At 33.2% G+C, this 71,360-nt stretch overlaps 6 protein-coding genes and 1 non-coding gene across 13 annotated transcripts; 6 read left to right on the plus strand and 1 right to left on the minus strand.

The window, feature by feature from the left end:
• The first annotated feature begins 10,225 nt into the window (after window positions 1-10,225).
• On the plus strand, window positions 10,226-13,456 carry LOC114712164 (transcription factor MYB58-like). The gene is made up of 3 exons (XM_028896630.1): window positions 10,226-10,524; window positions 11,739-11,868; window positions 12,390-13,456. Exons 1-3 carry the CDS (start codon window positions 10,296-10,298, stop codon window positions 12,994-12,996), a joined length of 966 nt encoding a protein of 321 aa, XP_028752463.1. The 5' UTR covers window positions 10,226-10,295; the 3' UTR covers window positions 12,997-13,456.
• A 3,879-nt stretch (window positions 13,457-17,335) lies between these two features.
• LOC114712170 (proteasome subunit alpha type-2-A-like) lies at window positions 17,336-22,564 on the minus strand. The gene is made up of 10 exons (XM_028896638.1): window positions 22,499-22,564; window positions 22,333-22,389; window positions 22,213-22,289; window positions 21,434-21,510; window positions 20,598-20,695; window positions 19,966-19,999; window positions 19,586-19,653; window positions 19,215-19,284; window positions 18,486-18,551; window positions 17,336-17,369 (listed from the first exon to the last, which is right to left on the minus strand). Exons 2-9 carry the CDS (start codon window positions 22,371-22,373, stop codon window positions 18,546-18,548), a joined length of 471 nt encoding a protein of 156 aa, XP_028752471.1. The 5' UTR covers window positions 22,374-22,389; window positions 22,499-22,564; the 3' UTR covers window positions 17,336-17,369; window positions 18,486-18,545.
• A 144-nt stretch (window positions 22,565-22,708) lies between these two features.
• Window positions 22,709-25,694, plus strand: LOC114712168 (release factor glutamine methyltransferase). The gene is made up of 3 exons (XM_028896636.1): window positions 22,709-24,212; window positions 24,351-24,596; window positions 25,370-25,694. Exons 1-3 carry the CDS (start codon window positions 23,493-23,495, stop codon window positions 25,508-25,510), a joined length of 1,107 nt encoding a protein of 368 aa, XP_028752469.1. The 5' UTR covers window positions 22,709-23,492; the 3' UTR covers window positions 25,511-25,694.
• A 1,943-nt stretch (window positions 25,695-27,637) lies between these two features.
• Window positions 27,638-34,737, plus strand: LOC114712162 (thiosulfate/3-mercaptopyruvate sulfurtransferase 1, mitochondrial). Of its 4 annotated transcripts, none has more exons than XM_028896626.1 (12): window positions 27,638-27,772; window positions 28,316-28,474; window positions 28,955-29,014; window positions 29,134-29,196; window positions 29,888-30,012; window positions 30,141-30,303; window positions 30,748-30,807; window positions 31,491-31,549; window positions 32,177-32,258; window positions 32,678-32,741; window positions 32,827-32,894; window positions 34,109-34,737. In XM_028896626.1, the coding sequence occupies exons 2-12, from the start codon at window positions 28,385-28,387 to the stop codon at window positions 34,202-34,204; spliced, it is 930 nt and encodes a 309-aa protein (XP_028752459.1). In that variant the 5' UTR covers window positions 27,638-27,772; window positions 28,316-28,384; the 3' UTR covers window positions 34,205-34,737. The 4 variants fall into 4 exon arrangements, with proteins under 4 accessions (XP_028752459.1, XP_028752461.1, XP_028752460.1 ...); XM_028896628.1 differs by having other exon boundaries at window positions 28,321-28,474; XM_028896627.1 differs by lacking the exon at window positions 27,638-27,772 and adding an exon at window positions 27,800-28,062.
• A 2,964-nt stretch (window positions 34,738-37,701) lies between these two features.
• On the plus strand, window positions 37,702-37,774 carry TRNAR-CCG (transfer RNA arginine (anticodon CCG)). The gene has a single exon. It is a non-coding gene; the product is annotated as a tRNA-Arg (tRNA).
• Window positions 37,775-50,822: 13,048 nt separating this feature from the next.
• LOC114712165 (DEAD-box ATP-dependent RNA helicase 42) lies at window positions 50,823-57,773 on the plus strand. Of its 4 annotated transcripts, none has more exons than XR_003737205.1 (4): window positions 50,823-50,954; window positions 52,555-55,938; window positions 56,746-56,886; window positions 57,381-57,773. XR_003737205.1 is itself a non-coding variant. In XM_028896633.1 (3 exons), exon 2 carries the CDS (start codon window positions 52,564-52,566, stop codon window positions 55,933-55,935), a length of 3,372 nt encoding a protein of 1,123 aa, XP_028752466.1. In that variant the 5' UTR covers window positions 50,823-50,954; window positions 52,555-52,563; the 3' UTR covers window positions 55,936-55,938; window positions 57,381-57,773. The 4 variants fall into 4 exon arrangements, 2 of the variants coding, with proteins under 2 accessions (XP_028752466.1, XP_028752465.1); XR_003737206.1 differs by having other exon boundaries at window positions 50,823-50,917; XM_028896633.1 differs by lacking the exon at window positions 56,746-56,886.
• Window positions 57,774-63,147: 5,374 nt separating this feature from the next.
• Window positions 63,148-67,427, plus strand: LOC114712172 (GDSL esterase/lipase At5g03610). Its single transcript, XM_028896640.1, has 4 exons — window positions 63,148-63,242; window positions 63,314-63,511; window positions 65,069-65,340; window positions 66,733-67,427. Exons 1-4 carry the CDS (start codon window positions 63,182-63,184, stop codon window positions 67,252-67,254), a joined length of 1,053 nt encoding a protein of 350 aa, XP_028752473.1. The 5' UTR covers window positions 63,148-63,181; the 3' UTR covers window positions 67,255-67,427.
• Window positions 67,428-71,360: the final 3,933 nt, after the last annotated feature.

The following is a 71,360-nucleotide window of genomic DNA, read 5'->3' on the forward strand; positions in this document are numbered from 1 at the left end:
CAGATTATCTGAACTCTACAGTTGTGTGAAGTCTTTTTCACATGAGGAAAAGGAAAAAGTAAATAGGGGAAAAATAGATTCCAATCGGTCTAAATCGATTAAAATGGAATTAAACAAAACAGCCAAAATTGCTTTTTTTTTTTTTTTTAAATGATTGAATTGGCTGTCGGTTTGACTTGTAAAAGAGGAGTGGATTCCTTGTTGCGTAATGATTGAAGGATGTACTAAGCCTATTGGACCAACAACGGCTCTGCCTTTTTTTTAATTTAAATAATATGTTTTCTGTAAATAAATTTTGAAAAAATTGTGAAAAATCTCTCATGATAAAATCTATAACACCAAAGGTAGCTAAGAAGTGAGTAATTCATCTTCAATAGATATGACCCTTTTTGAATGTATATATTATTTTCAACTATTATGTAAATATTTTTTATTTTGCACATAACGGAAAATAGATTGCATAGAGTGAGGAAGAGTTATACGTGAACTCTTAAATAAATTTTAGATACCCTTAGATAATAAATTTTAAAATGGGTAGCTTTTCGACAAAAATTTTCCTAAATTTTATTGCCAATTAATCTGTTATCACTTTGAGCAACATAAAACTATAACTAAATAATTTCGAAATAAACATTTAAAAAATGAAATATGAAAAATTCAAATGCATTGAATTGAACAAACTAGATTAAAGGAGATGAAACATACGAACATTCCTACTTTCGTATGTCTGCCATATGAGCTTGAAAACTAATTTGTGGATATTAAAAAATTAATTAGTTTAATTATATCTAATTATGTGATGTTACTAAATTAATTGTAGCAATATTTTTGTCGTTTAACATTTTTTTGACGTGGCAAAGAATTGTGTCCTTAGAGTAGGGAACTCTCTCTCTCTCTCTCTCTCTCTCTCTCTGTGTCAGAGTCACACACACAACAAAATGTATCTTGTCAAACATAAACTCTCACCAACAAAATCCAAGATGGCATTTTGTGTATGTAATGTATGAAATAATGTAGACTTTTGGGGATGAGGTTGCGTTCACAACTACCAAACTGCCCGCTCATCTACGTCACTCCTACGCAATTTCATGTGTCATTCTTTCAATAATGCTCTCATTATTATTACCCTTGCTTTCTAAAATGCTCTACGTTCGTTCATGAATTATTTGAAGAGGTATATAGTGCGAAAGTTATATAAAATATATATGATCTTATACTCCAATAGTTTCAAACATAAGTTATTTCTATCCCAATATAAAAGAAAGGATTTGAAAACAACAAAATCCTAAACTATTGGAAACAAGGATAATTTTTTTTTTGACAAAAAGTTGATTAATATACCATATTTTTATGCATAATTTTTCAACCAATACTAATAAAACAATCACCTAAAAAATAGATGATGATACAGAATAATGGAATATCCTATTTATATAACATATACACATTTTTCATTGACGTAAGGCTTAGAGTCTTGTAAGAGAGTAGTTCCTATCTATATGGTGACCGCTTCCATAATAGTTTATAACAAGAAAGTGTGAATGTTACCAATTCGAGCGAATTGAGATTCGAATCCTCATTAAAAGAAATTATCATATTTGATACCTAAGATTGTTCTGAACCAAACCTAAATTAAATTTTTTTTTTCCTAATACGAGTTGTCTTCAAATGGTATGATATTATATTTACCAGAACTCAAATCCTATATTAATTTCTAAGAAAAATTTTCACTTTTCCCTCTCTTACTCTCTCTTTCCTTGGACTGATTTAGTTTGGCAGTCGCTTAAAGTCATGAATGGCAAGTGAAAGCTTACTAACCCAAGAGAAAAAAACATGTCAAATAAATTAGGTAGACTGATAGAAAATGGCTTATGAATGTTTAATTCTCTAAGGGGGACTTGGAGCCATTAGTTTTGTTGATTAAGATGCCATTAATTTAATTGGTTCAGATTTGATTAATTAGAGTGTTGTTTTCATGTGGGGTAACACTGATTTATATTCCACTATGTGTAGGTAGGTGAGATTAGTGCATTGCATGGGACACAGTGCTTGGAGTTTTAAATTATTCAAGCTTTTGCTTTCACTTATTAATTTTTTTTTATCATTTCAAAATTATTATTATTCTGGTTTCCTCCTCCCGCTATATATATATATATATATATATATATATATATATTGTTACTTCCCTTCTATCCCTAATATAGGAGTTAGTTGAGGGGTTGTGTTTAGTCCTAAATATAAGAATTATGATTAATTTATTTATCTAACTTTTTTAAATCTACCCAAACTAATTAAGTATCTTTTATTTAAAAGAACTATGATTGTATTAATTTTCTTTAATAGTTGGTATAGAATATTATTATAGAGACTTTATTAGCCTTTGAAAACAATTATATATGATTTTAAAGATATTTTGATATGTTTTTCCCCTAATAATTTGGACTATTTAGAGTAGATCTTTCATTATATTACATGACATCAATCTTACGACATTATACTATTTGCAATAATATATTGTTTGTATATTGCGAGTTGGTAGGAATATTTTGAGGGGTTCCATGAAGTCATATCCTACGCGATTGACATGTAAAATTTAGCCATGTTAAACATACTACTTTTTAACATATATTAAAAAGATATAAAATGTTACCATCGATCACACGCTCACATTTCTCGTCATGCACGCATCATTATTAACCTTAAACAAATTACTAATTGAATATATTTTAAAACAATAGTTAGAAACATATATGTAGTTTGAATTTTTTTGGCATATATATGCGTATTAGAATTAGACTTCGGTGGAAATTATTACAATTTTTGTTTTAAATCATGACAATATAATAAATTATATCCAATATTTCCCGCCTTTGAAGTACTCGTAGATTTGAGACTAATGCTAAAAAAAAAAAAGAAGCTTAAAATGAAACTTAATATACATATGTGGGGAAGGTCAAAATTTTTTGTTTTAATTTTCCTCAATAATTAAATTTTTTATTGTTAAGTACTACCTTCGATTTTTAATATAAGACCTCATTTGACTTTTATTTTAGTCCTAAATATAAGACCCCAATTTACTTTGTTTATCATATTTATGCATTTTTTTTCAAGGTAGTCCTTCTAATATTGGTAGTTCTAGTCAATACACTTGATTAGTAAGGATATTTTAGAAAAGACAACACCTATTTGTTACAAATAACTAAACTTATTTTTTTAATCTCCTTAAATCAGTCAATTAGTTCTTATAATTAGAACCAGAGGTAGTAATTAGACATTTACCAATCTATTACTTATAAGGACAATTGATTTAACAGTAAATAGGAGTATAAAGTGAAATTGACTTTTAATAATAGAATAACCATTTGGTAGTTATTTTCCGTGTTGGTATGTCCAATATATGCATGTTTACATTTATATGTGAGCACGCACACGTGTTTTTTTTTTTTTAAAGTGGAGTAGAAAACTAGATTACATCAACATCGTAATTAATGATTAAATCAAAATGAAGAGGAATACAAAGGATTTAGACCCAAAGTTGTCCAAAGAATTGTGCATGGTCCTGTAGCTACGATTAGAGTTTCCTTGAAGAAAAGAGAACTGTGGTTCAAATTCTCTCCCTATACATCCCTGTCTCGTAATAATTATACTGCTTCATTCACGTTCCTTCTTGGTCAACATATCACATATTACCAAACCTGAAAATGAAAGCCTTCTTTCACAAATCTATATACTTTTCCTTCCTTCAAATAAACACCAACCATAATAATTTTTTAATGCTAAATTCATATATATATATATATATAAAATATGGGAAAATGGCGGGAAAAATACTTATTGAATTTCAAAATAACAAATAGGTGATTTAGTTTTGACTGATTTTGATTTATTAAAACCATTACAAATATAGTGAAAGCTATTATAATATTTAGCATGACCTATTTGTATTTTTAAAATTTAGCATGTATTTTTCTGTCATTTTTCCTATATATATATATATATACACACACACTACCTCCAGTTCTATTTATAAGACCTCGTTTGTAGACCAAAAACAAGATCTTATAAATAGGACCAAAGATAGTATTTCTTAAAATTGATTGTGATTGAGTTGGGTAACATAAAATGTATTAGGTGTATAATCTTTTTCACTTATATATATATATATTTCTAGTTTGATTTTATTTAACGTGAAACTTCTTCTCAATTACTACAATAGTTATACATATCACTACTCTCTCCTATTGTGAATGTAAGAGTTAGGATTTGGGGTTATTTTTGTTTCTCAATGCAAGATTTTGATCCACTTTATTTTTTAAATTTGAAAATTTTTCCCAAAACTTTTTCCATTGATTATATATGTTAAATGGGATTTCCTATCAATGGAAGTGACGATTAAAGAGGATATAATAACTTAAGAAAATTAACACGCATTTGTTATAAATAATTAGTTTAACTAATTTTTTTAACATTTAAAATCTAGCTTTTATTTTTAGGATCGGAGGAAGTATTATGTATCATTAAGCTCATGTGTTTTATATACAATACACAAAATCTAAGATGAGGATTTTATCCAGTCCACTACTTGTAGCCTAAGAGTGTGTTTGGATGAAACCAAACCGTGGTTTGGAAAAGTGATTCTGGAGAATAGATTCTGGGAAGAATAGATTCTGGAAAGAATAAATTTTATAAAAAAGTGATTTTGAGAAGTGAGAGTGAATAGTTGTTATCAGAAGCATTTTTTATATACAAATTACTAAAAAAAAGACATAAGTTAATATAATAATTACAGAAAAAATAGAGTTTATGATATATTTTAATTTGAAGGAATAAAATTGTTAATAATATATTTTTATTAACATAATTAATAATACATAAGATAATATAATTAATAAATAAATAATATGTATATATATATTTATAAAATATAAGATTAAATATGTTTATAAAAAAATATGTTTATAAAAAAAATAACAAGATACATATCCTATAGGCTCTCACACTCTCCCTTTTTTCTTCAAAAGCAAAAAATTTTTGCTTTTTCCAAAACCATGGTTTGTGCAAATTGGGTGGGTGTTTGGGTGACTTATCACCCAAACCATGGTTTGGGTCCCCAAACCATGGTTTGGGTCCCCAAACCATGGTTTGAGGTGTCACCCAAACGGTGCCTAAAGGGTGTTGTATTGACATATGTTGTTGACCGATGAACACTTAGCGATGCATCAATTTTGTATTATGTCATCAGAATTTGTATATTGCATGTGAATGCAATATTAAAAGCAAAGAATTACAAACATAACCTTTTCTTCTTATTTGTAAATTATTATTTATAATTTTTTATGTTCTTCTGTATATGGCATTTTGTAAATTAAAGTATATGAAGTATCTAATGTTCTTTTTTTTAAAATACATAGTCCACTCTGATATGGATATTATTGAGTAATTATGGTGGAAAAAGAGTATCCAAGGAGATTAATTAAACCGGGTTAAGATTTATTGCACTTAATTAAGGGTAATTTTGAAAAAAAGGAGTAATTTTAAATTATCAATTAATTTTAACTAACTTTAATTTATTGATTTATGTGGATTATTTAAAGGTGAGTTGTAAATAAAAAATGGAGAAAGTATATAATAATTTAAACATTTAACGGGAAATTTAATATGAAAGTAATATAGAACCATAAGTGTAAATTCATTGCAACTATGGGCTCAGAGCTTATGGTAATGTGAATAGGACCAATGTGAAGTTGAATTTAACAATGATTAATTAAGTTATACATTTGTTAGTTGCCATATATGCTAATTAATTATGTGTGATTCCATTTGAAAACCAACAAATTACTATTCAGCTGAGATATTTGTTTCCATGATGGTACTAGTTGCGTAGTGGACTTCCACATTATATATTGAATAAAATTACTTTGGCTCCTGTACAACACATGAAGTTTGAAAAAGAATCATGCTTTATAAATATTACAATTTATTTGTAATAACATTTAATATTGATAAAAAATGATATAAACATTATACATATTATAAAAGTTAATTTTTATTGGGTTGAATAAAGTGGCTTACCACTTATACCAAAATAAGGAAAAGCGGGAGGCCTAGTCAACAAAAACATTGTAAAGTCCAAGGAAGCCACATAGAGTTTGCCTAGCCTTACCTACATTTGTACTTTATGAACATTAAATCTTGTTATTAAATTCTTACCACATACTTTTAGATTCACCTAACCATGAAAAATGTCACAAAACTTATATATAGTTGACATATTTATTTTATCACACAACCTTTTAACATTTTTCTGATTTTTTTTTAAATGGAATGAAATGGTTTTATGGATGACCTTCAAAGTCATCTCTTATATTATTCAAAATTTTACTTTTTGTTTCCCTCTAAACCTCTAAAATCAATCATGGAGATAAGATTATAATTTAGGCGAGACTTTCACATGCTATTATATTTTCTTCATTCATTAAGATGGATGGCATTGACAAATGAATATATTTGTTTTAATTACACAATTGCTAATTAAGTATGAAAACCAATTGCGAACCCAACAGATCAAACTGAATAAGTGTAATTTGTCCTTTTTAACACTAGACTTGTTAGAGATAATATTTAATTTTCTTTGCCAACGAGATATTACTTAATTAATTCATATGATATAGGAAAAAAACTCGTTTAGTTAAAAGCATCAATCAAGATTCATTTGTATAAATCAATAAGTGGCCAGGGACCAATATATAGAGGACAAAAATCAGGATAACTGAATACTATTTTCCTTTGATATTTTAATGGACAAGATTTATCTAAATACTTTTCAATTTCTTGCTCAAGTGTCTCTCTTTAACATATCCAACATGCCCAAAATTCAAAAACAATTAAGAAAATCTGCATATATGAGCAACTAGTTTAATTGAGGTTGATTAATATTATATCATATAATGAGTATAATAGTGACCTTAAGGATAAAATAATTTTTCTTTGAATAAATAAGATGAAGTCTTCTTCCCAAAAAAAAAAAATTGAGAGAGAAAGCACACGTGCCAAATGATCATATATATAATTCAGGAAAATTTATATATAAGGACCCAAAACTTTAATTGCTATGTTAAAAGTTCTTAAAAGTTACTTCTCCTGTCCTTGATATAAGATATATTTAACTAATTTGATTAGATTAAGAAAGTTATGTAAGTTAGTTAATTATAAAAAATATGACATGTTTTTCTTAAAACACCATAATCATCTTCCTTAATATCTTCCCTCCTTCTTCTACTTGATTATAGTTGAGGGAATATCCATATGGGTAATTTAGGAAAAATTGATAAATATAAGAAATAGGTCTTATATTCAGGACCAAAATCAACTCAACAATTAGGTCCTATATTAAAGGCAGGAGGAATATTATCATGTTTTAATATTAAATTTGGTATTAAATCTCGCATGACTTAGTAACAAGGTTTAGATAAATTATGTTATCATTTATCAAATTGCAAGAGTGCTTTTACCAAAAAAAAAAAATTGCAAGAATGCTATACTAACCGGTTTGGGTCTAACAGAAGATGCTAGTTTCTTACAGCATGGTGAATCAAAATTTAAATTTCACTCCAAAAAAGTGTTTACATTTAGTCTCTGATAATGCCCGAACATGATTTCATCTTATAAGGGATATATGTGCCTAGCGACGAAAAAAAAAAAGAATACTATAATTAATGCGTTTTTTTAAAAAGATTTTCACTCTTGCATAATTTAATATCCATATAAATTGATTTTAATTTTTAATTTTTTTAAATAGAAACATTTTAGAATCTAGGTTATTAAATTCATTTTTTTTTTATAATTTACATAATCCTGGCTAGCTGGTACCCTTTTTCTTTTTTTTTGGTCCAACCGAGCTGGCTAGTGATGAAATTCTAATTTTATTGTTATTAGTTGGTGAATTTGCACATAGATTAGTCAAACGATTAATTTTATATAATTAATCGGTTGAAGCAGTACCTGCTACTAATTAATTTTTGTTGGCTTTGCGTAATTAAAGTCATATGGGGTAGGAAAATCCATTAATAAATTATATCATCCGTGACATCACTTGTCAATAAAAAATTCTGTGAGCTGGTGGTTGAAAGATATATTAATTATACTCATTCTTAATTTATTTTATTTTAATATTATTAATAATTGACAATGTATGAAATTAATATTTAATTATAACTATGTTATGCGTATAAGTATAACTAATAGAGTAAATTTATGTATGGTGGAAAAAATGCAATAATATTAAATTAAATCACTAATCTTTTTTGTTTCAATTTAATCAAGGGCTTCTCCTTTCGAAACTTAGAGTACAAAGGGTTTTCATCTTCCTCAACAAATACACTTCTCGATATTTGAACTTGAAATTACTAATCATTTTTGTAAACAAAATAAATAACTAATCATTTTAACGTGCATCGATACATACAAATCATTAATGATTGTAAATCACCCCTCATTTATAGAGATGGTTGGAATTCCCTTTGATCCCTTTACATCATCCTAAGTCTCATTTAATTTGATGGATACTTCTCTTCGAATAGATCCCTATAGAATCAAGGAAACGGAAAAAAAACAAAGGAAAGGAAAAATGTGGGAAACAAAAAACTTTCTTTGGCACTTGATGTTATATAATGTAATCATACTTAACGGAAGGTAAATTATGTGCTCATAGAATTCTGGCTACAGATGCTTCTAATTAACAAGAATCAAGGCATTTTATCCAGCGTAATGCATGCATGAAACATAGGAACCTAGAAAATAAAAACAGAATAGAGATTGAAACGCAAAGTGCAATATATATATATATGGTTGTCGTGATTTTGGCCCAACCTAATGGGCATCATATATAAATTAAAAGATTAAGGATTATTTAGTACCTTTTTCATATGTGTTATGCACTTTAAAGTATTTTGTCATTAATATAATATCGTGAAGTATTTTTAAGTGTACTTAACACTTTAAAATATTTCGTAGTTTATTTAGTATCCTGAAATATTTTTTATGTACATCTAATATTTGAAATATTTTATAGTTTATCTAATATTTTGAAATATTTTTTCATACTCAGTCAGCATTCTAAAGTAGTTTATGATTTCTCCGGCACAATAAAAGTATTTTTCTATGTGTGTCTGGCACCTCAATGCTTTAAGGGCAGCATTGTACCATAAAATATTTTAGAATGCTGGACATACTTAGAAAAAAAACTTTAAGGTGTTGGATAAACAACAAAAATACTTGAAAGTATTGGACACATGAAAAAATTATTTTACAGTGCTGGGCATAAAATACTTTAAAGTAACGGATATATTTGAAAAAAAACACTTTAGGATACAGAATGAAACTTAACACTTCATTAAATATCAAATCGTGCAAATTCTTTTTATTTGAATTCTCATTAAGAGAGTTGCTCATATTTAATGTCTAACTAACAATATCTCGAACGGGATTTTTTTCTATAAAAAGAAACCTGTGTTATAATAAAAATTTAAAATCATTTTCTTCCTCAGTTGTTTTAGCAATTAGCATTCAGTTTTGGGTATTTGTATGTATAAATTTAAGTTAGCTTATTAGCTTATTATTTAGAACAAATGAACAAAAAAGAAAACACGAAAAATTGAGTTAATTTATTATGAGATGATGTTTGCAGTTTCCACTGTAAAATTTAAATATCAATACTGCGAGAAAAAGTTCCTGACGTCTTGTAGTGGAAATTTCAATCAGCGATTAAAAGCTTGAAAGATTTAATTTTTGGTTCAAAATAATGATAATTTTGAATAAATTCTGACAATTCAATTAGTCTTCAATTACATTAAACAGGATTTAATCACTACTAAAATGACTAAACGACAAAATATTATTTAAAACAAATTACTTTTCAACAGAGAGAATCCAAACTCATTATAACTCATTATAGATCATTAGAAATGATTGGGTATAATCTCAATCCTAGCTTGACTATTTGCACATATAGAGTGACCTTTGTGGTAGTGTGCTCTCCAAAAGGGAAAAAAAAAACATTTGTAAATTTTAGAAAAATGATCTAATGAGTTAAATGCTTTTGAAACAACAAAGCCAGGGAGATTTCAGTATATCAAACAGAAAATAATAAAAAATAATCTTGGCGGGACATCCTTCTATATATATTGCACAAGCGTTGTACGTGTGGGCTCATATTGTAGACAAACATCCTTCCCTCCTCTTCTGACTTGAGACATATTCTCTTAGAGAGAAGAATAAGAATATGCAGAAACATATATATGAAGCAGTGTGTTAGTTCATCAGAGAAAACCCAGAAAACTTTTAAGGTCTCTGCAAATTTTGGGTCGGAGAAGAAGAGAAGAAGAAGAATGGGGAAAGGAAGGGCGCCTTGCTGTGATAAAACTAAAGTCAAGAGAGGACCATGGAGTCCTGAAGAAGACCTTAAGCTCATTACCTTCATCCACAAACACGGCCATGACAATTGGAGAGCCCTTCCTAAGCTTGCAGGTATGTCTTATTATTCTTGTGTTTAAACTTAAAACCATCTTTTTGGTTCTAAATTCTCAGTCTTTTCAAATGGGTCTTCAAGAGTTTGCAGTTTCAGTGCTTGTAAAATGCATTATATATTGCTCTGTTCTATTGTTTCTCCTAAATCTGCAGTTCTTTTAATACAGAAAACTGCAGTTTAGGAGGCTATGGCTTGGAGCTTTTATATATATATATATATATATATATATATGATTCAAGAGTTTTAAGCCAGAGTCTCTGTCGTATTGGTTTTGTTTGTTCATATAAATTGGTAAGCCATTTTTATCAGCAAATGTATGGCTTCGCGCTGCAAAATCTGCAGAATTTTCAGACTTTGAATCTGAAACTCTATTATTGTATTGGAGATGTTTGTAATAAACGCGATGTTGATTCTTTTTTCGTTAGTTTCTGGTGTGAACAAGTATGCAAGTATTTTTTTTAATATAAATAATACATGTGTGGATAAGAATATTTATTGCTTTTATTTTTATTTATTTTATCAAATTACTTGGTCTACGCAATGAGCATATGTATGACTTTCAGGAAAATTTGCATTCCCCTTTCAATATTTAGAACATTATTTGAGGAGTTGCTAGGAGTCTAGAAATGAATTGTATTAATTATTTTCTATTTATAAAATAGTATTTTTTTTAATACATGTTGTAATATTAATATTGATTTACAACGTTTGTTTTGGTAAAGTGATGACAAAATGCAATGTCTTACTATGGAGTGTTATTTTTTATTGGGTCAAATTGTGGGCCCTCCCACTACCAAATATTGGAATATTGGACCCCAGAAAATCAAATATAATAATACAATATTTTTTATGATGATGATGATTGTGCATGTTCACCTACCTAGCCGGCTTGAGTCTCATACCAGATAGGGAAAATTACCATATTCATTTCCCCACAATTTTCCTGCACCATTCTGTAAAAGCAAGGAAAAAAAAATTAAAAAAAAGGCTAAAACTTGAATTTCCTTAAAAGCAAAGAACATTAAAATTCACTTTTATACTGTTCCATTCTTTTTTGTTTCTTTTGGATATCATATCTAAAGATCAAGTAATGATTTGGGTATTTTTTTTTAAATTCATTTTTGCATAATACTTATTAAATTTTTATGTTGAAAATATTATTGTGATATGAAATTGAAGAATAATTTGTGGTGTGGATATATGTGGGTGTTAGGATTGGTGAGATGTGGGAAAAGCTGCCGTTTGAGATGGATCAACTACTTGAGGCCTGATGTGAAGCGTGGCAATTTTTCTAAGGAAGAAGAGGACACCATCATAAGGCTTCACCATGCCTTTGGAAACAAGTAAGTCCTCATAAGTCTTATTACTTCTTATCAACTTTATATGTCTTATATTGATATCGATATCAATGATATTTACTCTCAAACAATTATTCATGACAATTTTTATTGAGAAAATAAAAAAAGAAGATAATTACTACTCTTTCAGTTCTAAATATAAAACCCACTTTGTAATGTAAATTATACTACAAAAATGGTCTTATATTTAGGACTGTAAGAATATCTTTAAACTAGACTAGGTTTTTCTTGAGGTATATTTGGATGGAACTTACATGACGTGCGATACCCATCAAAAGTTGTCTCTCTTTCTTTCTGTTTTTTCACCCCTTTGATTCTAAATTGAACTCAGAGAAAGCTCTCAACTCTTGTTTCGTTTGAATCCGTCTTTGATCATATGAGGGCATGATTCTTGACAAAATATGCCTGCTTTTGTTCATAGACAAGTTTATTATTTTCATTTAAAGGTTGAGCAGAGTATCTGATAAGAGGTTAATTAATTGTGGTTCCAAACAAATTGGTTTCAGGTGGTCAAAGATTGCATCTCATTTGCCAGGAAGGACGGACAATGAGATCAAGAACGTTTGGAACACACATCTCAAGAAAAGATTAAAGCCTAAGCCCTCACAATCACAATCCAATCTTGCTGATGTCTCATCACCAATCACTACTACTACTCTGTCCTCTGATTCATCTTCCTCTGAGAAAATGGAGCAAGACTCAGAGAAACAAGTTCCCAATGAACCTATCAATGGCTTCACAGAGGACCCAAAAGAGTCGTCACCAGCTTCATTCTCTTCCTCTGATCATTCATCATCAAAACCAGAAGATGAAGATGGACAGATTTTAGAGTCTTTGCTGAAAGACGACGATCCTCTGCTCCAAATTCCAATGGACACATTGGACTTTGATATCTGGAATGTTCTGGAGAATCCAGAATCCTTCCAGTCAAATGATTTTCAGGTTCCAAGTGTTTCTGATGATGCAGACCAGAACAAGTGGCTTCGTGAATTAGAGAATGAACTTGGATTGGGAACATCAGAGGGATTCAACCTACCAAGGAACGCTGAGGATGCAGACATGGGTTTTCTTGAATCATCATGGTCCTCTTGGACTGAAATTTACAATTTTTAACTCATCAAAAAGTAAATTAATACAAGTCATAAGTAGTTCTTTTAGGGACAAGAAAAGTCCAAGTGATTACAAGTCCAAACAATCACTGTAATTTTTCACTAGGAAGGAAGATTCTCTGAAATACTGAACATGAAATCGGAGAAAAACAGAGAGAAACAGAGACAGAGAAGGAAGCCTTACTTCTGTGAACTCACGTGCGCAGAAGTAAGACTCATCTCTCTATGTTTTCATCTCTCCTATGCTTTTTCTCCACGAAGTATTTCAGAAAATCTGAAATATATTAGTGGGTGTTTTCTTATTTCTCACAAGAGTCATACAAGAAGCAAGAAGATTAATTAGATGTATTATTTGTTAGAACATTATTGAAGTATACAATACAATACAATATAATGATGATGATGATACAGGTTTATTAATTCAAATCTATGGCTATAATATTGAATACTATTTTGTTGGTAAACAAGAACTATCCAACACTTTGCAAGTGGGTGAATGGGTGGGTAGGTAGGTGATGTATTCTTCACTTAATTACTAACATGAGAGTGACATTTTCTCTGTCAAAAATTTCCATCAGATTTGAACAATGAAAACAACCTTGATTAGGTAGTACTACTAATACTACTTGAGTTCTGGCATGTTTAGTACAAGCCAAATTGATAATGATCTCTGACTTGTTGACCCCTTTTATGGAGTAATATACTCAAGTCAATAGGACAAACAAAACAAAAATGTTTTCACATAATTGAAAAATAAAAAAACAGAGATAAAGCTCCTTCACAACTACTTTAGGAGAAGCTTGGAATAATACCAAGGTGCAAGCAAAGGGCATGAACTTTGAAATTTCAACCAATTGTGGTTGGATTGAGTGCAAGTTATTGGAGCGGAGAGGATGAAGGAATTTTATGAGGAAAATATGAGAATTCAATTTTGTTATAAGAAAATATCATACTACCTCTGGTCCTTAATATAAGACTCTGTTTGACTTTTATTTTGATCCTAAATATAAGACCCCTATCCATTTTGTCTCTCATATTTATACATTTTTTTTTTCTAAAGTAACCTTTCTAACAATAATAGTTCTAATCAATACACTTGATTAGTAAGGATATTTTAGGAAAGACAACACCTATTTAAGACAAATAACTAACTCAACTTACTTCCTTAATCTCCTCAAATTAGTCAACTGGCTCTTATAATTAGAACCGGAGGTAGTATAATAATGTTTCAATTGAAAGCATTCTCTTGAAGGGAATGCCTCCATTTGCAAAAAAAAAAAAAAAAAAAAAATTGAGCCACACGAGGGGAGTTCTCACTTCAAAAAAACTTGTACCAAACGCAACATATTAAAGTCTAAAATCCAATCTATTGATATAAGTGGACTAAAGTAGACAGACAAATCAGTCAATTATAACTAATGTGACATTATCTCCCTAAAGTACCCTTATATAAGATTAGATGGTATATTAGTTCATAAATTATATAAGTTAATTTGAAGCAAATGATAAACGTGAAAGATAAAATGAATTAAAGTTTTATATTTAGAACCAAATCTATTGTCTAAATTAGAGGAAATATATGAAAATAATGTATCTTTAGTTTTTTAACTTCATACAAAATTTTATTTTTTTGGCCAACAACACAATTTTATTTTATCTCCTTAATTTTATAAAGTGTCTTTTCAAATGTTTAACCCTAATGTTACTAGCAAAATATGTTAATATTAAAATTTTAAATGTTGATAAAATATCGTCAAATGCTTATATATAAGTTTACTGATGACAAATAACAATGATTAGCATAGAAATTATCATTTGAAACTAATAATATTAGGTTAAATAACTAGAAGTATACTTTATCAAACCTCGTATAAATTAGGAGATCAAATGTACCTTTTTACCCAAAACAAATCATTTTGAGAGAATTCTCTGAATGGACAAGAAATGTTTAAATTTGGTCCAGACAAAATTATGAATAAAAAAAATTTTAAATCTTCAAATCATGGCTTTAGGAGAAACAATATCCTAGTACATCATCAAACTCTTTGAAATTCATGATACCGTTTTGAACTTATTGTTGTGGCCGACATGAGGGAATTTTCACCCATTGTTGTGAATCTCACCAAACTACTACTTACTATTTTATGTGAATCTATGATAGCCACTCTCTTTCAGTCACTTATTACATTATTTTAATGAACCCAGTTCGGTTTATATCCTCATTCTTTTCAATTTTTATTTTTTTTGCCAACATTTTTCAATTTTTGTTTGATATTTAGATCTTGTAGATAAAATATTAACGGTTTAGATTTAATTATTTATTAAGTTTTAACATCTCAATTAAAATATTAACCTTGGGCCATTGTAATTTAATCTTTTCAATGCGGAAAAGAGAGACAAAATGAAAGAGGAAGGACAAAGAAAAAATGCAGGGTTAAAATTGTGTAGTACTCTTCTAGTCCTAAATGTAAGACCCTTATAAGGACCGGAGGAGTACAATCACTAATCTAATAATGTGAACAATAAACTTCCCCATTTGATCTTAAACTACGCAAGAAAAATGTGAACAATTAGAACCAAATTTTATCTTAAAGAAAATCCTAAACTATACGCTAGTAAGATCTTATATTTAAGACCAAATTTAATACTAAATTAGTTCTTATATTAAGAATTCAGGGTAGTATATAAGTTGTATTTTATGTTTACATGTTTCTACTGTTTTTTCATAGGTTCTGTCACAGGTTTTATTGCTTGCTTCCCTCCCTTTTATGCATGACTTATTTTTATTATATTTAAGAAAGCCTTTAATTTTAAGGTATTTGATTTTTAATAATATAGACTAAAACTCGTTAGTTGTTATGTTTTTTTAATTTTTAATTTTTGCATTTATGTTTACAAAATTTAAATAGAAGATACCTAATGCCAAATCGAATGAATTTGGACCTAAATTTAAATATTGAGCTCCATTATTTCTTTGTTTGTTCCAATATCGAATATGATAATGTATTCTCACAACCAATCCAGGTAGTACAACCTGATAAATTATAGCATACATGATTAGGTTTGAATGTATAGTTTGACACGCAAATAATTTGTATAACCACACACACACACACACACACACACACATATATATATATATAGTAATATACACGTTCTAACTTAAAATACATGGAAATGACAAATATAGATAAAGACTAAAAATAATAATAAAGAAGGCTGCCATCCATATATATGACTTTACATATGAATTATTTTGATATAATTTAGAGTATCCTTAAAGTCACTTTAGATTTGAGACTAATTTCTGTTAGGGCAGGAGTGTTAATGTTAAAACCCTCTTAACAAATGTGTTTCTCGATATTCAAATTTGTATTCACCTCTTTACAGAGGCAAGACCACTTACTTTTTCAACTAACAGCTTGTTAGTTACATATAAATTATTAACCTAAAATCTCCTTACAAGTCAATATTATTAAATTTATTATGTCCTTTTTTTTTTGGTTTTGATATTTATTATATGATTTTTCTGCCAACTATGATTGATTTGAATATAAGCTAATAAAGAATATAGTCACCATCTTTATTATTGAGTCCATAGATGAACCTCCCTATATTATTGAAAGTATCATTTTGTTTGTTCTGGATCGTACTACTATCAAATATATTTATATTCAAGTCAATATTCTTCATTTGTCAATTTTTCTTCCAACTGTAGATTCATTTGAATATATGTTAACATATCGCCATCGGCTTAGCCTCCTAAAATTATATAAATACATATACTCTTCCGGTCCTAAATATAAGACATCCTTTGTAGTGTAAATTATATGAAGAATTTATCTATAAATATTGAATACTCCGCCATTATAAGTAAACTTAATTAATTAGCCATTCTTATCTTCTTCTTATCTCATACCGTACAACATCATTTTCTAAAAAAAAAAGGGTTAAGAAAATAAATTGATTGGAGCACCAAGGAAATATAATCACCAAAATTATTTATTATCACTTTAGTTAAATTAGAAGAAAATAAACACATGGTCACATAAGTTGACACATTAATTATGCACATGTTGCACCATGCGCTTGTGCATGTATATGTACAAATGTGCATACAAATGTATATATGTATAAATTGTGTCTAAGTACATGCATGTGCCTGTGTATACAAACATGTGCGTGTGTGTCTCCATATGTGTGTGTGTGTGTATCCGTGTGTTGGGAATTTTCTGGGGGAGACATATCAAATTTATATATTGCTTGTAGTGAGATTAGTTTCCCTCAAGATGGGAAATAGTGCTGGCATGTCCAAGTGCGTGTGAATGTGAAGAGAATCTGGACTTAGTATGGTAATATTCCATGCCATGATTGAATCTACAAATTATAAACCCAACTAAATTTAATATAAATAATTACTTATATTTGGTCAAAATATTTTCCATACATCTAATACATTTATAATATTTTGTTCATATATATATATATATAACCCATATGGTTGTTTAAAATCATTACATTTCACTGAAAGGCTTTCTGATGCATTTTGAAGTTAGCTCACTTCAGCCAACTATGAAACGAACATGATGTTTGGCAAGTAAGAAAGCTTCATTCCTCCATTAATTGCACATTACTCAACTTCACCCAAATAATCATCATCAGTTTATGCTATACTCTCCCATTAAGCCTTTGGTTTAAAGATGTAAAATACTTGTTGAGTTTGGACTTGCAACAGTCTATTTTGTTTTTCTTAAACATGAAATATCAATTGTCTTCTTCCGACTAAAGCCCAAATTAAATCCCCATTTCAGATCATTTTAAGGCCACATTCTCACATATCATCTTCATGCTTTGGTGACCAGCACTTCAAGTGAGATTACAGATCCTATCATGGGACAATGATGCATCATTTTCAACCATATGATTAGAAGCAAACAATTGTGCCACCTATGATTGCCCATTTATGGTGATACAGCTCTTATGATCATTGATAACCCGCCTCAGAAGTGTATCAAGTATCAACCTTTCCAGTTTTCATAATTTATCTAAATATTTAATTGTTGATAGAGAACAATAGCATTGTACGATTCATATAGCCAATCCCACTTAGTAGAATAAAGTTTGTTGCTGTTCCTCTTTTATCAAACCATTATTTGGAAACCAAATTGGATCTCAAATAATTCAAATCACGTTGAATAGGATCACAGGCATACCAAAGATCTTCTAATAAGCTTTAACATAGTTGCATATAAAAGGCTCAAATTCAAGACTATTAAGCTAGCATAACCTCCTACCAATTGAGCTAATCCAATTTAATTTAATTTAATTGTTTGACAAAATTACCCTCCATAGTAAAACTGTAGGAGGATATTTAATTAAAACTATATAATTTAATTTAATGAAGGATATTTTAGTAAAGTACTTAAAATTGGATGATAGTATGAGAGCACAGAAGCTATTAGAAATTATTTTTTGGATGGAGAGCAGAAGTACCTGAATTTTTGGTCTGCCCCAACTAAGCTAATTTCAATCTTTCTGCCTGAGATTTGTCCTTCAAACCTACATGGCACAAGTAATAGATAAACAGTGTGATACCTCATTTGTCACGGGTTTTCTACAATTACAGAAGTAAATGTATAAAATACCTTCAGAAAGAAATTTAAAAATAAAAAGAGCGCAAAAAATCTATACACACACCCAATCCATCTACATCACTTTCCCTCCCAATGCTTTCAGGCTAACAAAAGGAAAAAAAAATCCAATACTTATTGCATAAGTATAGAGGCTTTAATTTTGTTGAAATACGGCAAGGCTAACAGCAAATTTAAAAACAGAACAAGGAGGAATGTTAACAAGAAGGAACGTTGAACAGTCAAAACTCCCCTCCAAAAGTAAATGATTAACTGTTTTTGAAAATTTTGAACGGTTTTTGAACTTTAAGGATTGCAGTAACAGGAGATTATTTTTCGCAGGGTTTAGTTTAATACTATTCATAAGCCATGAATCCTCAAACTTTGAGCAATGAATATCAACACCATGCAGTTATCTTCCTAAAACTTAAGGAGCATCATTCTGGAGTCTTCATGAGAATGGACCCGATGTGTCAAAAAAGCTTGCTACCTTAATCTACCAGTCAGAAGTAAGAAAATGCATTAAAATCAAGATGGCCACAGTAGCAATAAAAGTTACATGGTCGTGTAGGATGGTACATATTTACATTACCTGAAATAATTGCGGTCCTTTGTCATCAAACCCAGCTACCAGCAGGGATGCACCAAAAGGCCTAACACCACTGTCAAGACAAAACATGCAAACTAGAATTTAAAATATAATACTGGCAGAGGGCAAGTCATGGAAAAAGGGGTACTTCCGCATATAGAAAAATTAGACATAATCTGTCTTAGGTCTGCACTAATAAAGGTCAAAAGCTATGAATTATAACAAGTTCATCTACTATACAGATCAACCGAGTTGGAGCTAAATCAAAGCTCATGCTTCAAATACTAATTATAATATTGAAGCAAATAAAATCAACCCATCCATATGGCCGGAGTGCAAATGAAATATAGTTTACAAAATTAAAAATCAATTACCCAGACTGAGTAAATTCCTGCATGACAGCAGCAATTACCCTCACCTCTTGAGTTACAGGGATTGGTTCCTGCTAATTCCATGAAATGCATCAGATAAAAACTTAAGAAAGGGACCATTGGAGAATACACTAAAAGCAAACAGAAGATACACGAACAAGGAAATACATGAAGTGGTAAAGATAACCATATATGCTTGATTACAATCTTTTTTCCTAATATATGCAAAACTATAAACTAGAATGCCTGCATTTCCAAGAGAACGTTTTCTTTACAAATGTTATGAGATAGTGCTTGGGGCTTTACTTGTCCCATAAGTAGTCACAGAAATACAGAATTGTTTCATGGAGTGTCCCTGTCTGATAGTACAGATATCAAACAGCTTTGAATAATGCTTTGAACTGTCTAGCTGTTTTTCTGAATAATCATTCTTCAAAACTCCCCCCGGGGGCGGCTGGCAGGATAGATAATGCTCCTTTGTCAATCCACATTTATTTTTAGAGTTTATTCCTTAAAAAGTGACAACTGTAAGTAGAAAGAAAGCAAAATGATGCAATAAATGGTACTAATCTCCTTTATACTTCATAACAAAACTGTTGTCTTGTTTTCAATTCATCACCTTATTTTTCAACTTACAACCTAAAACTACAAATGCTGTCAAATGGCACATGTATCTTGTAGCATAAAACTGTCTTCTATGCAGTAAATACAAGCAACCCTCTTCCCACTACTTCATGATTTGGATAGAACAGTCCTTTACATTACATGCCTAAGGAAAATTTGAAAGTGGGACATAGGCACAAGGCATATTTAGCCAATGGTAACACTGGCATTGAAATATATTCTGGTCAACCATCTAATCTTGAAAATTTCTTAACTCCTATCCTTCTATATATATCTGAAGTTTCTTAACTTTCTAACATGGACGGCTAACTTCAGTTGAGCAGTAACCTTGGCCCCGACCTCACCATCTCACTTGCATAAGAGTTGAGCAACCTTTAACTTTTACTCAAACTTGTTACAATCAATCAAATGCCATATTGTAGAGTGTAAGACCGTTAGTGAGGTGAATACAAAGCCAATATCTGGGTTTAATATCTGAATTTTCTGGACCTACATCCAAATACAAAAGACCCAGAATGTGGGCTTTGTTTGCAATAGATGATGAGGCAGGAATAAAAAAACTACGATATTTTTAGGCAGGAAAATTACAGGACATGAACAAAAAAAGCTTACAAGTTACACTGCACAAAAGATAGATTTTTAATAGGCCGTACTTCCACATGTCCCTAAACAAAGTAGTATTAAGTACTAACATCATTCCACTAAGCATAAACTCGGAGCAAAAAAATAAAACCACATGGATAGAAGTCGTACTATCACTCTATCAGACACTAGTCGGAGTGTACAGATCACAGAAAAATAGGTTCAGTTCAGTACAAAGGCATTACATCCTAGACCATAGAAAATGGTGATTGTTCCTGGGTCTTTGACCCTGTCTATCACCACCAAAAAAAATGGTGACTGCCCAATCTCTGATGCTTCGATGATGCCCACATAAATCTATATTTTATATAACTAGAAGAGGCGGACAAATTACAAGCAAGGCTGATAATATGAGGCAACACTATCCTGTTCGTTCATAAAGGTGACACAGAATTTCTCATAAAGCCCTGAACAACGTGCCATTTTATAGCTATAGGTCAAAATGGGGCAAGGCTGAATCATTCAATGAAGTTAGGCTACAATAAAAATGGAGAAACAAGATAGCAGATCCGAAGAGCATACGACCTTGGATAGAACAGATCATAAATTTATGAAATTTTCACACGTAAAGAAGGATCCAACCACATGAAAACTCTCTGATGCTTCATCAACCAACATTGAAGGTAGTTTTTTCTCTGTTGCAATGACAACTCCGTTAGCAGCTGCAAGAATCAAAAGGGACTTGTAAATAACGAAAGCTAAAAGAAACGTTATATATCCAAATCATTTAAAAGATAATATGATCTGTAAGGAGAAAAAAAAAAGGGGAGGAGAATCAAACGCAGAAGCAGATGATGATGCAAAAATATATGGCTCTACCTTCTAGATAAATTCTCAATGTTTTGATGAATGAGAAGAAATACAAGTGCTTTTCTAATGGCAGCATCTTAGTTTATTTTCTTATTTGATGGCTTTTTGGGAAATAAGAAAAACTTTGCAGTGCCAGAGAAAAAGTAAAACAATATAATATAAAATATACAGAAAACTCGCCACTTTAACTGATTGAACGACGAAATGCCATTATATATCATGTTTTTCCCCAAACCAAGACATATGTAACTGTATCTTCATTTGACACACACTCCTCCCCTGTCTACATAGCCGAAATGTAATGTTTCTGCAAAGCTCGACCTATTTCAGTATTTCTCACTAGCATCCATCATACCAAATGACATCTGTTATTTCAAGAATAACAATTTTCTGAAATCAAACAGCTAGAATCCATCGTACCAAATAACATTTATTCAACTCCCCCCCCCCCCCAAAAAAAAAAAAAGAGAATACTCTTTCGAGATAAAAAAGAAGCAGCGATGTCAACCAAAATACTTGAGACAGCAGAAATATGGACCGTTAAAGAGTGTCACCTTTAATCCCAAGAGAGGTTTGTCCAGACCCAACAGCGGTAAGAGCATGCTCAATCTGAACAAGTTTTCCAGAAGTACTGTTGAACAATGTAAGATGCAAAAGTCTACCGGTAGCCACACCTAAAAGTGATAAGTGAGAACGAGCATTGACTATCCCCCATGATATTGTATCAGAACCTGCAATGAAAAACGACTATAACAATCATGAAATGCGTAAAACAAGTACCATATGCACTATCTTGAGAATTGAATTCAGATTGTACAGAATTTTCGAAGTTAAAAACACCTTGAATCTTCTCTCTCTTTTCCCCCTTTAAAAGATAATACACGACTTCAACTCTGAAAGATGACGACGTAACACACCACTTGGATCAATGGACGATTCTTCTGATGCCTACAATGTCTACCACTGGAAAATGCACCGATAAATCAAGGTTGAAAAGAAGTGGAAGTCCTTGTCAGCTTAGCCCCTGGTTATTACTGCGTCTATAGCTATACATCGCCCAAAAAAACAGAACTCTTCCCATTGGCGCAATGAAGACGTTATTGCGATTCAGCCATTACACTACTGAAAAGAGCGCAAACTTCAGTCTCAACGTTACCTGCGAACGATCTTGCCACTTCATGCAACAAAACGAAGTTGGGGGAGGCGTTCGTCGGTTGCAAGAAAACCCAAAAACGGGCCGTGGGCCTTTTACTCGTTCATTTCCAATCCCCCAAGGCCCATAAATCAGCGCCTCGTGGAGAATTGAATGACATCCCGTCATCTCGTCATCCGTTTCGTCGTCATCGTTTCCCAACAGATAAGGAGCAGAGGCTGAGGCAGACTGCAGAGTAGGAGTAAAATACTCCCCGGTCACGGATTGATTTCTTAAGGTTTTCTTGATTTTTTTTTTTTTTTTGACGATACGGATGCCAGTATAACCATTGATGTTTCTGACTGAGCAAAGAGGAAAACTAACCTGAAAATCTGTGCCTTAAGAACAATATTAAGGCTTGGCTCGAACCCTTTGTCATTATTTCTGAGGGGGCAAAAAAAAACTGACTTTAGTTTCATTTCAGAAATTTTCTGATTATTCCATGAAATCACTTCCCTACTTCGCTATTCGAATTCATTTAGACTGGCTTCTGTTATGGTGAAAGGCTGGCAGTTTTTGAATTTTTGATAGTGCAGCTATAGAAAGTAGTTCATATTCAGTTTTCTTTGTTGGATTGTGCGGATATTCACGCTGATTATGAAATAATGAGGCATAAATGTTCCTCCAATTCTTTCTCTTGAAATGAAGTTAAGCTTAAGCAGTTTATATCGATGTCCTAACTTCCCCACAATCCTTAAATCTTCTGCTTTTAGTAGTCCTTGTCGATCCTTATGTTTTTCATCGCTATCATCTCCACAGACATCTCTAAAACCCCAAATTCCGCTCTTTCTGAGGCCACCCAAATACTCAACCACACTGCATGACCTCAAAAAGTGGCATGACTGGGCCAAAAATCTTGCTTCTTCAATAGGGTCAACCTTTGAGCAGTCTGATAATGGGCCAGACTCAAGTCTTTTGTGTAGGGAGCTCAAATGGCTCTTGGAGGATGCTGTTGAAGACCACACTCTCTTTCCCCAAATGGGTGTTCAAAATGATAGGAGAGTAACACTGAGGGCACAGGTAGATGAGCTTTACAATCTATGGAAGCAGAGAATCCATGAGAGGAGACCTTTTCAGTATATAGTCGGATGTGAGCATTGGAGGGATTTGGTGTTGAGCGTCCAAGAGGGTGTCTTGATTCCTAGACCCGAAACAGAACATATTATCGATTTGGTGTCCGATGTGGTCTCAAAAGATGACGAATTGAAGGGAGGTGTTTGGGCAGATTTGGGGACAGGAAGTGGTGCCCTTGCCATTGGAATTAGTAGGATTTTGGGAGCTGAGGGGAGGGTTATTGCCACAGATTTAAACCCAGTAGCTGTTGCTGTAGCAGCTTACAATGTGAAGAGGTATGGTTTAAAGGTGAGTAATTTAAACTTTCAATGGAAAGAAAAGCAGTAGCCTTCGGGAAGAGTATTGGCATTCGCATTATACATGTTTTCTTGTGTCACTTTTTATGTGTTTAGTCATTTATGTGGTCCATCTTGTTGGCTACTTCAGGAAATTATTGAAATAAGGGAGGGATCATGGTTTGAACTAGTGAAAGATGTGGAAGGAAAGCTTTCGGGTCTTGTAAGTAACCCACCATATATTCCAAGTAAAGATATCCCTGGTTTGCAAGCTGAAGTTGGAAGACATGAACCAAGAGTTGCATTAGATGGCGGTGTTGACGGCATGGATGCGCTTCTCCATCTCTGTGATGGGGCCGCTTTATTCTTGAAGCCTGGTGGATTTTTTGCCTTTGAGGTATGGAGTTCTTATTTTCTGTTAGTTTAAAGTTATCTTTGTATTTTAAGAGTCCTGTTGTCCAAATTTATGCTTCTATTTTTGAATTGTGCTTCATGCAATTTTAGATGATAATTTGACCGTCAACAGGATGAAAATCTTCAGTCTGAGTATTCAGCCATGCTCATGTGGTCAATGTTGTGAGACAATTTTTAAACAAAGCGCACTGACCTCTCATGAGATTTTCAGAAACTGTGCACATTTATCAGCTAAATGAATGCATCAATTCACTAGGAATCTCATAAACTCATAAAAGTTAAACCACTTCACCACCACATCATGCGCAGGATATCATTACCCTTAGTATTATGCCAGTCATAGCTATTCTATGGCGATGAGTTTCAGTCAGCCAAAATCTGATGCAAAACTGACAAAGACTTGTTAAGTGTGTACATGTACATTTAATTAACGATCAAAAGAGAAGTTGCTTGTTTGCTGGTCTATTTTTCTTGTGTCTTTCTTTTGTGAGTAGCAGCAGTCTTAATTTCTGTGATTTGCTGTTTCTTTTCTACACCTTGTCATTGTTAGTATCAAGTTTCAGTTAGATGAGAGCTAAATTAAAAAAGACTGAACTATTAGATGAGAGATCTCCACCACTTAACTACTATCTTAAGTTTCAGAAAGCCCTGAATGGGTAGCAAGATGTGTTTATTTAGCAGAAGACCGAAGCTCATGGTTATTAAGTTTCTTCATGTGTTGCTTCTAACTGTCTCTTTCATAACTGATATTTACAGACAAATGGCGAGCAACAGTGCAGGGCTCTTGTTGATTACATGGAAAATTATAAAAGCACAAGCTTATGCAACTTTGAAATAGTTCCTGATTTTGCTGGTATTCAGAGATTTGTGACTGGATTTCGTCGACAAGCAATCTGAGTTGAAGATATATGTTAGAGTGTTTTTGGTTTTGGCGGTTTGCATTATAAAACAAAGGGTTAAGACCACTTTTAGTTTTAGTGTGTATTTGGTTTTGGCAGTTTGCATTATAAAGCAAAGAGTTAATACCACTTTTAGTTTTTATGATTTGATTGAATTTTGATTTTGACTGTGTAGTTTCAAATTATTAGTTTTGATTGTTGTAATTTCATAATTTTTTTTTGGGTCTAAGTTTAATGAATGGTTTTTATCCTTTTAACAAGTTTTGATTTTAAAGCCTATATTTAAATTCGGACCAAGGGGGTGTTTGGATAAAGTAAAACTATAGTTTGTAGAATAGTTTCTGGAGAATAGATTTTGGAAAGAATAGATTTTGAAAGAATAACTTTTCTGAAAAAGTGATTCTGATAAAATGAAAGTGTTTGGATAATTATTGTCAGAAGTGTTTTTTGATATATAGAAATTACTAAAAAAGATATAAGTTTAAATGATAATTACATGTAAGATATATTTCATAATATATATTTATTTGAAGTAATAAATTTGCTAATAATATATATTTTGGCAACATAATAAATAAGACATAAATAATATAAATAATAAAAAGTTAATGCATATATATATTAATAATATAATTAAATACGTTTTTAGGAAAATGATTTATTTTGCCAAAAAAATATTATTATTTCTTAAAGATGATGCCTTGTAACAGAGAGTGAAAGAATAATAATTGACGCCTTGTACTATCAATAATTTAAAGGCAAAAGTTGCTCAGGATGATTTTTTTCCAAACCAAGGTTTTGGAGGCCAAAACCATGATTTCCCCCAAAACCATGGTTTCAAATTTTTTTGGGGTGCTTGGCTAATTTCTCCCCAAACACCCCCCAAATCCTTATGAAACTATAGGAAGCAAAATTAAAATTAGACTAAATTTTAAGGATTAATAATCATATTAATTCTAAAACAAAACATTTGCTGAGGATTTTTTTTTTTTGAAGTGAGACCCAAAAAAAAAAAAGTAAACAGAGAGATGTGCAAACTTGTTTCACAGGGTTGATACAAAATCTTCTTCTCAACATGATGAGATGTATCCTCTACTTGTCAACATTATGAGCTCTAATGGATATAAACTTAACTATAGAATAAAATCACTCGGACTTTCAATGAAATGAGGAGTGTGTTATTAAAATTTCTTTTGTATCGAAAAAATTCTGCTGAAAATGGGACGGAGGCATCAGGCATGTGCAGTTCCAGCAAACCTTAAGAGAATTTTGTGTAATTCAGACAACTAAAAATTAAAATCAATATATATAGAACTAGATTTCCCCTGTCCATGCGGATGTGGAAAATTAAAAATAAAAAGTGTACGTGGAGCAAAAACATAATGAACTTAAAGTGATTATGATCAATTTACAGTAATTATGTAGTTAAGATGGTACTACCTCCGATCCTAATTATAAGAGCCAGTTGACTAATTTGAGGAGATTAAAAAAGTAAGTTGAGTTAGTTATTTGTCCTAAATAGATGTTGTCTTTTCTAAAATATACTTACTAATCAAGTGTATTAACTAGAACTATCATTGTTAGAAGGGTTACTTTGGAAAAAAAAGTACAAATAGAAGAGACAAAGTGGATTGGGATCTTATATTTAGGATCAAAATAAAAATCAAACAATATCTTATATTAAGGACTGGAGGTAGTATAAATATTGATTTTCAAGAAACAAATCTTCTATCTTCTATTACTTTAGTATAGAATAAGGGAGTGTTTGGAAAATTGCAAAAGTACTTCTCAAAAGTATTTTTCTGCAAATCGAGATAAATTCATTCATAAATTTATTTCGTATACTGAAAAATTACTTTTAAAATTATGATTTCATTTCTATTCAAACAGCCTCTAAGAAGTATTTTATTATTGTAAGAAGTGCAAAGAAGAATAAGACGTATTTTATATTTTCATTATATCTGAAAAAATATATCCTCTGAAAGTTCAAATAAATCCTTTTCGAAATTAATAAAATGTTTGGTCTTGTAACTGATTGTAGTCTTGACACGTGGAGGCTTGCTCTCATATCACTGTGGGAGTCTCCACCTTGTTCGCTAACTACTGGACTAGTTTTGTGCTTTAACTGCGGAAAATGGTAGCCTGCCTCAAGACCGCAGACCTCACAGTCACATTTGATTTGGTCGCTGATTTCATCGTCTAATTCAGTCGTCGTCGTTCCTTACTCACAAGCCTCAAACTTTAACCCTTTTGCTTCAATGTAACTCTCCTGTGCTTAATTAAACTTGACCTGGATTTTCCTTTCCTTTTCTTGTTCTGTATATACTCTATTTCTCTGCACGTCTGCTCTTGTGCTTCTTTGGGTTGTTCCATTCTGCGGCCCTCTCATCTTCTGGGCCTGCATATCTGGATTGTATATTCTGCTATTAACTTTTTCGATTTTTGAACTGTCATTTGGGCGTGGGAAGTGGTGTTCTTGAGTTTCTTGTCTTCTGGATTTCTTTTATCTCCCGCGACATATATCTTCTAGATTATTTTATCAATCGACTGGTAATTATATACTTGCATGACATACCCTTATGGTTTTTCATTGCCTGATACGAACATTTCAAATTTTTCTCTGAAGTGAGATCAGCAACTCATTACATGCGTTTTACAACCCCCCCCCTTTGGTTAAAGGCATTTAACATGACTCATTTGTTTCTTTTAGCATTGTCTTATTTAACTGGAGGGTATTGCTGTTCCGTGGTATGGGTGCTATTGGGGCTAAATCTGTCCTTTATAATTTGCCTTCTCCCTGCAGAAGAGGCCATCTTTGTACATGCAGTACTAAAAAATTAACTGAAGTTATTGATTGGGCTCCTTGTGTTCTATGGCTTCTTCAATGCAACCTGTTTCTTCGGATGAGCCGGTCGTGACTGTGGATTGGCTTTATGCTAACCTTACGGACCCTGACTTGAAGGTACTTGCATTTATTGATAACCTATTGGAGCCCTTAATATTAATAATATACTTTTTTCTTGTTGTGGTGGTTTTTGCTGCTTCTGCCTATTTTTATTTCTCGGATTTGTGTTTATAGCAAACTCTATATCTGCTGATATTCAAAAGTGTTGAATTTGTGGTTGGCAGAACAGAACTTAGGGGCTGGAGGAAAATGCATTCCGACCCTCTTTACCTTTCCTTTCCTTAGAATACATTGAAAGTGGAGGTTAACTACTAGAAAAACCCTAATTGAACCAGTTACAAAGCAATCTGTAGATAAATAAGTGATTATAGTGCTATAAAAGTATACGAGAATACTAAAATGGTCCTTGTGTCTTATTAAGTAATGACCCCTTCACAATACTTCTTTGAATTATTAATACTGTATTAATAATAGGAATGGCACTAGTTCATGTGGTCTTTATCCATGTGAGAGCTGATGCTTGTTTATCCTGCTTAGGTGCTGGATGCATCCTGGTACTTGCCAGATGAACAGAGGAACCCCATTCAAGAATATCAGGTCTGAAATTCTCAACAGATGTATATAATGTAAATTGGATATACTTTCTTGTTACTGTTTACAATTGGTTCGTCTTACTGCCATTTACTATTTTTATTCTGCAAAACTAATTGATACAGGCTGCACACATTCCTGGAGCCCTTTTCTTTGACATAGACAGAATAGCAGATCAAACTACAGATGTGAGTTAGTCTTTCTTTTCTTATGAAGTATAAATTTAGTATTACAAAACAGGAAAAAAGAACATTTGTCCCCATGCTGTTAGAATGTAACGAAGTAAACCATAGAAAGGAACCGGAAACTAAAAGTGAATAACAACTTGTTTGGGTAAAACACCTTGAATATGTGGTATTGCAAATTAATACCTTGCAATTTAAGGAGAGCTTTAAAACCAAATATCAGCTGATGTATCTTCTATCTTTTGATTGGTCATTGTTTATGGTTCGGACTTTTGAAACTCTTTATTTGCTTTTTACAGCCTCTGTATTTCGTTATTATTGTCATGATTTAGTTGTTTCAATAATAATTTATTTGTAATATTAGACTCAGTTCGTTTCACTGGAAAATACTGCCATCTTACATATATACCATTGAGAAACTATAACTAAAGATTTTCTGCATTGAAACTTGAGTTATGTGTATGATAATACTTCAACAGGTCAAAGGGGATGTTTTCGTTATTAACCTCTGCTTAAGTTAAGCTTTTTTAAAGTTTGTCTTTTCTGTAACAGAGGGTTGTGTAATTATTGAAATTCATGGTAGAAAGTGGTTTCATGTTTACAGAAGTTAGGCTTTTTTTTTTCCCCCCCTCCTGTCATCTAATTCAATCTTTGTCCACCTTATAGCTGATATAAGAATTTTTACTTGTATTAGTTACCGCATATGTTGCCATCAGAAGAAGCTTTTGCTGCTGCTGTGTCTGCTTTAAACATAGCAAACAAAGACAGAGTGGTTGTTTATGATGGCAAAGGAATATTTAGTGCTGCTCGTGTTTGGTGGTATGCCATGATGTTTTGAAGATGTCCATTTTCTAGTAATTGGACTGGAATGTGGAATAAGGATTTTCTATGTAGCTTTGCCTATAAACTTATAATTAATATCACTTTCCTCTGTTGATGATTAAAAGGATGTTCCGAGTGTTTGGGCATGACAAAGTTTGGGTATTAGATGGTGGACTGCCAAAATGGCGTGCATCCGGATATGACATCAAGACTAGTGCTTCTAGTAATGCTATATTAAAATCCAGTGCCGCTACCGAGGCAGTAGAGAAAGTGTATCAGGGACAGCCAGTAAGTTCCAATTTATTCAACCTAGTTTGATAAGCTCTTTTTTTCTTTTCCATACTTCAGGTGCAAACCACCTTGGAGGCTTGCACTTGTTGAATTTTTTTTGGTTTATGCAAAATTATTGTTGAACTACATGTAGTTTCTTGGAGTTATAAATCTGCATGTCTAACTCAGAGGTTCAAACTTATCTGACCCAGAACTGTTTCTTCGGACTAAGGGCTTATTTAAATATCCAAATTCAATGCTAAACTGAACTTTCTGAATTAATTGTTGTTCTGAACTCATGAATTGTCAAACTGTGTCACGATGAAAAATTTATTGACAAATCCTGAATATTGAACGCTGAATGCAGTCAGCATCCATAGGTTTGATGTGGAAATTTATGCCCTTTATAATTTCAGAACAAAATTTTGATGTATTTCTCTTCTAACTTATGTTTCTCGTCAGGTTGGCCCAATCTCATTTCAGACTAAATTTCAGCCACATCTTGTTTGGTCCCTGGAACAGGTGGGTTGCGTTCTTTAAGTGATGCTCTGCTTAAAATTTAAATGCTCATAATGCTACTGAATGCTGAAGAATTTTCAAGGAAAGGTGTATAGGGAAGGGTTCCATTCTTCATGTGGAGTGTTGATGCTGTTACATGCCTTCAAGCATTAATGCAGTGTATAATGATCGGTGGTTATATAAACATCAACAAGTTGCTCATAGTGGCGAACAAATTTAATATAATGAAGAGTGCTTTTGCAGTATTTGGAAATTGTTATTTGGTATTCTGAGTTCAACTGTTAAATAGAGGACTTCTTCCCTGCTTTTTGCTACTCGGCACCATCTAAGAGTCTAAGAAGCATTATTATTAAATATTGATGTGTTGCTACATCCTTGTGGTTGGGTCTAACACATGAAGATCCCTAGATGCTTAACAATCGGACCAAAGAAAAATCTATGACAACGTTATCTGTCACTGCTGCTGCATGATGCATTAGAGAAATCATACATGAGAGTTCAGTTGTTGCATATGACTAGGGTCTCTATATGCTTATTGTGAAAATCATTATTGGTCTTTGTGCAATAATGTAGTCTCTTGAAATATCTGCCCTATTAATACCAAGAGGTACCTTATGTAACTTGTATACTATTGGTATTTTGCATGCCAAATATTTCCTTACTTATTGTTTTCCATCTCTTTTTAGGTAAAGAGAAACATTGAGGAAAAAAGCTACCAGCACATAGATGCACGATCAAAACCTAGGTATTTTACATTCCCTTTGGGTTACTTGAACATCTGAACATGGTGTACCTGTATATGGTGATCAGGGCCCTCCTGTTTTGCTTGAATTGTTTGACGTATTAGCAATTGGTTATGTGATGATAGGTTAGGTTATTTAGAAAAGGGGCCAACCCGGCCAAGCTTTCTCTCTTGCAAGCTTATGGTGTATGTCTTAAGTCTGATTTCACTCTTATTTATTAGGATTAGACTGGACACAGTTAAATGATCAAAAGCTAGGCCTGACGCAGTTTGTATTGAATTGTAGATGGCTGCTTAGTTTGAATTTTGTTTTTCTCTTGGATGGTGTTGTCTTGATCAATATCCTCCATTTCATCAGTGCCCAGTCACTGCTCAAGACACTATTTTTTATGTGGCTTTACCTTTCCCTAGATTTTAGCTAACTGGTTTCTTTTTGCATTTACTTCTCAAATCTATACTTCATATCTGAACAAATCTACTATTCCTTCACTCTTGGTTTGAAACCTGCTTAGGGGTGTCCAAAGAGATTGGAACACCCGAAATTGATTTTCGTTATTTGGTCCTTTCTCTTTGGGAAATATTTGTGGTGATGACCCTCATATTTATTGCGGAGACTTTATCCTCTGGCAGGTTTGATGGAGTAGCACCAGAACCGCGAAAGGGTATCCAAAGTGGTCATATACCTGGAAGCAAGTGTGTTCCTTTTGTCCAGGTACAGCATTTTGTCATGTCCATCTTTGTCTTGATTACCCAAAAGAGAATACTAGACAATATTACTGTCTCTTGCTATCTGCTTCCAGTTGTATGCGGTGTCAAAATGCCTCTCTTTCAGCCTCCTAAATTCAATGTGAGAGATGAAGAGATGGCAATTTGAACATCCTAGTCAGCATCACATTTTGAGATCTAAAAGATAAGTTTTGGCTTGAATATGACCCTCTGAAGTGGATGAAACTTGAGGGAATATTCACGCTTGGGATTATTAAAGTTTGTTTTATATGTTACGTTGGCTTATGCCTGAGGGACCTGAAACTTCTTCCTGCTTCCTTGGATCATTGGCATGCTTTTTTCTAACTGACAACTATGCGCATTTAATGTATGCTTGTGTCCATGCTGTTTGTTGTCTACATTCAGCTGTTGGATGCTCAACAGACACTGTTGCCAGCAGATGAAATTAAGAAGCGTTTTGATCAAGAAGGTTTGAAAATCCTTATGACATGTGTATCCCTGCTGATATATTTTCGTATTAATACTAGTTAACTTGCATCCCTACTGAAATACAGGTATCTCTTTGGATGACCCCATCATGACTTCTTGTGGCACTGGTGTAACTGCTTGCGTTCTTGTATTGGTACCTCTCTCTCTCAATTCGATAGTGATGTGAATTATGAAATTGTTTGCTTTGGGAAATTTTTGTTTTTGTTTTTGTTTTTGGGGGTGGGAGTTAGAACATGACGGCTTCTTTTTCTGAAGGTAGTAGTTTTTGTAGTCTGGACACTAATGTTTATGTTCTTAAATTTTACTGGTTTGAGAATCTTCTAGGAGAAATCAAATACTACTTCCGGTCTTTAATATAAGAGCTTATTTGACTTTTATTTTGGTCCTAAATGTAAGACTCTAATCGATTTTGTTTCTCATATTTATCCATTATTTTCCAAAGTTGTCGTTTTAATAATGCTAGTTCTAGTTAATATACTTAATTAGCGAGGATATTTTAGGAAAGACAATACCTATTTATTACAAGTAACTAACTTAACTAGTTTTTTTATCTCCTTAAATTAGTCAACTAGCTCTTATATTAAGGACCGGAAGTAGTAATTTACTGTTTACTATCGTTTTTATGTCAAAAAACGAATTCCTTATGATTGATCATGTCAACAAAATATCAAGTCTGTATAGTTATTTTCCTTTGCTTTCTTCCCTTTACTGTTTCAATTCCAACTACCAGACATGCTCAGGCCCAGGCCTCGTTTAATTTAAGCAAGGGGATTGGATTTACTTTCTTTCAATATATTGCAGTATCTGTTATATTCTTCTGAACAAGAATTAATAGCCCCCCATCCCCTTTCTTTTCTCCCCCAACACACACACGCACAACTTTTTTAAATAGTAAGGACACCTTAGGATCTGTTTGGATACCAAATTTAATCAACTATGAGGGTTGAAATCATGGTTTTCTTGAAAAATATCCAAACACTCTTTTATACATGTCAAAATCAATTATGAATCCAAAATCAAACATCTCTATACATATTGATTTCAATTACAAATCCAAAATCATGGTTATCTCATCAGTTACGGAACACATGCCAAAATCAATCATGAAGTTGAAAGGCTGATAAAAGTAGCTTATGAAAATATCATGGTTTCGGGGTCATAATTGATTTTGACATGGACACAGGTGTTTGGTTTTGAGTTCATAAATGATTTTGCCATGTAAGAGGGTGTTTGGATATTTTTCTGAGAAAGCCATGGTTTTGACTCTTATAATCTCATATTCACAAAATTGCATTTTTCCATTTCACTCTTTGATTGCGATCTGTGTATATCTTCCATTATTTTCAGGGCCTCCACCGTATTGGAAAGCATGACATTGCAGTCTATGATGGGTCTTGGACTGAATGGGCTCTACAATCTGATACGGCTAAAGAAACCTCATGAATGCCACGTTCTTAGATTCTCATTGAGCGTTCGGGAGATTTGCCCACCACAGATTTGTGTCTTTGTATCCTTGTATGTTACAAGGAAGGTTTCAGGTCCAGGACATCAAAGCGTCAGTGTTTTTTCTCGTGTCAAATGATTTATCTGGTCAAATCCAATATGTCAGAAGAAGATTGATGAAGAAGAAAAAGTTTGTTCCTTTCTAGAATTAACTGAACCTGAGGCCAACGAGAAAAGGGCCATTTCTACGGAATACATGAGAATAAAAGGAAAATTAGATGAACAACAACAACAACAAGAAACACATGACAGATGAGGCAGGAAGAGCAAGATGCATGGTCATTGTTCTTTAATCTGTGTCTGTCGAATGAACTGGTCCAGATCTTTAAGGATGGAAGGTGTTGATTGAATGTCTTTATGATTTGTCAAGGTGGTGACAAAGTCTCTAGGAACAAAGCATTTTTCTTCCATGTACATCTTTTCTTCTATAACTGGAGAAGTAACCAGCTTTTGCATTTCTTCATTCGCAGTCAGTGCCTTGTCTTCCTGCAAAATCATGCCAATATTCATTAAGGATTCCAAAAAATAACAGCATTCCACTATTTAATATTCATAAAATAATAATGGTGGTTAAAGATAAAATATAATCTTAGATATAAAAAATAAATCAATCAATATTAATATCTAATTTTAAAACCTATACCAAGTTGAGCATATCTGATTATTACAACCACAGCAACAAGGCTGAGTTTTGCTTTCTACAAGAAAAAAAAAGAAAAGTTATCTTCTAATCTGCTCTGAATATTCCCAACTGAAGAAATACAGTTGGAGAGTTTTATGCATCATGCATAACGGTTGCATAGCTTCTTCTTGTTTTTTTTTGGTCCTTCTTTTTGTTAAAAAAAAAAAAAGTTACACTCTTGCTCCTAAAGTTTCGGATTAACCTAACCTAATAATATTGGTCTTGTTCTCACAACCTATTATTAACTGTTTCCTCGAATCACTCCCATTTATAATCGTGATAGCTTCTATTGGCAGGCAACTAAAACATATTATTCCCCAAGAAAAGGGGAAAAAAAAAAATAGAATCATAAAACATTCCGTAAGACCGAACAACCTTAAAGCAGGATTCTTACAATAAACTACTCAAACAAACAACGACTTAACGTCTTATAATAAACAAAACAGTATCAAAACATGGGGAAAAATAGTCACAACAGTAGAAATATATCATCTATAACGAATTAAATTCAATCAACAAATGATCATTATGCTTAATCACACTGATTAAAGTTGTCTAAAGTAGCAATATATGATCATGAACTAATCATATGATTACCTGAAGTGTGTTGATGAGTTGAAGCATGCCAACTTGAGCTTTCAAGTAATTGACATACTTAGCAGCAGCATGAAGCATATCGGCTGTATTCATCTTGGAACCACCAGGAACCAGCTTTCCTAGCTCTTGTGTCTTCTCCGTTATCTTCCTCCTCCTCTCCCTCGCCGCCTTGCTCTGTGCCGATACCGTCGTTGTCGCCGTCTCATTCTTCTTCCTCCCTCCTTCTTCCGCCACCGCCACAACATTCTCTGCATTTCCCAGTGCTGCAACTTCATCGTAATAAAACTCTGGAACATTCGGCACAACAATATCATTATTCCCATCCAAGAAACTACTACTCGTTGGTGCAATCAAGTCCATGGTCAAGCTCTGATCGTACGACAAGTACTTCTGCCGTTTTGGACATGGAAGCAGGCTGTCATAGTGATTCTCATACATGAAGGGGTCATAGGGAACAAGCTCATGACGGTAAAGAAAGTTACTATATGGATCAAGATAGGGCGTGTTTGGATCGAGTGAGTTATTATAATAAGGAAGGAGGAGGTGGTGGTTATTATAGTTATAATAATAATCTGGTGCAACTAGTACTTCTTCTTCTGGTGCTGCTTCATGGAAGAAACTCGCTTCTAGGTTCAGATCAGCTTGAAGACTAATATCCCAGTTGAAGTAGGAGGTCAGAGCCATCGTAATAACTGCTCTAAACGGTACCTGCAAAGCAAAAACAGCATGGACAGATAGTTTTAGCAGAAACCTATGAATTAATGAATCGCCATCTACTTCAAAATGTTGTATCTGATGCATCCAAAAACACTATGATCATTACTTCAGTTAGACACATAACACCAAACTAAATATCATCACACTGAAAAGATAGAACCATGAGCAGATGCTAAAGGAAGTGAATGAAGCTTAAAGAAGTAGTGTACGTAAGTGTAACAGTGATACTAACCGAGGAAATGTACAGAAGAATCTTAGGTAAAGATATATACTAGGAAATCTTGGAGAGAGAGAGAGAGAGATACTGGCGTAGAAGAAGAAGCTGAGTGAGAGAGAGGATGTGATGTGTGCGTTAGTTTGAGGGCGAATGGAAAGACTGAAGGAGACTAGGGTGAGAAGCAGTTAATATTATTTGGAGCTAATTAATTAATTTAATTAAAGGGAAACAAACTATATAAACTGACGATGTGGGTTGAGATAATTCAGGGGAGGTTGGAGGCAGTTACGGACGATGTGGAACTGACCTATTACCTTTTACTTATTTTCTTCCTCTGTTTTTGTCTAATTCAAAATCTTAAAATTATTTTCGGTTCCACGATCCTGTGATTTAACTCATTTTTTGTTTATACCATACACATATATGGGTGTGTCATTGATGGATAAATTATACATATATTTTTAAGTTATCCTTTCATATCAAACACCGCCTTAGTCTCAGATCACTGTAAGCTGTAAATTAAATTACACTAGAATCTATAATTTTGTAACCTTCTTATAAATATGTCATTATATTGTTGAAGTAATTAAGTAGTTTCTTGCAACTGAAATTCTGAATCTGAATTATTATTGTAATAAATCTAGCGTAAATGGAATTTCATGAACACATATGGATATTATTACAAGCTTATATAGCCTAATGCAGTTATCTTAGTTTTTTTAATTTCTTATTCTTACTAATATTACTAATCTGCAGATTTAATTTTTCTTCAACCATTTAAATTGGCTACCACTTAGGCTATTTGTAATTCGTATACCCAAAAAAGTACCAAATATTTTTTTTAAATATAATTGACGGGAAAATATGTTATATAAATAAAAGAAAACAAAATTTTTGAATCATAAATAACTATGTGTTCATTATTCTACAGGAAAAATAATACATTTATTCGTGTAATAATCATGGTTATTTTAAAAATTAAATATAATGCAAGTATTTGAGAATGTTTTGTCAACGTTTACGATTTTAATGCCATCAATTTTTAGTCATGATTTTAGAAATAAATGACTAAAAATAGATCTTTTTTTTTAATTAAGGGATCAAATAAAATGTTATATAAAATTAAGAAAACTAAAAATTGCCCTACATATGGTGGGGGTTTATGGCGTTGCCATTGTGGAAAGCTGATTAACCACAAAACAGTGTGGACGGACAACAGCAAGTGATCGCGTGGCCTAATGGATAAGGCGCTCGCCTCCGGAGCGGGAGATTATGGGTTCGAGTCCCATCGCGATCGTTTTCATTCGTATTTTTCAATTTCCAGTGTTTGTACTGATCAATTCCAATAGCCGCACTTCGTGGCTCGTAACGAGAGACAGAGAATCACATGGCAGCACATTTTCTGAGAGTATTTCTATTTATAGTACTACCTCTTATTTTTAATATAAAATTTTATTTTATTTTTATTTTAATCCTAATTATAATATCTTAATCTATTTTATTTCTCATATTTATATTTTTTTAAAATAATCCTTATAATAATAGTAGTTCTAGTAATTAGTAAGGATATTTTAGGAAAGATAATATATATTTATTACAAGTAATTAACTTAACTTATTTTTTAATTTTCTTAAATTAGTCAACTAACTCTTAAGGATTAGAGGTAGTATTGTTTTTTTGGAAAAAAAAAAAGAAAAATTAATCGATATAACTCAGTCCATAAACTTTTGATTAGTTTATAATTCAATCCTCCATTGTTTTTGCTTTTTATATTATTATCCTTATCATCTTTTACGTGTCAAACATTAATCCAAGTCAGCTCCACACGGCAAAATTTCTTCCACCTCAGCTCCAGGGTCTGCGACTGCGGCCTCGCCTGCGCCAGAGGATGTTCCCGCCTCCGATTATCTCAAGCTCCAAAGACCCTTTTTGATCATCTCAAGCTCCAAAGACCCTCTTTGATCATCTCAAGCTTCAAAGACCCTCCCTAGCCCATCTATCAATAGCCGCCGACTCCATCCCGAATGCCCACATCACATTGGAACTCGTCATTGTTTCCGTCAATCTTTTTTTTTTTTGCAGAATGACAGGCCTTCTTGACGGCTCTACTCTAATCAGCACCAACTATGCACTCGCAATTCTTAACAAAATAAAAAACATTGGAATAAACAAGAACCTAGCGTTTGATTTATATATGTAGGTGATTATAGCTTTTGTGATTGGAAAGGTGATCCAATCCATGGATAGTGAGTTTGAGGAGGATGACCTTGTGCTCCATCCATATTTACCAGCAGCAAGAGTACTGTGTGGTGACCTCACACACATTAAAAAAAAAAAATACTGATCCCAACATTGGCATTTCATTGTCTGATTTCCTAAGCTGCTTGGGTGGATTGGAAGTTGGAGGGAAGGAGAGAGGCGGCAGGAGAAAATAGGTGTTGGGAGGAGAGCGATGATCAGAGAGGTCCAAGGTGGTGTATAAGTTGGGTGAGGTCAGAGAAAAGGAGGGCAAATGAGCTAGAGGTTGCGAACGTGTAGCTGAATAGGAAGAGTTTTTGCCATGCAGAGCTGACTTGGATTAATTTTTGCCACATAAAAAAATGATAAGTATAATAATATAAAAAGCAAAAAAAAAAAAAGAAGTAAAGGACTTAGTTATAAGCGAGTAAAAAATCTAGGAATTGAGTTGCATAGAGTCATAGTTAAATTGAAGGACTGAGTTGCAAGTGAGTCAAAAGTTGGAGGACTAAAAGATTAATTTTTCAAAAAAAAAAATCCTAATCATAATTCTACCTCTACTGTTACATTTTCCTCAAAGCCAACAGTAATTTTTTTTTTTTGAATGAGAAATAAAAATTTTAAAATATAAAACTCTAGAAAGCCCCTTTACAAGTATTCATATTGTTAAGAATGAAGACCAAAAATATTGTGAAATTAAATTGACATATTAGAGCTTTAATTAATTTATATATTAAAAGTATGAAAACCCATTTCAGTTTTAAATCACATCTTGTTAAAAGCAATGAAACTTATATATAAAAGTTATTATTCAATTTCAGAATTTCTGATTAAATTTATTCAAAATAATAGTTTTTAAAAATATAAGTAGATATGGGCTTATTCATTAAAATAAGCCATATTATTCTTTTGACTAAATTTACTATATACACAAGAGTTAAGAATTAAATAGTACATCACTCCGTTAAGTTTAGTACCTCCATGCATAAAGGAAAAATTTCCTCCAAACTAGACTTTTACATATATAAGAGCAAAGAATTGAACCTGAAATGTATTTCATCAATAAATCCCAACAAAAGCTCCAGTCACAATCACAAGCAACCTCAAATTTTTTTTTTTGGAACCTTAGAAATGTGAGCACACAACAATTCAGAAATATACGTACACTAAATTATACTCATCAAAATACTTATCTGTACTAGAAAAACAAAAACAAAATACTTATTTGTACCAAAAAAGACTAGGTCTATAGGTGAATTGAATTCGATGAAAATCATTGGGTCTTGATCTGATACGTAGAGAACAGTTAGTGGTATCAAAGATTGGTGTGTTTTGAGGATAACAAGGGTCGCATGGTGAACATTGCACCCATGTAAGGTCACTTCCTATGTCTACGATACCATTATTGGTGGAAGCATATCGGTTTGAAGGAGAACAAGACGGCCGCGTTTAGATTGAACCAGAGAAATCGCAACCTGGCATTCCAATGTTTAATTCTCTTCATGTAATTTAACCCATTTTACACTCAGTGCTGTTTCTTGTGATTGTGATATTCAGCATGCCAATGTTTTTCTATTGGGGAAACGTTCTATTGTAGTTGAAACTAATGAGCAGGTTTTATTTGAGATTTAATCGAATCATAGTTAAAGTTAAACTACGTGGCAAATGGGCAATATAGAGATAAAAGTTGTTCATTTGGCAAATTGGCAATACATGCATAGGAAGATTCATGTTCCAAGAGTCAGGGACAATAATAATACATTAACACCTGACATTTATATGACAAAAGTGCTAGGCACTTATTCTCGTATGCTTAACTGTTTTAGGCGCCCAAGTCCAATTTTATTAGTGCTGTTATTCTTGACATCCATTGGTACATAAGAAGGACAAGAAAATCAAAGTAGAGATGAACATGTGCGGTCTTGGTGACATATTAGATAATATGATATGGCCGTTTTGTGTTCCTATCAGTTATTTATGTATCATATTTTGTGATATTTGGCTCACTCTTTGATAAGAATATAAGCCTCTGAACTATTTTATACTTCTGACATTTTGGATTCACTTCAATGGATCAATCTCTTTAGGAAAGAAAGGAAATAACTGCATTGTTGACTTTATTGTCCTTTCTAATTTTCTTGGCATTTTATTGTCCCACTACTAGTCATGATATATATTATTATTTTAGTAGATCTGTCTAACTTTGGAGTAAAGTGACATTATTTTCTTTTTTACTTCCCCTTATATGCAGGCCTTCCTCTTCGGTTATTTTATATGACCTCTTATTGATTGATATTTTCTGAGGGAATAACTCGTGCAAATTGAGCTCACTATAATTTTGTGCTGTCTTATCTACCCTACCCAGCCTCTCTGCCTAGCTCACTTGTTCAAGAGTTCAATAATTTTGTGAAAATTTATGAGTTTTGTTTCAGCCTAATCTTTAGTTTCTTGCAATGTAAGGAAGAACTTTATCTCTATTAAACCAATAAACAATTATAAGTAATAACATCAACAAGGGAAGAAGACAAGTGGTCAATTTCATAATGTGATGTGACACGCTTTAGATTTGCGGGGTGTGGGTCGGCTTCAACCACGTAGCATCCAGAGTCGGCAAAGACAAAGGGGCCCATGTTATTGTTGGGTTAAAGGAATTGAGGCACGCATCTACTATCAGCTTTAACTTTTGGGATGATAGTTGGTGTTTTATTTCTAAGGGTTAGTATCAATGCCTGCTGATCCCCCTATCCTATAAGCTTTCAAATTAATTAACTAAATCAACATAGTATAGAGGTCAAGCTAGATCATCTCTCTCTATGAAGAGCTTTGTTAAAATTTTAAAAACCTTTTTAATTAAGAAAAGTGTGATGTAGAGAAAGAAAGAGTAGGAAAAAAAATTGATTGATTTTTTTTAAGAAAATAAATTGAGGGAAAAAAAAATAAGTAAACGAACGCAAAAAGAACGAAGACTTTACCAGAATGATGCACTTCTCGAGGACATGATGAGTAGCTATCACAGTTCAAAAGGAAGAGGAGTTTGTATAAAAAACTATTAAGTCAAAAGGAAAAACCCTAGATAACATCTAAGTCGTGATTAACTAATTAATAATTATACCTAGAGAGCTAGCATATAATCACCTTTCAATTAATCATTTAAAAACTACTTAGCTTGTTAATTCAATTAAACAATTATGTCTTGTTCCTTAAAGAGAGTTATTTATTGAGAACCCTAAAGCATGAACTACTTGTGCAAATCAAAATAGAATTCATTGAACAATTATAAAGATAAATACTTATAGAATCACGAGGAAACTAAAAATATATTCATTGAAAACTCCAAAACATAATTGTTCAATTGAAACACAAATCAAATATCAGTCCACAAAAGAAATCAAAATCCTAACCTAGGAAATCCATAAAAGTAACATACTAGTGGATCGAAATATGAAAACTAGCAAACTCCCTAATATAAACAGAAACTCAAGCCACGTCATCTTATTTTCAGGAACAAAGAGGACTAGCCACACATATGACTAGATGACATCATAATGATAAAAAGAAAATAATAGGAAGATAGTTAAACAACTAGACACAAGAGGAAGCCAAGTGTATGCTTGTACTTGTGTAGTGTAGATGGCTTCATTGCTCCTCCAAGGCTCCTTTGATCTCCTTTTATAGTTTTTGACTTTGTCCTAGTTAGATAAGAAAACCCTTGAGTCTTCTAGCTTAATCTTTTATCTTCTTTTATCTTGTAATCTTGATAGAACTTTAAATTTGAATTTTTTTGATTTGGTGTGATCTTTATGGCAACCAAAGTAAAAGAGCTTTTGAATTTAAATGATATTAGATAAAACCTGAAATCAAAGTAAAGATACCTTTCAAAAGGAAAATTATAAAAATATAATTAAAAAAAAACACTTTTAAGCAGTTAATTTATATAATTTTCTTAATTCAAAATATGAGTATTTTCTACATTTTAAATCCTTTAAACATTATAAAATCTCTTAATTATATAAAAAAATATATTATAAAATAGGAATATATCACCTGTACGGGTTTGAATCTTACTTTGTCAAAACGAGATTTGAGGATGAACCTCCTTTAAGAGGGAGGAAATGATACATCTTGAGTCAGGGGGTGTGGAGTCGGGGGGTGTGGATCGATTCAACCAATTGGCACTCAAAATCATGTGGAGACTGCGAACTTGTGTTTGATCCAAATTAAAAGAATTGGAGTATACTTCTGCTATCAACTTAAGCTTTTAGCATGATAGTTAGCTCTTCATTCCTAAACTTTTGCAATAGGGGGGACTCATAAAAGTAGGCTTGACATCACACCTTAATCTAAAATCTTAAAATTACGAGTTTATGGGTCTTTCACTTATGTAAACCTTTCTAAGCCTAATTCTATCCAATATGACACATCTTATATTAAGTGGACTTTGCTTGCACTACTCATTCTAAACGATCTCCTAACAAGTGTGAGTCTATGATTTACCACACAAGTATACTCCCCCATATTGAAGACCAACTCAATTTTTGAGGTAAGTCCAGTTTGAAAAATAAGATTATGGTGCTTATTTATTTCTTATTAAGCCAAATTATATTCAACGTGGGACTTTTTATATCAAGCTAACTTTTCTCACTTTACACATTCTAACAATCTTTCGACAAGTATGAGTCGATGATTAACCACACTAGCATACTCCCAACAAAATGAAGACCAATTCAATGTCTGAGGTAAGCCTCATCTCCCATAGACATGGTTTTGTATAAGTTGCAACAGGAGGAAGACTTGTATCAGTGTACTCGTTAAATTATTGATTTTTGCTCCTTTACTAAAATTCTTAAGTTTTATAATCCTAAATTATTTTTAAATTGATATATTAGTTTAAAAAAATTCCATTTCCCCCCAATTCCATCGTTTTGACTGCAATTTGTATGGTCTTTAATTTTGTCCAATATATATTTAGACGCTGATGATAAACAACTTCAATTAAGTAAAAATTTATATTTTGTGGACATCTAGATAGTTGAGCGGTCACTTGTCCAAGGCTGACAGGTAATATAAAGAATTTCATCTAGATAAAATGTATATTCTCTGCGTGCATAAACAATATAAAACTATAAGAAATACATTATTAATAAATTGTAAGCAATACACTTCACCTTACATCTTAGAATCCTTACCAAATGTGAGCTCATTGAAAGTTAAGGCCTCACTTGGCATATGGGGTAAGTGAGGAGGGGAAGTTAAACTTCCCCAGAAATAGTAAAATACATCTTATTTAATTTGTTAAAAGGTTTTAACTTTAGCTAATTTTAGTCTTAAACTTCTCGAAAATAGTAAAATACATCTTATTAAAATGTTTGCATATAAAGCTTTTAACTTTTTGATATTCATTAATCTATTAGGACGTTAACTTACTTTTAAGGGTTACTAATTTGTCTCAAAACTTTTTACTCAGAAATAATGTTAGCCTCAAAAGTTTGTTTTTGACTCGAAAGGATTTGTTGAGGAAACTGGAAGTGTGTATCAGCTTGGTCTGAGTCGTGCTGGCAGACACTGTCTTTAAGAGTTATTTTGCCACCGCAAGTAAACGTGAATGCGGCACTCCCTAAAACTAAATGGACCCTTCCTGCAGAAAACAGGGTGACAGAATAGCAGAAAAAATATAACTCAGCAACACAAAAACACAGAGAGGGAAGAAGAGAAATGCAGAGGAGGAACAGATACTCGAAAGCTCAAGAGCGGGGTGTAGAACACACTATCCTGAACCACTTTATATAGGCCTCAGGGGACCTGACTATTGGGCACCACCATAAACACAATTAATTCGTTAGTTTCTTACGTTACTACAATAATCTATAATTATACCTTTGGCTATGAACGTTAGGTATGTTTAAGAAATAAATTCCAGACATTACCAAACATTAATCCATGAAAAACGATTCAAGGATCAATGGAGAATAAATCACGGTTTGAAAAACTTGCAACGTTCAATAACCTTTGGCTGTTACAAAATAAACAGTCAAAATAATGATTTTTTGATAAGTTCTCTTAACACCATTTTATAATCTAATTTTGCAAAAGTGTTTTATAAAAAGTGAGGATTTTCTGATAAGTTCTCTTAACACCATTTTATAATTTAATTTTGTAAAAGTGTTTTATAAAAAGTGCCCAGTTCTGTTCTAATTCACATAGGGGGGAATTGCCATTGCCAGTTTTCAACTGTGTTTCCCTCCGGTGAGCCATTATTGTGCGCGTGAAATCCTCCTTCTCCTCTAGGTCCATTCAATAACCCAATAATGTATGATAGCATTTATACACTTAAGCTTCCTCTCTCTTGGACAATGTGGGACTTCATTTTTGACACACCTACTTATATACACAACAGTATTAAATTGGAGCAATATTGCCCTTTGTGGTTAAAAATGTTAATGATTAACGCCAAATTTTTTAACGATCAATGTTAGGTTTTGGCTTTAATAGAAAGAAGCAACCAATACTACGTTTTGAAATTTTTGGCATTACGGTGAACTGGGAAAAAAAAAACTTTCAGAAGAATATTATTTTAAGCACAAACTCAATCTTAACCTTATTTTTAGATGTCGGGCTTTGCACAAGAGCCCAACTAATTCCACAGCTTATTAGTTGACAATTTCACTTGACGTACGCATACTTGCACATTCTCACATATGGCATATATAATTAAGCCAAGTGAATTATTTATCATATGAATCTATGACGATTACGTTTCTTTTTTATTCATGTTTGCTGCAATCAACAGGAGCGAATGAAATTTGTTTGGTTTCAAGATCGTGCTCCACCTGAAAATTAACCTGAGGCATACTTCCGTAGTCGAATCCTGATTCGTCAGCCAAGGGGAATATTGCTAAGCAAATGAAATCGTCCTGAGGAAAGAATATGTTATGATCAGGCTTCAAGTACACGTCAGCACCCTTGAAATGAACCACCAAATCTGGAAACCTGTTCATGATTGATTCAGCATCCTTGTTTGAGTAACACAAATTGAATAGATCAGAAGCGTTTTCAACTTCTTCAACCCCAATTGAATCCTTTACCAAAGCCTCAATCTTCACGTAAAAGCCTGGTTCCATCAAAAACCAGGTCGCTCCTGAATCAATAAGTGTGTTCCCCTCCCTTTTGGGACTTGTCTCTACCGTCTTGTTTCCAACTGTAACCCCTTAAAGATGACAGGAAAAAAAAACATATAACTAATAATCAGATCTAGACATTGACATATAAAGCTTAAGACATTCTCTTAGCTCAAAGAAAAATAATTTTAGGATGTCAAGTGTGAGTCAAATGTGAGCAGATTTGACTTGGTGTGGGAAGTAATAACAAACTAAACCGGATAGAATTAGAGCTTAATCAGTAAGATATATATAAATAAAGCAGAAGGAACCATAATCTTAAACCTGAAGATTGGGTGTTCGGAGTTAAGATGTCTTGTTCATTCGGTTTCTTACAGAAAACACAGTCTACAAGTGATAATTCGTAAATAATTTTACCATTAGTGTTAACTTGATCAGTACCTTCAAGAGTGAGGAAGTAATTTCCACCGCCAGTTATGAATGGAGTGGTCACAACCCCATGCGATGTCGATCCAGATATATTGGCTCCTTCACCCAGTTTCAGTTTACTGGTGGAATTTGAGAAGTAAGGAACCAAACAGTATGAGAATTTGTGACCGATCTCAGAACCCAACTGCGAAACTAAAGACAAAGGTCCAGCTCCAAGCCCCACAAGTCCTGAACCTTGGCTTGAGAATATCCCACTATTGTTATGTCCACATCCAAACACTAACAAAGAGTTATTAAACGAAGCATGTTTTCCACTAAAGCTAAAGAAATCTCTCGCCAATTCTCCGTAAGTAGTTGAGCCATCTGCATATCCATATCTGTACAAGCACTGTGAAGAATTCCCACAACTATATCGGCCCAACAACGTACAAGGTTTTGTGTTACACGACAGGATCTTATACGTAGAAGAGTTGTCGGGATTGAAGATGGGTGAGTTCTGAGGGTAACACGTGTTGTTGCATGGTGAGCACTGGACCCATATAAGGTTGCTTCCTGTGTCTGCGATAGCCCATGTCTCTAATGGTGGAGAACCCATATAGATTCTCATGAGGTACTCACCTTCACCTTCGTCAACAACTGGCGCGAGTAGATCAGTTTGGAGGAGTCGACGGCGTCGTCTTGATCGAATCTGGGATCGCAATCTAATGTTCCGAGCAAGCTCTGATAAGGTGCTTGAAGAGTTGTGAAAGGGTGATAACGCTGAATCACGATGTACAAGGTCAAAGTCGATACGTAGTCCATTGGCTAAAGTTGAAAGTGAAAATAAGAGGAGGAGGGGAAGAGAAAACATGTTTTCTCTAGAAAGAGAGAAATGACAGTGGTTTTGCATGGACGTTCAATTTATAGGATATAGGTTAAATACTACCTTCTGTACTTAATATAAGAGATAATTGATTAATTTGAGTAGATTAAAGAAATTAGTTAAGTTAGTTGTTTATAATAAATAGGTGTTGTCTAATAAAGTGTATTTGCTAGAATTACTATTATTACAAGGATGATTTAGAAAAAATAGATAAATATAGAGACAAAATAGAATGAAATATCATATTTAAGATTAAAATAAAAATCAAACGAATACTTAGATTAAAGATAGGAGGCAATATATTATAAGCGGATTGAAATCAAGACATTTGATTTAAGGAAGAGCTTTGATATCATGATCATTAGGTTGGTGGGCTACAACATCGTCAACTAACTTTTGTGACGACAGGGGTTTTCCTCTTTAATTATTAATATTGAAATTTTTGTATACTTTATTATATCGATATTTCGATTGTTCACACAACTGGGGGAAAATTAATATTAGTGAGAAAATGACCCCATTTAAATGGCTCATTATATTAATTTTGCAAAACGTCACATCAATTTCAGATTCATCGTGAAGCTGGATGGGATAATGAAACAATCAATTTTTCATATGTGTGTTTCCATCTGTTTGACCGGCCCTATTATTTGAACGAAAAAATCATTGAGGCTTTATTACCTAAGGACAAAACTTATATTCATGTACTTTATTTATTTGACCCTGACCTAATACATACATATGGGCCATTATATATATTGGACTATAAGAAATTGAGGTTTGCTTATTAGATTATAACCCATCGTCAAATCCTGATCCATCATCCATGCACAGGGATTATTGCTGCACGAATCAGATCGTCTTGAGGTAACAAGAGGTTCTGATCAGCCTTCAAGTGCATGCAGGCCAGCATCCTTGACTGATAAATAGTACTTGGTGAAGAAACAAGTACTTGAGATAAGTAGAAAGTAATAAAGGCAATCCAGCCAGCAGTGATAATTGAAGTGCCTTCAAGAGTGATCCTAATATCTCTTTGCCCAGTTTCAGTTTCCCAGTGGACAGTTGAGTTTGGAAAGTAAGGAACCAAACAGTAGTATGAGAATTTGTAACCAATCCCAGGACTTAACTTTGAAACTAAAGACAAAAGTCCAGTCACGCCCCATTAATGCTATGCCCACATCCTAACACTAATAAAGACCCGTGAAATTTATCAGATTTCCCACCAGATTAAAGCTAAACAGATACTTTCATGAGGTACTCACCTAACATAATACTCCCTCCGTTCCTTATTATAAGAGACATTTGATGCTTATGGCATGTTCCTATATATAAGAGACACTTAAAAGTTGTCTCTACTTTTTTGTGTTAATTTCCTATTTTATCCATATTTATTGTCTTCAACTCACACTCTCTTTCCTTCCCACTTCTCTTTTTTTTAATAATTTACCATTGTTCTCTCTCCTTATTAATGAGGGCATTTTTGGAAAAAAATTATACTTTTTATACATTAATTGTTCTTAACTAATTTTAACTGTTTTTTTGATCAACGTAATTCGGTTATTTGTCTCTTATAATAAGGAACGGAGGGAGTACCTTTTATGATAACTGGTGCAAGAATAACAATTTGAAGCTTGGAAAGAGAGAACAGTAATAAATACTATCTCGGGTCCTTAATATAAAAATTAATTGACTAATTTGAGTAGATTAAAAAAAATCAGTTAAATTAGTTATTTGTAATAAACAGGTGTTATTTTTCCTAAAGTATCCTTACTAATCAAGTGTATTGGTTAAAACTATTATTATTACAAAGACTACTTTGAAAAAAAAATATAAACATAAGAGACAAAGTAAATTAGAATCTTATATTTAAAACTAAAATAAAAAACAAACCAGCTCTTATATTAACGATCGGAGGTAGTAAAAGAGAGAAAGGGCTAGAATTTGTATTGGTTTTTGGTACTATTAATTGGTTGGCTCCATTGGCTTTGCTTCCCCAACAAATAGCTTCCACCCAGTCATAGAGAATAATCAGTTATTATGCTTCCATTGCTTTGGTCTGTCTGCAATGTTTTTGTTTTCCATCGACGATACCTGTTAATGACCAAAAAAACAATACACTTAGACAGACCACGACATAAAAATTTACACATGTAAGGAAAAGGTACACATCGATTCGATCGGCTTCCGCATTTATGTTTGTGTTGAGGGAGAAGTAGTGGAAGATTTTGTTGGACCAAAACAAAGGCACAACTTGAGTAGTGTAGCGCTTATGGGACAAGGTAGCATTGGAACCCATAAAGAGTGAGAGAGCTTGCATGACTGAAGAATGCTTGAAAGGCACAAAGGAGACAATTAGCGAAAATAGGAATAGATGAGTGGAGACCAAGGACCATGAAGGAGGTGATCTATGTATAACACTGTAGCCACCTAAGAAAGTTGATTTTGATTTTAAATGTTACCTCCGGTTCCTAATATAAGAGCGAGTTGATTAATTTAAATATATTAAGAAAATTAGTTAAATTAGTTATTTGTAATAAATATGTATTATATTTTCTAAGATATTTTTGCTTCAAGTGTATTGGCTAGAACTAGCATTATTACAAAGACTATTTTAGAAAAAAAAAAGAATAAATATAAGAGACAAAAAGATTGAGATTTTATATTTAAGATCAAAATAAAAGTTAAATAAGGTCTTATATTAAGGACCAGAGGTAGTATAATAATCCATTTTATCTTTCACATTGCTTGTACTCCTTATTATAAGAATAAGTTGAGAATTGAATTTGATTTTGAATATAATACCTCAATCTATCTTGTCTTCTAAATTTATTTTATTTTTTTTCAAAGTGTCTCTATCAACTATACATATTAAAGATGTTTCTAGTGAGAACTAATTTTGATGCACATGATTAAAGATGATAATTTAGAAATGACAATATATATTTGTTACAAACAAAACAAAACTAACCTAACTAATTTTTTTTAATATATACAAATTAGTTGTCTAACTCTTATATTAAAGATTGGAGGTAATATTTATTACTTTTTCCAAACTATAAATTTATCTAACTTATATTTATAAACTGATGTATAATTTAATGTTAATACATATAAGTGTATTTTATGGAGATTATATCACATTTGTTAGAATTAAGTAATACCCATATATTTAAATTAGTTAAATAGTTCTTATATTAAAAATAAAAAAGTATCAGCTTTCACTTTTTTTTAATCTTTCATTTCTACATGTTTTTTAATAATGTTTATATATCCCCTGCAATATAGTAAGTTATTCTAATTTTAACTAATTAAAAAAAGAACTTGACTTATATAATCATGTCCTTATATGTAACATTAATAATGTACTCCCTCTTATTCTTATTATAAAGCATCTAATGAAAACTTTACAAGTAAGATGGATTTAGGGAGTGTTTGGCTAACTCTAAAAGTGTTTTTCAGAAGCACTTTTCTGCAAATTAAGACAAACTCCTCCACATATTTACTTCGTATATAATAAAAACATTTTTGAAACTATAGTTTTGTTCTTACCAAACACCTGCTTAATAAATTTTTGTACATAAAAAGTATGGTATCATTTAGGTAATAATTTCTTTATTTAAGTAATTAATTTCCGACCTATACCAAAATTTCCCTAAAATTATTTGTGACCCCGACAAAACCCCTTCTCGACTGGAGCGGATCTATCTTTCTTCGTTGAGAGAACAAGCATTCATTTCCTCAGGCGCCGTCCTCCGTGTCAGTCTTGCGTGTTGTTCTGGGGCAAGTAGTGAAGAAGGTTCGAACCCTAGGGCTCTTGCTACTTCCAAAATCCGGTGAGATTCATTTGTTCAATCTGGCCTCGAATTTGTTCCCCGCGTCATCTGTTCGCTGCGTGCTCGTTCTTGCTCTGTTTTAAAATTTTTAGTTTAATCTGGCTTTGAATCCGGTCGGGTAATCGTTTGAGTACTAATGGTTTTGAATTTGGGAATACTTGCAGATTGCGTTTAAGTGGTGTTTTTTTAGCCACTTTTGCTTGAATCAGTGTAATTGGCTATTATACTTCTGCCCTCTTTATTTTGATTACTAGAGACTTGTATGGCTTTCTGTTTCTTAATCTTTTTATATTATCATCAATTTAGAAAATTCTCAAGGTATCTGTAATGCATGATCTTGTAAATGATTTGACTCGAGTTGTGTCACGGTGCTGTAACGAAAATTGAAAGGGTATTATATCAACTATGTATGTTTCAAAGATTTCAGAGGGGGCAGACGCCCCCACTGAGTGTAATATCGGTCCGCCTATGTGTACATCCTTCCGGATAATCATCAATTACCAACTGCTCCGGAAGTATATCATAAGTGTTGTTTAATTTTCTGCTAGTATTCTAACACAAGGATACCTAAGTATTATGCCTTGGATTAGCAGCTACTTAGTCTCAGACTAAGCTAACTGTCTCCTCCCCTTACCAAAGACGCAAGTTCCTTTTGAAATCTTTTACTATCACCTTAATATAATATTTCTACCAGATATCCAGAGGTCCTCATGAAATCAGTGTCTTCATTCCTTGTCTTCTTTCTTTATGTAAGTACAAATCATTGACCAACCTAAATTATGTTGACAAAGGTTTAAGATTGCATGGGACTTGCTGAAGTTTCCTTTAGTGAAAAGTTGACCCTTGACTCCAAGCACCGTGGTAGTCTGTACCCAAACAATTTATCATTTTAACTGCCCTTTATGTACAATGTCTTCTACCCTTAAAAATTACTTTGTTCTGGGCTAAATAGAGTATCAATAAAGATTCTAGTGCATTGATACATGCTCAAAACATTTTCTTTGGTTCTCTTGAACCAATTATTTTCTCATATCCTGGCTGAATTTGAATGCTGAAGAGTTCCAGTATCATTCTTGGTTTTCAAGTGTCTGGGACCTGAACTTTTGCAAATAGAATTTGTGGCCCTTGTTTGCTTTGTAAATAATGCTTTAGTAACATTTCCCATTTCTGTTAACCTCTCTCCTTCCTTATCCAAAGGTTCACACAATTTTTTCCCTATTTACTATGTGCATAATTCATTTGTCTTCATCTAAAACCCAAAAAATTTGGGAAGAGAGTGAAAATGGTGATAATATTTCTTGGGAAATATATTAAGACTATACTTATTTATTCATATTTAATAATGTGATGTGTATTTTATTCTCTACATGTCTGGAACTCTTTTTACTGAATTGTTTAATTCCAAATTTGAAGTTAGAATATTTGTTTATGATTTGTTCTCTTCCAAGCATTTTTTTTTTACGACCTTAATGTCACATTCAGATTTACTTTCTCTCTGTTCTTCTCTTCTACAGTTAGTACTTTTGTGCATCTATAAAATGATGTTTTTTTGGTCTGACTGTGTAAGATGTTACTGTTACTGACACAAGTGAATTTGCAGGAGAAAACAATGGATGAGGGAAAGCGTAAATCTAGGAAGGAAGATTATGAAGGGAAGGAAGAGGATTCCAAGAGGAGTCGCCGTGAACGGGACCGTGAGAAGACTAGTGATAAAGGCAAGGACAGACGTGAAGGAAGGCATAGGGATAGTGAGAAGAGGGATCGTGAGAGCCGACGTTATGAGAGAGAGAAAAGCAGTGATTCTGATGAAAGATTTGATAGAGAAAGAGAGAAGCATAGAGATAAGGATAAGGATAGGATGCGAGCTCATGATGAAGAAAGAGAAAGAGCTCGGGACAAGAAAAGGGAAAGAGAGAGGGAAGATAGGGAAAGGGAGAGGAGAGAAAGGAGGGAGAAAGAAAGGGAGAAGGATAGAGAAAGGGAACGGGATAGGAGAGAGCATGAAAGGGAGAGGGAAATTGAAAAAGAAAGGGGGAGGAGAGGAAGAGAAAGGGCGAAGCGTAGGGAAGTTGATAGTGAGTATAGTGATGATGATTCCAGGGATAGAGAAAGAAAGCGGAACAAGAAAGATAATGATGACTACAAGGGCAAAGAGCAAGACAAGAATGTCAACAAGTCAAGCAGGCAAGCCGAGAATAATGAGGAAAGCCCAAGGAAAAAGAGTGGCAATGATAACTCAGATGCCAATGAAAGCAAACCAAGCCGTGAGGAGGAGTTAGAGGATGAACATAAGAAATTGGATGAAGAGATGGAAAAGAGGAGAAGGAGAGTTCAGGAATGGCAAGAGTTGAGGAGGAAAAGAGAGGAAGCTGAGAGAGAAAAACATGGTGAAGCAAGTGCTGATGTACCCAAGTCTGGAAAGGCCTGGACACTTGAAGGGGAATCTGATGATGAAGAAGGAACCATAACAGGGAAGCCAAATACAGCTATGGATGTAGATGAAGATGACAAGCTTTCAGATAAAGAACCTAAGGATTCGATGGTAATAGATGTTAGTAACGGACCTGTTACATCTAATTTACCGGATGAAGTTAATGGCTCTCATGCAGATGAGGAAATTGATCCGTTGGATGCTTTCATGAGTTCTATGGTTTTGCCTGAAGTTGAAAAGCTGAATAGTGCTATGGCTCCTGAGTCTTCTAATCAAATTGCTGACTTAAAGCCCAAGGGTAACAAGGATGAGCAAAGTAATGGGGGGAACCCTAGGAAAGGTTCAAATAAATCAATTGGGAGAATAATTCCTGGTGAAGAGTCTGATTCAGATTATGAAGACCTTGAAACTGAGGGTGATCCATTAGATGAAGATGATGATGAATTCATGAAAAGAGTAAAGAAGACGAAAGCTGAGAAACTTTCTCTTGTCGATCACTCAAAGATTGATTATAACCCATTCAAGAAAAATTTTTATATTGAAGTAAAGGAGATTGCCAAGATGACTCCCGAAGAAGTTGCGGCATATAGGAAGGAGCTGGAGTTGAAGATACATGGAAAGGATGTGCCAAAGCCTGTAAAATCATGGAATCAAATTGGACTTACTAGTAAAATTTTGGAGACTATAAAGAAGCTTAATTATGAAAAGCCAACATCTATTCAAGCTCAGGCCCTCCCTGTGATTATGAGTGGTAGAGATTGCATTGGAGTTGCTAAAACTGGGTCAGGAAAAACCCTTGCTTTTGTTCTTCCAATGTTGAGGCACATCAAGGATCAACCACCGGTTGTTGCGGGAGATGGACCGATTGGGCTTATAATGGCTCCTACAAGGGAGCTTGTTCAACAAATTCACAGCGATATAAGGAAATTTTCCAAAGTGTTGGGTCTTAGGTGTGTGCCTGTCTATGGAGGTTCTGGTGTTGCCCAGCAAATTAGTGAATTGAAACGTGGTACTGAAATAGTGGTTTGTACTCCAGGTAGGATGATTGACATACTCTGCACCAGCGGTGGAAAGATAACTAACCTGCGTAGAGTTACTTATCTGGTCATGGATGAGGCTGATCGTATGTTTGACATGGGCTTTGAACCTCAAATCACTCGAATTGTTCAGAATATTCGACCAGATCGTCAAACTGTTCTCTTTTCCGCTACTTTTCCCCGTCAGGTTGAAATTCTAGCTCGTAAGGTTTTGAACAAGCCTGTTGAAATACAAGTTGGTGGAAGGAGTGTTGTTAACAAAGACATAGCACAGCTAGTAGAGGTGAGGCCTGAAAATGAGAGGTTCTTAAGGCTGTTAGAATTACTTGGGGAATGGTATGAGAAGGGAAAGATTTTGATATTTGTCCACTCGCAGGAGAAATGTGATGCTTTGTTCAAGGATATGCTTAGACATGGTTATCCATGCCTTTCTCTTCATGGGGCTAAGGATCAAACAGATCGGGAGTCCACAATTTCTGACTTCAAAAGCAATGTCTGCAATTTGTTGATTGCAACTAGTGTTGCTGCCAGGGGTTTAGATGTCAAGGAGCTTGAATTGGTTATCAATTTTGATGTTCCAAACCACTATGAAGATTATGTACATCGTGTTGGACGCACAGGCCGAGCTGGTCGGAAGGGTTGTGCTATCACATTTATTTCAGTGGAAGAAGCAAGATATGCACCAGATCTGGTTAAAGCTTTGGAGCTATCTGAACAAGTAGTTCCTGATGATCTGAAAGCTCTTGCTGATGGATTTATGGCAAAAGTTAATCAAGGACTAGAGCAAGCCCATGGGACTGGTTATGGAGGCAGTGGCTTTAAATTTAATGAAGAAGAAGATGAAGTGAGGAGAGCAGCAAAGAAAGCGCAAGCCAAAGAATATGGGTTTGAAGAAGATAAGTCTGATTCTGAGGATGAAGATGAAGGTATTAGGAAGGCTGGAGGTGACATCTCACAGCATCCTGGTCTTGCACAGATTCTAGTTGCTGCCACCAAAGCAAACACCCCTGCTATGCCGTCTTCTTCCCAGGTAATTTCAAGTGGTGGACTGCCTGTTTCTTTACCTTCTGTTCTTGGTCTCCAGACTGCAGGAGTCATGCCTGGGACAGGGCTGCCCGTTGTTCCAAGTGATGGAGCAACTCGGGCAGCATTAGCTGCTATGAACCTACAAAATAAATTAGCTAAAATTGCTGGTGCAATGCCTGAGCATTATGAAGCTGAGTTGGAGATAAATGATTTCCCCCAAAATGCTCGGTGGAAAGTCACACATAAGGAAACTCTAGGCCCAATTTCTGAGTGGACTGGAGCTGCCATTACCACCAGGGGGCAGTATTTCCCACCTGGCAAGATCCCAGGTCCTGGTGAGCGGAAACTCTATTTGTTCATTGAGGGCCCCAGTGAACAGTCTGTCAAGAGAGCAAAAGCAGAATTGAAGCGTGTGCTAGAAGATATCACAAATCAGGCTTTGCAACTTCCTGGTGGTGCTCAACCAGGCAAATACTCTGTTGTATAATAGGTAAAATCCTGATCTGATTGACCGTTATGTTGTTTGCCTTTTGACTGATGCTACTTTATTAATTCCCTTTGCTGTTTAATCATTCTATCTTTGAGTGTTGCAATGTCTCAATAGTTACTGAATTGTAATATCCTGTCTGTTAATGTGACGAATAAGATATTGGCATTATTTCACTTACTGCTGTAATGAAGCCTCTCCAGCTTGGTTCTTGTTGATTTTTGTGTTCATCATTGCTATGTTGGTGTTAACTGTCCTGAAGTTTGATTTGGTCAAATTGATTTTCTCATGTTTGATTTATTATAGGGGAATCTGCTCTATTTTCAGAACTAGTATACATTTTTACCTTTATAGGTTTAGAAAAAACTTAAGTCAGATCTTATAGCAAGCAAACAGGATTTTGCTCTTGGCAATGTTTTTATGATTTGTCTGACCTTTAAACATCAGACATGATTTCTAAGAATTGAGTTGCTTTGTTAGTAGCCTTTTGATACCCGATTTCTTCTGCCTCTTACTTGAGGGGCGACCTTGGATTAAATGCCTTACAAAAACCCCCCCCCCCCCCCCCCCCAAAAAAAAAAAAAAAAGGCCATGTGTTGTTATTCAGGTAGGTGTGCAACTGTTATGAACAGACCAATCTCCATTTATTGTGTCTCTGTATCTTGCATCTATCAAACTCCATCTTTATACAGATTTGCCCATCTTGATGTTGATATTTTTTTGAAAAAAATTGTTACAAGATTTTTTTTGCCCCAAATTTTCAGCCCAGTTGATTATGTTCTTTCTTTTCTATCTTTCGATGTGGTACAGGGGATCTTTTTAGCCCTTTTTTCATGTTCAATAGACTCCTTCCATGACGCCACTAGATATTCCAAGAGACGGTGGTGATCTTGGTGCAACATTTTTGCATTGAAGTCCAGTTTAATAGGCAATTACTCTGTTGGATAATAGGTAAAATCCTGATCCGATTGAGCATGGTTTCGCTCGCTCATTGACATAAGCTACTTAATTTATTCCCTTGGTTGTTCAACCGTCCTGTCTCTGACGTACAATATGACCGTTAATTTATTAGCACTACTCCCCCCCCCCAACTACTGTGGAGTACCCTTTCCATCTTATTGTTTTTTTTTTTTTTTTGTGTGATTTGTTGTAATACTAGTTTTCGCTCCCTTCTGTCTTATTGTGGTTAGGTAATTTCTCACTGTTAATCTACTTTAGGTGGATCTACTCTGGGTTCAGAGTGAACGTAGATTTCTCTTTTTGGGGTGAACGACGAACGTCGATTTTTACTTGTGCATGCCTATTTTGTTTCTATCAAACTCAAGACTTCTAAATAGAAGTTTTGCCCACCTGATGATATTATTAATGCCCCCCCCCCCAAAAAAAAAAAAAAAAAAAATCCCATGCAGTTGATTTTTTCCTCTCTGTTTGGTTATTCAATGCAGCTCAGGGAATCTCGTAATCCTTTCTTGCATGTTCACGGAACTTCCTCGATTACACTTTGCTTGTTGATTTTCCGAGAGGTGGTGGTGATCATGGCACGGCATGTTTGGGTCGAAATTCAGTCTAATTTTGAGGAGCCATCACAGGAAACTTCCGTCTGCCGTTGTTTCTTGTGCATAAAATGTAGAATCTATGATGGAAAAAGGTTTGTTTTCGTTATTGTCTTGGTAAAATAACAATTTGATCTTAGAATTTATACATTGAGAGAGTCATGAATTTTTAGTAGTGTCCGCCATAGTTCAAAAAAATTCATAGTCGCAGGTTTCTTCCCTCAAGTGTCTCTTGCTCTCCATGATTTGCTGACCAATCTCTATAAATCATGACTATTTTGTGGATAGAGATAATATTTTGATGCCAAATAATGTGTGTATCTATAAATGCGATATATATATGAAATTGCATGGAAGATTCCAATCTTGATTTAACGCTTTGCTGATCCTTTTTAAAATAACTTCAGTCAATTATTTTCGCAATTGCCTCTAATTTTCTTCACTTACCCACTTATATCGGCTCTTCGTCCTAGACGAGTGAAATAATTATTTTTTTGACGTCAAAAATTAATCTGAACCCCATGATGGAAATTCCACCTGAATATTCTATATACATGAGATCTATCACAAGCAAATAACAACGCAGAGAATTATAAATAAATTTTAGGATTAGTGCAATTTTTAATTTCTGAATTTTGATTTATTTTAGTTTTAATTCTTAAAATTTAATATTATTATATTTGTTTTTGAAATTTATTCCTTCTATAAATATTGGTCTTGTAAGGCAAATATGGTTTTAAATTTTAAATATTAAAATCACGTGTCAAATTTCAACGACCAAAACTAAAATGAAGTTAAGGATCAGAAATTGTATTAATCTTACATTTTATATTAAATACATAAAGGAAATTATTATTTTTCTTATCTTTCATGATTGACACATCACTGCGGTTTGAGGGGCAAAATGGAGTTTAGCAAAAACGGGCAAACAGTAGTCTGTGTGTGTGTAGCACATCTCCAAGCTAGAGAGAGGATAATTTTTATTGAAACAATATTCAGAATATTTTCAATTCAAACTCTTTATCCTCATGATGAATTGGCCACCTATATCATAGTAATAAGAGAGAGAGAAAGTAAGGAGAAGAGTATAAACAAAACTTTAACCATATACTATTCAAGTCCCAAATATAATACCCTTATACATACTATAAAAAGGATCTTATATTTAGGACCGGAAGAGTATATAAGTATTAAGTGCCAAGTTGGCACAATTTGTTTGAGCTACAAGCTAAGATTAAGGTGTGTAATGGATCTGTTGGATCACAATGAGATTTATGTCTAGACCTTATTTTTTCAGTTTATAGTGAATATTAGGTAAAGGTAAGTTAATACCTTACTTAAAATTGTATCTGTAGAAGATTAACTGTTTGGACTATATTCTCTATAGTTCTATTTATAAGTTTTAAATTTAAGAAGGAGTATGATCCATTTTACAAGTTTTAATTTGATGCTTGTCTTAACATTTAATACATTTTTTTAATTTTGTCCTTAATTATTTATTCTCTCTTCTTGCCATAATTTCTCTTATCATATTTTCTCACATATTCTTTTTATCCATTTTTTCATTTATTATAATGACATATTTGGAAATAAAAGTATATTTCTATCTTATTTATTACTTTTAACTAATTTTAAGTAGTTTTTGTTATCCGTGAATTAGTTATTTGAAACTTATAATAAAAACATGAAAGGGGATATATTAACCCCTATAAACCCATGATTTTCTTGGAAAATTTTGATTAAGGACCGCAGTTGAGAATTTATTTCAAACAGCCTCCAAAACATTCTAAAATGTCACTGCAGGACCAAAGGATCAAACTGAAAATAAAATTAAGAGTAAGATTACAATAATACCTCTCATTTTTATTTTTTTAAAAAATAAATATTAATGGTCGTTGGAATTTTGCCATCGGCACTCAGGTGGCCCCCGCCAGAGGTTGGGGCTCCGGTGGCCGCTACTGTAGCTCTGGTGGCCAGAAGATTTTTTTTTCCAGATGTTTCTTATGAGTCGTTGAATTTGTATTGTAAATATCTTAATTGTTGTTGAAAATAGCTGAATTTCACTTGTTTATTTACATTCAAACACTTATATTTTGGATTGTGAACTTTTTGTGTTTCTTATGAATAACCAAATTTGGGTTGTAAATTCATGAATTTTTATTGTAAATCTTTAAATTTCACTTGTTTATTTATATTTAAACACTTGCATTTGGAGTTGTAAATTCCATTATGTTATTTGTAAATCGCCAAATTTTTGTTGTAAATTAATGAATTTCACTTGTAAATTGTTGAATTTTATTTATTCACTTGCACTTGGACACTTACATTTGTTTTATTATATATATATTTATTTATTTATTTGCATCATATGACTAAATGATTTGGTTGGCTTGGTGGCCACGTCATTTTTGGTGTATCCAAGAAATTATGGGTTTAAACCTTCCCTTGGCTATCTTATTTAAAAAAAAAATCTTCCGGCCCCTAGAGTCACAGTAGTAGCTGCCGGAGCTCCAACCTCCGGTGGCCCCTACCTGAGCGCTGATGGCCGAACCTCTAACCTTCAGAGGCTGGAACTCCGATGACCATTAATATTTATTTTTTTAAAAAAATAAAAATAAGGGGTATTATTGTAATCTTATTTTTAATTTTAATTTCAGTTTGATCCTTTAGTCCTACAGTAACATTTCAGAATGTTTTGGGGGCTATTTAAAATAAATTCTCAACTGCGGTCCTTAATCGAAATTTTCCCATATATAAATGTATATACGCATGTAAAAATCAATCACGAATTCAAAACCAAACGTTCCACATGTGTCAAAATCAATTATAAAATCAAAATTATGGTTATCTCGAAAGTTACCAAACACTCTATTAATGCCAACATCAATTACGAAGGTAGTAATTAATAATGTTTTATGAGTTACGTAACATTGCCACTTACTAACTAGAACTAATCATGATAAAAGGAATAAAATAGTAAACATACCCTATCATTGTTATTTAGAAGCAATTACATACTTAAGGGGCTAACCATAATAGAAAAACATTCGACCTCAAATAAGGCTATCATCATTAGAAGAAAAAAAAAACCTATATCTGTAATCATAGCTAACAAGGTTATAAAATAACACGCTTCAATAAATTATAATAGCAGTTTAGATTTGACTATATAGTCAATACCAGCAACAAACTAAACCTGCAAAAATTGCCATTATCACATCATGGATCCACAATAATTCAATCACATGCAATCTAAGGGCCTCAAGCCCACTACCAACACTCTAGTCCAATGTTCAGACAAAATAAACCAAAGATAGAAGGTATAATACGTTCACTAAGTCAAACGACATAAAAATATGAGAAGGTAAAACAAGTCCCAAATGAATACAGTTTTGATGCGTGGCAATATATGAAAAGATTGCATAAAATAAGGTCCAGAAGCTCTACACTGTTAGCTAGAGCTATTGAGCCTCAAGAGTCTTCCCTGAAGGTCTTGCTAACGTATTGTTTCCTGAAAATGGTAAAGCAACAGGAGTGAGACAACGTCTCGGTAACTAAATCCCTACCTATCACATACCCTAGCATGGGCAAGCGAGGTGTCAGGTGGGATACACAGAGTTAATAATAGTTGATAGACATCTATTTAACATTTAAACTCACAATAATCATATAAGACAAATATTTTCACTAATCTTATGCAGTTGATACATTTCAAAAGAAATAACATACTTTTTATTTATTTAAAAAAATATAAATATCAATGAACATCTCATGTCATATGCAATCCCTGAATCCAAATCCATCCTTATATTCTCCTTATTTCCGCTGACTGGACCCATGAGTTAAGTTCTTTCCATTTGACTGGCAACTCTGACAAGCTCACCACACGAGTGATGTTGACCGACCAAAGACCACAGAACACTCGGTGGACCATAGGTCCTCTCTCGAAGAACTAGTGAGGTGTCGCAGTCCCTCGAAGAACTAGTAGGACAATAATAGCGGCCAACCATAGAACTCCGTATGAAAGCCAATACCACGTGGCAAGTATATGAATATCAATAACTCCAATTATCTCCTTTTCCCACCCAAAATAGATGCACAGGGTTCAAAATGACACATTTATATTCATAATCAACCGAATTTCATAATAACACATCATAATCATGATCACCAATTTCTTACAATGCAAACTATATCAATACTTTTTAAAATAACATCCCACAAGACAGTTCATACGAAACATAATATACTTTTATAAAATTAGTTATAAAGCCGCTCACCAACTTCATACTAGAGCATGCAACAGATAGAAATTTAGTTACCTGGTTTCCTAGCTAACAGTCAAATACAACCAAAGTCCAACCTCAAAAATGCCATAATAGAGTTTATATCTACAAACGAAATTAAAATGTTATCTCTATAGTATTAGAGTAGACTACTCATAAAATTCTAGCCTCTAATTCCTCTTCTAAAAGCTTTAATTTTTACTCAGAATTCTAGCCTAAAAGACTTTTTTCTAAGGTTTAGAATGAAAATATATATATAATTTAGACTCGATTCCTAAATTTTTCTTACTTGATTATCCTTTAATTATTAAATTATATTATTAGAATCATCAAATTCATAACGTAAATAGACAAACCGTAATTTATAACTTTTGTTCTATCTTCGAATGACTTAGATAAATAGATTTAATATGAGCTAGGTTATTCTTACTACAGAAGTTAAACCCTTAATCTGACCGTTGAATTTAATTTTCTATCTATCATGATACTATTCTCCAAATTATAGCTTAATCTAACGGTGAACGAACTTTAAAATGCTAATTTACTATTTAGGACTTTATCTGCTACATCTAAAAAAATAAGTTAAAAACATACCTAATAACTTGTAACTCGGAGATGAAAATGATGATCCAACTGTTGAAATTAATGATTTGGATGTCTCAAATAGGCTGACCAAATTTCAGTCCGATCCAACGGTTAATAAGCTCAAAACTAGCACTTTTCTGAGACTATCTCAGATATGTGCGAAAATTATTTACTTACTTTAAGCTCTACCCACTATCTCCTATATATAGGCTCTTCAAACTCCTTCACTCTAAAGATTAGTCGATGTGGGACTTCGATACCATGGTATAATTTTCTAAAATATCATCCACACACACATTCACACACACTCACACACACAAAAACATTATTAAAATAATAATAATAATGAGGAAAGGTAGTATTCCTCCGGTCGTTAATATGAGACGAAATTGTTAAGTTAATTTTGATTCTAAATATAAGACCTATTTTTCATATTTATCAATTTTTTTCAAATTACCCTTATGAATACTTTTTCAACCACAACTAAGTAGATGAGGGAGGGTATTAAGAAAGATGATTATGGTGTTTTAGAAAAAACATGTCATATTTCTTATGATTAACTGATTTACTTAACTTTTTTAATCTAATTAAATTAGTTAAATCGGTCTTATATTAAAGAACAAAGGAGTAATATTTATCATAAACTTACACAAGCCAGTAATGAAAAAATCTAGTCACTGAATTTTCAGCTATCGAAGAAGTCTCGGTCGTAGGCGTGCCAATATAAATCATTGTACCGTCTTGTCTCCGTCTTCCTGTTGAGCTTTTCCTCTTTCTTTGAACCATAACCATCGTCCCCGCACTGATAATATCTACGTTGTCATGGCTTCACTTCTTCTTTCACTGTCCCTTCTCCGTCTTCTATCACTCATAATCATCTCTGGTAATATATATATATATATTTGCTCTCCAACTACTGAGAAAAGCTGACTCTTTCATCTCTGATATATGCAGCACGCTTGGTATTGGAAGCAGAAGCTTGTAATCTGCAGAATCCGACAAAGTTGTTCGTCTTTGGGGACTCGTATGTAGATACCGGCAATTTCGGGAGAGATAGGGTGGCGAGTTCCTGGAAACAGCCCTATGGAATTACCTTCCCCGGAGAGCCCGCCGGCCGTTTCTCCGACGGCAGAGTTCTCACTGATTTTCTGGGTATATGCCTTGTCTTTCATATATGCGTTTTCTTGGCCTTTCGATCTGTCACTTGTGGTCGGGCTGCTTTAATTGGTAGAAATTCTAGGACACTATATATAATTTGTTAGGTTAATATTATTATAATTTGATGGAATTTTAGTTTCAATCATTATAATTTTAAATGGTTGGTTTTGATCCTTATAATTTCATAATTTTTTGGTCTATATTAACAAATGGTCTCCATACTTAAATCAAGTCTTTATTAAATTAAAAATTAATTATGAGCATCAAAACCAACAATAGAATTAACAGATACTACCTCCGATGCTAATTATAAGAGTTAGTTGACTAATTTGAGGAAATTAAAAAAAGAAGTTAAGTTAGTTATTTGTCATAAATAAGTATTGTCTTTCCTAAAATATCTTTGCTAATCAAGTATATTGGCTAGAATTATCATTGTTAGAAGGACTATTTTAAAAAAAATATATAAATATTAAAGACAAAATAGATTGTGGTCTTATATTAAGTATAAAAATAAAAATCAAATGAGATTTTATATTAAGAAACGAGTTTGTATTATTTAAAAGATGGGGTTCATTAATTTCTTTGTTTGCTTGCTTGCTACTTTTCCTGATCCATCTGAATGCCTCAGAGTTCAGTGTAACTTTCTCTTATTTCCATGTCAAATAATTAGAAATACCCCCTTCTCTGTATTTCTCACGGTATAGTGTGTGTTTGAATTAGATGGATAAAAATAGATTTTGAATCAAAATAATTTATAAAATAGATTTTTAAATTATGATTTATAAAATTAACTATTAAATTAATCTATAATGATTTAGTATTAAGTGGGATGTTTCAAATCAATTTAATTTATCTCAAAAATATATTTTAGCATTAAGAGAGGCGTTTCAGTCATTCATAACAAAATCAATTATAAACAACTCTACACATGCCAAAATCAATTATAAACCTAAAATTATGATTATCTCATAAGTTACAACATTATCATATCTTCAATTTCATAATTGATTTTAATAATAGAGGTATGTTTGATAACTTATGAGAAAATAATGGCTTTAGGTTTTGGTATATATAGGAGTATTTTGCTCTTGGGTTGATGATTGATGGATTTTGATTTGTATATAAGTATTTAGATACTTTTTTTAAAAAATGTTGGTTTTACACCTCATATTTGATTATCACATGAATCCAGAAGTTAGCACTAGTTTAGAATCTAATCTGCATTACTAATAAAGCAGCTCTATCTCTGGACATGTTTTTAATGATCCACACATTGATAAATAATTTTGATATGTGTATGTCACTACTGTTGGGATATTGTTAAAAAAACCCTAGTTTTGACTCTCATAATTATTAGATGAATCCAGAAAGCTAGCATTTAGTTTAGAATCTTATATGATATTTAACTTCATTTTAACCCGCTTAAAGAAATAAGATTCAAGGAATCAAAACTATATGTTTCAAATTTAGAGGCTAAAACTAAAATAAGATCAAATTTTAGAGACTAAACCTTAACCTTTATGGCCATGGGTTCTATGCCTTTACGTGCAGCTAAGTATTTGGGAGTGAGATCGCCGATGCCATACAGAATGAGAAATTTGACGCCACAATATGTGAAGTACGGCGTCAACTTTGCATACGGTGGCACCGGCGTTTTCAACACCTCTTTTCCATACCCAAATATGACTCTCCAGATCGACTTCTTCCAATCTCTCATCGCCGACAGAGTTTACTCCTCCGCGGATCTCTCCAACTCCGTCGCTCTCGTCTCCGTCGTCGGCAACGACTACACTTTTTATCTTCAACAATATCGCACCACCGAGGTATATTTCACTGCCACTGAGAATAGTATATGCATGCTAAAGAGTAAAAACCCAAACCCGTGATCTGACCAGTTCGTGCATGTTTTGGACTTATTATATCGTTGCAGAGACACATCCATGTGTGTCCTTTGCGGGTTTAAGCCATATTTTCTTTCAAATTTCATTTTCACTCACATGTCTGCTTCATTTCCAAATCTCTGATTCATTTCGCTGGCCGGTGGGTTCCACCGTCCGGAAGAAAACAAGGCGCTCGCCTATGAGCATGTAGCTCCAAAGTCCAAACAGTGGACCCAAAGATTGCAGGGGTGTGTCAGTGTGTGTGTAAGAAAAATTTTATGTAGGTTAAAAATCAACATCTATATTTCTTTTCTTTTTATTGAATTCTTATAGTTTTCTTAATTATATATGTCAATCGATATATTTACAATTTGTTGGTTTGAAAGAACAAGGGTCTCGGCAGCTGATGATGTAGTATATAATTTATTTTTAGGTTAATATAATCCTTGGTTCCTCAAATTTGCTATCATTTTGGTTTTGGTTTCTTAAGTTTCAAATCATAAATTTTGGTCTCTCTATGAGCAAATAATCCAAGTTTTTATTGGATTATATAGACTAATATTTTAAATAAAAGGAAATTTGAGGGAAAAAACCTATATATAGTTTAAAACATAAGGGACCAAAATCAAAATCAAGGTAAATTTGAATGACCAAAGTTCGTATTAACCCTTTATTTTTATGTTGGCAACAAACAAAATTTTAATTTATTGTAATATTTTATTTTTTAAAAAACCTTTTTTTTAATTTTGTATTTGTGATAAGTTACATATCACTAAATCAACATCCACACCAATTTTAATTAACAGATTATGAGGATAGAAATTAATGCCTATAATTTAAAAAAAAATTGCAAGCACCCAATAAATAAGACAAATAGGCCTTCATAAAAATCAAGTGAAACTACAGATACAAATTGCTGAAAAAATTTTCATCGCAAAACTTATCATCCAAAAGTATTTGAAATTTGTTTCAAGGCTTTGCAACCTATTTTTAGTGCATTTTTTTTTTTTTTCAGCTGTATGCAAACACAAGTTCACATTAACAATTAGCACGTGGGTGAAGAGATATTACCAAAACAAAAAAAGGTCCAAAAAGAGTTTCACTAGCTTAAGATGACATGCTCTCGCCCACAGAAAAGAAAAGATAGCTTTGGACAATAAATTTTGCAATGGGTGATCTTTCAGCTATTTTCCCGATTAATTTTCCTGCATATAATGCATTATGACAGAGGCTTGCTTGTATATATCTTGATTTTATACAATCTCAGAACTGACATACATATACACACACATATATAACTGATACGTTTGCATGTTTTTGTATGGACGCAAATAGGTTGCGCCGGAGTTCATGGCGTCGGTGGTGAAGCAGACGGTTAAAAATGTAGCTCGGATCCATAGATTGGGAGTGAAGAAAATTGCAGTGAACGGTCTTCAACCAGTAGGCTGCCTCCCCAAAACGACAGCTTCATCCTCATTTTCGCTGTGCAACTCTACTCATAACACCTTCGCCAGGCACCACAACACCCTCTTAAGCCAAGGTCTGGCCAGATTGAAGGAAAAAGCCAACGACAATTCCAGCTTTGTCGTTTTAGACCTCTTCCACAGTTTCATGTCCGTACTAAACCATCCCTCCACCTATAACATGAAGAACCCGTTCAAGCCTTGTTGCGTTGGGATGGGCAGCCAGTACGATTGTGGAAGCGTGGACAACAAAACCCTGGCCAAGAAATACAGAGTGTGCGACGATCCCAGGTCGGCTTTTTTCTGGGATTTGGTGCATCCAACGCAAGCTGGCTGGCATGCCGTTTATAATAACTTGCGTTCCACCAATGCTCTTCAACAACTTCTTCATTAGTACTGGCTGGCCGATCTCTTTCCCTCGTGCAACTCAAATTAATAACGTTGCTATTAAGTTTATGTTTGTTGTCACATTCAATAAGATCACTTTACAGATATGTCATGTGAGGGTGGTGCGTATTCATGAATAAAGTATCCGTTTGGACTTGGAAAACCAATTGGAACTGTTTGGATTAACGTTTGCAACATATAAACATTAAACATGCGCTACTTATGCAACTTTTTGTAGTAGTGTAATTGCATTTTGCAAAATTAATATAACGAAGGGAAAATCCAATTCGTGTGGGATGTAATTTATGTTTTTGTAACCCAAAAACTCCTAAAATTTGACTCCGGGTTTAGTTTGACTTTTGAGGAAAAATCTATTTGACTAACATGCCAATCCAGACATAATATTTTGCCTATAAAAAAATAGTTCTTCAGCTTTTTAAATTGGCTTTTGAGAATCGAAACAAAATTCTGGCGAAGTTTATAATTATCTCAAAATGATCAGATATCCATGATAATTTATACAGTAGCATTTTAAGCTGTCTTTTGTCACGTCATTTTACATTTGAAGTCATTTCACTTGACTATTTGCGACGTCGTTCCAAAGCTTATTTATTAATTCCCGCATATGTCCCAATGGATAACTCGACTTGTTGGATGGTATGACTGAAAATTCCACCCCACTAGCTGAAACAACCTAGTCAATAAGATAATGACCGTTTCACTTATCACTGCAATTTCTATTATACACAATGTCGCTTAGTACAAAATATCTAAAGCTTAATTATACATGATAAATGGGCCGGCGGCAAACTATAAACTAAACGCACATTATGTCATTAGAATAAAAAAAAAAACAATGAGTTTTCTTAAGTATGTGTTGGTTTTTCTAAAATATATCATAAAATAAAATTTAGTTGGTAAAAAATAACCATAGCTAATTAATTCGAAATAGTCAAGAAAGATATGAATTAGTTTCCACTATCCTTGAACTTCCCTCACTTTAGAAAGTAGAGCATGATTATCATATACAGCCTAATTATGACGAATGAATTGACTCCAAGTCAACACAACCAATGCACGGCATATGCATCAACTGAACAGTATTTGGTCTACATATAGAAGACGGTGCATGTGTCTAGGAAGAATAGTCACAACCATTAAGTGTCTTATTTATCTTACATATAAAAAATCCTACTTTCATAGTAAATCCAGGCATATTGCGAACTAGGATGGTTCTTGTACTTGAATTAACGGTATCACCCTATAAAATGACTCATATTAGTAGTTACTCTTCGTCTTGACATTCTTTTACTATGCCTACGTACGTACATGTCACTTGGGATACATCTACCAAGTACATTATTCATCAAGTATCTCACTTAGATACTTCCCAAAGCACGATATACATACATACATACATATATATATAGAGAGAGAGAGAGAGGGTTTACAATGCCTATGCTTCACTTGAGCTATGTCAGTCTAGTGCATTATTTGTCAAGCGTATAACTATATTGCTGGTACTTAGTTTGGATGAGAAGAAAATTAGAGAGAAGAGTTTTTATTCATAGTATTCTCTACCCCTCTATATTTTCCTTTTTCTATTATTTTTTTCATCCAAACCAAGTCATAGAATCTCTACTGTTTAGTACAATCGACAGGAGCAAAAGAAACTTTTTTCTGATCAACATCATGCTCCACCTCAAAATCGATTTGAGCCACATTTCTGTAAATGGGCGTTCCATCTGTAGGAAGCATTGCAAAGCATATAACATCGTTGGATATGAGACGGAAAAGGTTCTGAGGTTTTAAGGCGAGGTTGGCTCCTGTAAAATGAACCTCAAAATTTGGGAAATTCTTGGAGTTAGCATTGCTGTAACACAATTTGTATTGAGCGTTCTGTACTATGAATTGGTCAGCTCCAATGGCTTGCTTCACCAACCTGCTCATAAAAGCTTGACGGAAGTATCATCAATGTCGTCCCAGAATCAATTACTATGTTCCTATTGCTTTCACCTGTCTGCACTGTCTGCTGTCCAACAGTGATACCTGTCGATGAACGGCCGTTTCACACAAAACTATTAGACCAGGAAACAATTCAAGATTATAAAACTAACTTGAAATGAAAATAAACGAATAACCTCAGAGTAAAACACAATACAAGTAGTACCTTTGATGAGAGCCTTTGTCGTTTGCCTTGGGGTTCCCAATTAAAAATAAATCCAAGTAATGTAATATAGTACAAAACTCGGGTCGTTTCACTTTGAGGAGCTTTTATTTGAAATCCTAAGCAACTAAGTATCAAAAATAAAAAATTGACTTGGAAAGGGATTGATTTTCTTTTTAATTAACTAATTGGCAAAATTTAAAAGGATGCAAAATGAGTAAATAATTTTTGGATTTTTAGTTTATAAAATGGATATGAATTAAATAAATAAAGAGAATTAACAAGTGACAGCAAATGGAAGAGCAATCCTCTAGCACAATGATTAAGGCTATCATTACTTCAATTAATTTGGGAGTTAGCTAAATTCAAAAGACTCTAAGGGCCACCCCCTAGACTCGGTTTAATTAGAATAATCAACACCAAGCCACCTTGCATATTAATTATTCACAATTAAACTGTTTCAGCACAATTAGCCAAAAAGAAAATCAAAGAAAAGCAATTAACATTTTTAGTCCAATAACCAAGCCACCTTGAATTACCACTAAATGTTCACAATAATTTCAAAACATAGTCTGACCCAGTACAATGTAAAGAAATTAAAGCTAATCACAGCATAATGTTAAATGCTAATCAAAGATTCCAACAACTACAACCAATCTCAATACAAATATAAATCATCACAGCCCATTCAAACATTATAAAATTCATTCTAAGACCTAGAAATCACAATTATAATGAAAGAAGTAAAGATTAGAAGAGTTGAAACTCCCCTTTGAAGATCTAAGTTCAAGCCATAAACAATGTTCTAGAGAATTGGAGGATTTAGCTACTCTTAACCATCACAACCACAGCTCCAACAAACCAATTCGGTTCAGCCATGAAGAACAAAGAAGATGAATGCTGGGATGTGATTTCGCTGTGGAAGCTCACGCTGAATCCTCTCCTTCACGCCGCTGGTTCGCTGCCTCTATTCGTGCCTCTCTTGCGTCCCGCCTCCCGCTCTTAACTGGTCCTCTTTATTTTTCTTTTTCGCCGCCGCACTGTTCGCTTGCGTCTCTGTTCGTGCCTCCCTTCCATCCGCTCGCTGGAGATAATGATTATTAGTATATTAGGTTGTTAGTGGGGCGTTTTGCTCCCCTTTTTTTTTTAAAATTATTTTTTTAAATTTTTTTCTTTTTTTTTCAATTTTTTTCTTTTTAATTTTCATTTTCATTTTTTTAAATCTTTCAAAGACCTACAAACAAAATTCAAGAATAAGGTAGCATTAATTGTCCTCAAAAATCAATTAGTCACAATTAAACCAAAATATGACAATTTTGCCCCTAAAAAATAATAATTCAAAATAAAATATATTAAATCAATTAACAATCAATTAAGGCCAAAAGAGACTAATTAAGTTGACAAAACCCATATAAAAGATATCAAAATATATAAAAATAATTGAGTTTGTCAACCTTCAAGCTTGAGGAAGTAAAACGAAGACAAGGAACCAGGTTTTGTGATCAACGGAGTGGACACAACCCCATTTTCCTGATATGGTTGCTTCTTCCCCGAACCTTAGTTTAGTTGTGGTCTTTGGACCGTAAGGACGAAGACAATACGAGAATTTGCGACCTACTTTACCCATTTGTGAAACTAACGACAAAGCCCCTTGATTAAGCCCAACAAGTCCAGTGTTGTTCATGAGGCACTGTCCTTTGTTGTTGTGTCCAAACCCAAACACCGTCCTAGGAAACGAAGCAGCTTGATCCAAACTAACTGATTCTGTGGCCAGTTCTCCCATAGTGTATGAGTGATCCGCTTACATATAAAAATACGTATACTGGTTCGATGTTCCATATTTAGGATGCGCCTGGCCTTGAACATGAAGTTGGGGCAGAGCTTTACAAGGGTCTGAGCCGCATGAGAGAGTCGTATAAGTGGCAGAATTTTTTGGATCAAGGAGC

Source organism: Neltuma alba, unplaced genomic scaffold (assembly GCF_004799145.2).
Source record: "Neltuma alba isolate B1F8T4 unplaced genomic scaffold, ASM479914v2 tig00011339_pilon, whole genome shotgun sequence".
Taxonomy (NCBI): Eukaryota; Viridiplantae; Streptophyta; class Magnoliopsida; order Fabales; family Fabaceae; genus Neltuma; species Neltuma alba.

Excerpts from the sequence above, each read along its gene's own strand:
- LOC114712164 (XM_028896630.1), top strand. The coding sequence starts at position 10,296 with ATGAAGCAGTGTGTTAGTTCATCAGAGAAAACCCAGAAAACTTTTAAG. Across the intron at positions 10,525-11,738 it reads AGCCCTTCCTAAGCTTGCAG|GATTGGTGAGATGTGGGAAA; the intron begins GTATGTCTTATT and ends TGTGGGTGTTAG. Across the intron at positions 11,869-12,389 it reads CACCATGCCTTTGGAAACAA|GTGGTCAAAGATTGCATCTC; the intron begins GTAAGTCCTCAT and ends AATTGGTTTCAG.
- LOC114712170 (XM_028896638.1), bottom strand. The coding sequence starts at position 22,373 with ATGGGGGATAGTCAATGCTCGTTCTCACTTATCACTTTTAG. Across the intron at positions 20,000-20,597 it reads CATTTGATTGATTGTAACAA|AAAAACAGCTAGACAGTTCA; the intron begins GTTTGAGTAAAA and ends ATGATTATTCAG. Across the intron at positions 19,654-19,965 it reads AGTTCAAAGCATTATTCAAA|GAACCAATCCCTGTAACTCA; the intron begins GCTGTTTGATAT and ends TGGAATTAGCAG.
- LOC114712168 (XM_028896636.1), top strand. The coding sequence starts at position 23,493 with ATGAAGTTAAGCTTAAGCAGTTTATATCGATGTCCTAACTTCCCCACA. Across the intron at positions 24,213-24,350 it reads TGAAGAGGTATGGTTTAAAG|GAAATTATTGAAATAAGGGA; the intron begins GTGAGTAATTTA and ends TGGCTACTTCAG. Across the intron at positions 24,597-25,369 it reads GTGGATTTTTTGCCTTTGAG|ACAAATGGCGAGCAACAGTG; the intron begins GTATGGAGTTCT and ends TGATATTTACAG.
- LOC114712162 (XM_028896626.1), top strand. The coding sequence starts at position 28,385 with ATGGCTTCTTCAATGCAACCTGTTTCTTCGGATGAGCCGGTCGTGACT. Across the intron at positions 31,550-32,176 it reads GATGCACGATCAAAACCTAG|GTTTGATGGAGTAGCACCAG; the intron begins GTATTTTACATT and ends ATCCTCTGGCAG. Across the intron at positions 32,742-32,826 it reads GAAGCGTTTTGATCAAGAAG|GTATCTCTTTGGATGACCCC; the intron begins GTTTGAAAATCC and ends ACTGAAATACAG.
- LOC114712165 (XM_028896633.1), top strand. The coding sequence starts at position 52,564 with ATGGATGAGGGAAAGCGTAAATCTAGGAAGGAAGATTATGAAGGGAAG.
- LOC114712172 (XM_028896640.1), top strand. The coding sequence starts at position 63,182 with ATGGCTTCACTTCTTCTTTCACTGTCCCTTCTCCGTCTTCTATCACTC. Across the intron at positions 63,512-65,068 it reads AGTTCTCACTGATTTTCTGG|CTAAGTATTTGGGAGTGAGA; the intron begins GTATATGCCTTG and ends CTTTACGTGCAG. Across the intron at positions 65,341-66,732 it reads AACAATATCGCACCACCGAG|GTTGCGCCGGAGTTCATGGC; the intron begins GTATATTTCACT and ends GGACGCAAATAG.